This window comes from Trematomus bernacchii, unplaced genomic scaffold (assembly GCF_902827165.1).
Source record: "Trematomus bernacchii unplaced genomic scaffold, fTreBer1.1, whole genome shotgun sequence".
NCBI lineage: Eukaryota > Metazoa > Chordata > Actinopteri > Perciformes > Nototheniidae > Trematomus > Trematomus bernacchii.
The window spans coordinates 4,719,451-4,790,727 of record NW_022987607.1 but is presented as its reverse complement, the minus strand read 5'-3'; the positions used below and the strand labels follow the sequence as shown (position 1 = coordinate 4,790,727).

The 71,277-nt window shown below is 44.0% G+C and overlaps 5 protein-coding genes across 7 annotated transcripts in view; 2 read left to right on the top strand and 3 right to left on the bottom strand.

The window, feature by feature from the left end:
• Positions 1-2,287: 2,287 nt before the first annotated feature.
• On the top strand, positions 2,288-4,486 carry marcksl1b (MARCKS-like 1b). Its single transcript, XM_034131107.1, has 2 exons — positions 2,288-2,575; positions 3,469-4,486. The coding sequence occupies exons 1-2, from the start codon at positions 2,489-2,491 to the stop codon at positions 4,051-4,053; spliced, it is 672 nt and encodes a 223-aa protein (XP_033986998.1). The 5' UTR covers positions 2,288-2,488; the 3' UTR covers positions 4,054-4,486.
• A 9,624-nt stretch (positions 4,487-14,110) lies between these two features.
• Positions 14,111-25,965, top strand: LOC117482883 (probable histone deacetylase 1-B). Its single transcript, XM_034131120.1, is given in 13 exon segments — positions 14,111-14,305; positions 15,209-15,321; positions 15,903-16,020; positions 16,108-16,182; positions 16,622-16,760; positions 19,043-19,184; positions 19,353-19,445; positions 20,237-20,345; positions 21,965-22,348; positions 23,716-23,789; positions 23,791-23,872; positions 24,639-24,684; positions 25,187-25,965. Coding segments are annotated over 13 exon segments (1,452 nt in total). The 5' UTR covers positions 14,111-14,256; the 3' UTR covers positions 25,215-25,965.
• Positions 25,966-27,083: 1,118 nt separating this feature from the next.
• Positions 27,084-34,483, bottom strand: eif3i (eukaryotic translation initiation factor 3, subunit I). Its single transcript, XM_034131171.1, has 11 exons — positions 34,357-34,483; positions 33,383-33,475; positions 33,203-33,290; positions 32,863-32,928; positions 32,577-32,726; positions 31,229-31,356; positions 30,901-31,011; positions 30,701-30,790; positions 28,537-28,610; positions 28,240-28,332; positions 27,084-27,476 (listed from the first exon to the last, which is right to left on the bottom strand). The coding sequence occupies exons 1-11, from the start codon at positions 34,357-34,359 to the stop codon at positions 27,395-27,397; spliced, it is 978 nt and encodes a 325-aa protein (XP_033987062.1). The 5' UTR covers positions 34,360-34,483; the 3' UTR covers positions 27,084-27,394.
• Positions 34,484-36,366: 1,883 nt separating this feature from the next.
• txlna (taxilin alpha) lies at positions 36,367-49,390 on the bottom strand. Of its 3 annotated transcripts, XM_034131064.1 has the most exons (12): positions 49,278-49,390; positions 48,224-48,462; positions 47,877-47,938; positions 45,391-45,654; positions 44,739-44,830; positions 43,831-44,001; positions 43,225-43,419; positions 39,219-39,338; positions 39,052-39,126; positions 38,876-38,968; positions 38,692-38,787; positions 36,367-37,648 (listed from the first exon to the last, which is right to left on the bottom strand). In XM_034131064.1, exons 2-12 carry the CDS (start codon positions 48,451-48,453, stop codon positions 37,337-37,339), a joined length of 1,710 nt encoding a protein of 569 aa, XP_033986955.1. In that variant the 5' UTR covers positions 48,454-48,462; positions 49,278-49,390; the 3' UTR covers positions 36,367-37,336. The 3 variants fall into 3 exon arrangements, with proteins under 3 accessions (XP_033986955.1, XP_033986953.1, XP_033986954.1); XM_034131062.1 differs by having other exon boundaries at positions 47,877-48,462; XM_034131063.1 differs by lacking the exon at positions 49,278-49,390 and adding an exon at positions 49,121-49,142 and having other exon boundaries at positions 47,877-48,462.
• Positions 49,391-69,203: 19,813 nt separating this feature from the next.
• Positions 69,204-71,277, bottom strand: part of kpna6 (karyopherin alpha 6 (importin alpha 7)) — a 15,138-nt gene continuing 13,064 nt past the window's right edge. The window contains exon 14 of the mRNA XM_034131061.1: positions 69,204-69,583. Coding sequence (XP_033986952.1) covers positions 69,396-69,583 — 188 coding nt within the window. The 3' untranslated portion in view covers positions 69,204-69,395. The remainder of the gene's footprint in view (positions 69,584-71,277) is intronic.

The following is a 71,277-nucleotide window of genomic DNA, read 5'->3' as shown; positions in this document are numbered from 1 at the left end:
CCAATGCTGATCCTGTTACCAACGGGAGCAAAACATCGAACAATACATTCAACTTTTATTCACAATTGTTTCACAAAACGTTGACTATTCAGCTGCTTCTACTGGCGGAGACTGATAGATAGTGTCCTTGAGATAAGGGGAAAGTAAACGCAAGAAAATAACATTTAAATTGTCTTTTCCTACTTACCTTTTCACCTGTTTGTCCCAATTCTTGTCCCGCATCATCCGTCACGTATTTGGCATTTCTGAAAGACCGAGACCACAAACTCGTGACCATCATAACTCACTTATTTTGAGACATTGCTGTGCTAACTGACCGGCTACAGCTGATGCAAATCTGTCACATGTTGAGTTGTTTGTACAGGTGTTCTGGAGAACGGTATGCATTGGTAGGGCATGTCAAATCAACATTTTCCATATAAAAAAGGACAGATAAACACATCAATATAACTGGGTTCATTATCCTGTCTTTAAATTACAGGATCCTGAATCATGGCTTTATACAAATATGATGAAAGAATGCATTAGTTATTTGGCTGAAACTCCGACTAAGTGCTGAATCACATTGTAATTTAGGATCTGTAAGCATCTTCACTGATACTGAAACCAAAACAGAGAAGCGGGGAAACTTCTCTGCTCGCTAAAGTGAAACTGTTGCGAGGGGAGTGCATCGCTTCATATACATTGAGACTTTGAGACAGAAACCACACTGTTTTCTTACATTTTCATTGACAAAATGCAGCGATTGGACAATAATCTCAAACATTAATGACAGGAACCGTAAGTAGCCGCCACAGTATCAGTCAATATAAATGCAGTGCAGATTAATTGCTTCAGTAAATACTGTAGAGTCAATAGAGCTATTTTCAGATTACAGTTTTTCTTATGTTTACAAGAGCTCCTCTGAGCACTCAGTGTAGTGGTGCATTCAAGGTCCTTACACACACAGTAGACTATACACACACATACAAATGCAGTTAAAATAAACAATTAAGCAGTCATCAGTCTTGCTACTTCCACATGAGTTACTACTTCTTCTTTCTCAGTCTGAAAACCCACATGTTTTGACTGCATCTTGGTCAATAAACATAACACACACACACACACACACACACACACACACACACACACACACACAGACACACACACACACACACACACACACACACACACACAGACACACACACACACACACACACACACACACACACACACAGACACACACACACACACACACACACACACACAGACACACACACACACACACACACACACAGACACACACACACACACACACAGACACACACACACACACACACACACACACACAGACACACACACACACACACACACACACACACACACACACACAACACACACACACACACACACACACACACACACACACACACAGACACACACACACACACACACCACACACACACACACAGACACACACACACACACACACACAGACACACACACACACACACACACACACACACACACACACACACACACACACACAGACACACACACACACACACACACACACACACAGACACACACACACACACACACACACACACACACACACACACAACACACACACACACACACAGACACACAGACACACACACACACACACACACACACACACACACACACACACCACACGCAGTGAAGTAGTACCTCAAATTAATTGGCTTTTTCCTCATTTACGGATGTAGCACTAAAAAAGTAGTTTCTTAATCAAAGCTGATGCAACAGCACTAACACACATAATGGTTTGGCTTATTTAAAGTGAATGTGTGTGTAGGTTTCCTGCTGGTTTGACTTTGTATCTTCATAGTTGATTGCACCGATTGAAAATCAACTTGGAAAAATCCTCTAAATAACATGTAATGTACTGTAAACATGTCCTATAGATATTCCTCATATTTAACTGAATAATCAACAAATAACATAAATAAATGGGCACTCGCACACATGAACAGACACACTAATGACAATAGATGATTCATTGAGATAAATGGTATGTTTAAACGTGGTGTTTTTGACTTTGAAGCCTGTTAAACACTGAATTCAGCTGTGTTTAATGGACGTCATTGCTGGGGGTCCTCCTGAGGGGCGGGGCCAATTAGGGAGTCAGAGGTGATTGGCCAGAGCTGACTAGACTTGCCCTCAGACTGCACGCTGATTGGTCAAACCCCAGCTAGGTCCCGCCCACGGGTGGCGCCTTGAACCTGCTGTATGTTGAAGCGTTGCGTTCAACCAGTGTTGAGTTTAGAGGGTCTCTCTCTACCGGGGTGACAAGTCCGAGCACAGGAAAGGAATAACAGCCGATTGAAGACTAAAAAAAACACCGTACTTTTCATCTCTTCACCACTGGATACTTATCTCGAACTGGAGTTTGGATTAACTTCGAAAAACACACTCTTTTTTAGTTTTTCTTTTTCATTTGCTTTAGAAAAACTCACAGAAGACAATGGGGTCCCAAGCATCCAAAGGAGATGTGGCCGCGGAGGCGAGCGCTGCTGCCGCTGACGGAGCAGCTGTCAAAACCAATGGACAGGTAATTACACTTTATTACAATGTCATTCAACAGATGAGATACTTGCAGATGCATCAAAGTTGATTTTCTCATATGAAAACATTAGTTTAAATGATTTAGTCGACGCTGAATCGATACAACTTGAATGTGAGGAGGTTTTGGGTAAGTCAGGTGGGGCTTTTTTTAAGCATCGCTTTCTCCTGCTGAGACACAGAGACAAACTAAATAAAACAATATAGCCTAACGTGTTGTTTGTGTCGGTTTAGTTCATTTATGTTGATGTGTTTATTTTTGACGGAGGTTTTACCCAAAATCCGCACAACATGTTAGACAGTGCCAGGCATTAAAGGGGGAGGGGGGTGGGGGGCTGCGCGAGCGCACGTAGGCACCACTCCTCCCTGTTGGTCTGCACACCGATTTGGCTCATTTGACATCAAAATGTGATAACTAAGTCACATTTAATCTGGCATTTAATTCTTAAAACCATTATTACATGTTTTGCATTGATTTCATTGAAATTAATGACACAAAAGACGTTACTTGAGCGTTAAGTTGGCAATGTTCATGCCAGGTTGGTTATTTTGGAGAAAAACCTCAAATGGAAGTGTTTTTTCAGTCTTCCTTCGATGAGCTCCGGTCTTGTCTTTGTTGAGTCGATGTCTGTCTGGTACCTCAGGCGGTGTGTGAGGAGCTACCGCCGCCTATCGCGAGATTAGAGTACTGCAAGGCGTCGCCTCTGAGCCGGGCGACACGGTGGTTAATTGATGAGCTCGACGATGCTGTGCAAAGAAAGCAGAAATGCACTTCTAAAACCACTCCTCTGTGTTTTCTAAACATCTGCACAGAGGATTGTTTGTAATTCAAACGTGATTTTCTGTCTCATATCTTATTTTTTTCTGTCAACCTTTCTTCAGGAGAATGGACATGTGAAAACCAATGGTGATGTCTCCACAAAGACTGATGGAGACGCCGCCGCCACCAACGGCTCGGCTGAGGCAGCGAAGGAGCCTGAGGCGGCTGCAGGAGACGCCATTGAGCCGGCGCCCGCTGCAGATGGAGAGGCCGCCAAACCTGAAGGAGAGGCTGCTGCCAAGGAGACCCCCAAGAAGAAGAAGAAGAAGTTCTCCCTGAAGAAGTCCTTCAACTTCAAGCTGAATCTGAAGAAGACCAAGAAGAGCGAGGCTGTGAAGGAGGAAGCCGCCGCCGCCGCCGCCACCTCCCCCGCCGAGGAGAAACCGGCTGAGAACGGGGCTGCTGCTCCTGCTGAGGAGAAGAAGGAGGAGGTGAAGGAGGTGAAGGAGGAGAAGAAGGAGGAGAAGAAGGAGGAGGTTGCTGTTGCTGCTGCTGCCGAGGCCCCCAAAGCAGAGGAGGCTCCGGCTAAAGAGGAGGCCCCCAAAGCAGAGGAGGCCCCCAAAGAGGAAGCTGCCCCGGCCCCCGAGGCCACGAAACCAGCAGAGGAGAGCAGCTCGACCCCGGCTCCCTCTGAAAAGAAGGAGTGATTGTACGTTTATCTCACAATGAACTGAGTGAACTGTTTTTCAAGAGAGAGAGAGAAAATTTAAGAGTATATATATATATTTATATATATATGTGTATATGTATACATATGTATATGGATATATGTATATGTAAATATATACACATGTATGTGAGAGACTCCTTCGACGTGCCACTTTTTCGTCATGATAACAAGACGACAGACTAGATTCACTAGATCACTTCCACATCTGGACCCGGACTGAGTTTTAGGCTGTGGGCTGGTCGCCGTGTGGAAATCTGGATTTGAAAGGCTAGAAAGCGAGCTAATGACACCATGACACCATGACGTATAGACGGATCTGCAAATCAAAGATGCCTCCTTGCTGAAGAAGCTAGATAACACACTAGGACACCACCACTTGAAATGACTGTTCGCAACAAAAAAAAAAAAAATGAAATCAGAAAATTAAAGAGACTTGCCAACTTTTTACATTCCTATATTTTAACCCAAATTTGAAGTATTTTGTGGTGTATTATAGAGAACCATTAAAGATTCAGAGAAGCTATTACTTGTTTGTTTAAAGAAAAAAAAAAAAAATAGACAACTTTGATTTTTACCTTACTATGAAAAAAGAACACTTAAGCTTGCTATGTTCACTGCGGTTTGGAGCAGAGTTGTTCTTGCTATGTTCACTGTGGTTTGGAGCAGAGTTGTTCTTGCTATGTTCACTGCGGTTTGGAGCAGAGTTGTTCTTGCTATGTTCACTGCGGTTTGGAGCAGAGTTGTTCTTGCTATGTTCACTGTGCGGTTTGGAGCAGAGTTGTTTACCTGTCGTATGTGAGCCTGAATCTGCTTTGTCTGTAAATACATTGGATTGATTTCTGTTCTTTATTTTGCTAATGTTGACAGATGTTACTGGTTTTATTGTAAAGTTGATAATGGTAAATAAATGTTGGTTACCTACATGTGTCTTTATGGTCTTTCACATCATGCATTACATTGTTATAAAGTACATTTATTTTAATAAATAAAGTCATTTTTCATGCAAAGATGACATGAAATAATGCTGTTTCAGCTGATCACATATTTAGATTTCCTGCTTGTTCTAGTTTATATCATATCAAACGGAATCTCTTTGGGATTTGGACCCTCAAAACAAGACATTTAAATACAATAATGACATTAAATTGACCTAACAATTAGTCAAAAGTACCAGGCAGGGTAATCCATACTGAGATATAAGGATTATTTCTGTTTTAGATTATATAAAACACAACATCTTTGGGTTTTTGAGCTATAAAACATACATTAAAATACATCACCTGACATTTCATTGACAAGAATCAAAAATGAAAATAATCGTTAGTTGGAGCCCAACAGGAAAGTAAGAAAAACAGTGTAATCCATCCACTTATTGCACAATTGAAACTAACAGGGCAGTGGTTAAAGGCAGATGCGTCATTAACTAACTGGTGTCTGAATATAAGACAAATTACAGAATATAGCAAAACTTTAAAAGAAAACAATTTTAAATAAGAATATGAAACTTTTAAAAGATGAAATAACATATTCTTCCTTTTACCAATCAAAGGTTCAATAAAAAGCACTAAAACACAGAATTGTTCAGTAGAGAACACATGTGGAAAATGTGAGTAGATTGACATGATAGGTCATTGTTCTACTTGTGGAGCTGTTACACTACATTTCACCCGTTTAATGATCACCCTAAAGTGGCTGTTATTTAGCACAACGACACCATTTTGCCCTAATGTGCCAAAAACACGTCATTTTCTGATGGATGTGACCTCAGCAAATCATTGTAACCCCAGGTGGTTACAGTACAGAAGGAAACGTGTACATTACAGAGAGGTAATGAAGTGTCTTAGTGCCACTCGTAAAATATGAATGGCCAAACTCTGCATGACTTCATGTAATTATTGGACTGTCAATCACTCGGTCATAGCTTCAAACAAATCAGTTTTATTTATATACGCAGATATCACAAATCACACATTTCCACTGATGGAGGAAGTATTAATATTATGACATATTACATTAAACACAATCGTACACAAGTAAAAGCACAAAAGCATCAAAATCAAAATGAACTTTGAGTAGCGTAAGTAAAAGTATTCGTTATGCAGAATGGCCTTATTCATTCAAATGTCCTGAATTATGTATAATGATAGAAATGCGTAACCTACATTGATGTAATATTGTAGCTTGTAAGGTGGAGATCTTACTTTTTAATACCGTATACGCTGATGAAAGCTTATCCTATGGAAAACACACCATATTTCATTAGTTCAAGAAAGCTGTATTCATGAATAACAATCAATCTGCTGGAAACATGATATTTGCCTTCAAAATGAGCAGTACCATATACTGGAGGTATTCATGTCGAGTACAACTGCCTCAAAATCAAACTCACTTGACTACGTTTCATTCTGAACATTTGCCTGGAGGGACTTTAAAACACATCATCTTTGGATTTTTCAAATATAAAACATACATTAAAATCCATCACCTTTGACTTGCAGCATGCCCTCTGCCCTTTAACCATTAAAGAACATCAATTATTAAACAACAGAGACACTGATCCACCACTAATAATGTACATAATCCCCATGTATTTGAACTGATATGAGATTAGGTTGTTATAGTATCCCACGCGGCACTCCCTCAACACGTCACACGGATCATTCTGTGATTCTCCATGGAACAAGACTCACTGAAGGTGATTGGTTTGGAGGTAATTGAACACACCAACACGTCCATGTTAGCTCCAATGACCCCTGGCCCTCCATTAGTCTTATGGCCCCTGAGATCAGCACCATTACGTCCACCCCCCTCTCTTCCACATCTACAGTATTTCTTCCATTTGACAAAGTGAACGCAGCAGTCCGGCTCTGGGCAAACTGACCTAGTTCACATGGTGATATGATGAGTTGAGATTGGAGCTACATTTGAACCTTCAAACTATTATTCAAACAAAGCAGTGGCGATACATGAATACAGCTCCCTGCCTCTTGAAACACTTCTTAAGCTCAAACATTACATCTTTAGGATAATAAGTGTCTTTAAGAAGAGCTCAATCATCACAACTCGTACCTACATTGTGTAAATCGTCCTCATACATTGCAGCTTACACACAAAACATGACCATTAAAGTGCACATTATTAGCGTTTAAACATATCTTCCAATTGTTATGATTACCCTCTATCCTCCATGTTTTGTTTGCATTGCATACTATACATGAGACTCTGTCACTGATCTGCATTTCTCTTCCAGCGATGGATGACAGGTCTGCAGAGATTTGGATGTTACAGTGAAACATGTGAGCTAACACTGTCTCCTGGTGGATAAAGTGTGAAGTGCCACAAAAAGGATCATCTATTGTCTGTTTTAGAATAGAAGAATTGGGAGGGATGAGACCCTCTGTGATGGTCTCACATGCAGAGCACACAGCACACACAGTGAAATGTGTTCTCTGCTTTAACCCATCCTAGCACCAGGAGTCTAGTACCAGGAGTCTAGTACCAGGAGTCTAGAACCAGGAGTCTAGTACCAGGAGTCTAGTACTAGGAGTCTAGTACCAGGAGTCTAGTACCAGGAGTCTAGTACCAGGAGTCTAGAACCAGGAGTCTAGTACCAGGAGTCTAGTACTAGGAGTCTAGTACCAGGAGTCTAGTACTAGGAGTCTAGTACCAGGAGTCTAGTACCAGGAGTCTAGTACCAGGAGTCTAGTACCAGGAGTCTAGTACTAGGAGTCTAGTACTAGGAGTCTAGTACCAGGAGTCTAGCACTAGGAGTCTAGTACCAGGAGTCTAGTACCAGGAGTCTAGTACCAGGAGTCTAGTACTAGGAGTCTAGTACCAGGAGTCTAGTACTAGGAGTCTAGTACCAGGAGTCTAGTACCAGGAGTCTAGTACCAGGAGTCTAGAACCAGGAGTCTAGTACCAGGAGTCTAGTACTAGGAGTCTAGTACCAGGAGTCTAGTACCAGGAGTCTAGTACCAGGAGTCTAGAACCAGGAGTCTAGTACCAGGAGTCTAGTACTAGGAGTCTAGTACCAGGAGTCTAGTACTAGGAGTCTAGTACCAGGAGTCTAGTACCAGGAGTCTAGTACCAGGAGTCTAGTACCAGGAGTCTAGTACTAGGAGTCTAGTACTAGGAGTCTAGTACCAGGAGTCTAGCACTAGGAGTCTAGTACCAGGAGTCTAGTACCAGGAGTCTAGTACCAGGAGTCTAGTACTAGGAGTCTAGTACCAGGAGTCTAGTACCAGGAGTCTAGTACCAGGAGTCTAGTACCAGGAGTCTAGTACTAGGAGTCTAGTACTAGGAGTCTAGTACCAGGAGTCTAGCACTAGGAGTCTAGTACCAGGAGTCTAGTACCAGGAGTCTAGCACCAGGAGTCTAGTACCAGGAGTCTAGTACTAGCAGTCTAGTACCAGGAGTCTAGTACTAGGAGTCTAGTACCAGGAGTCTAGAACTAGGAGTCTAGCACCAGGAGTCTAGTACCAGGAGTCTAGTACTAGCAGTCTAGCACCAGGAGTCTAGTACCAGGAGTCTAGTACTAGCAGTCTAGTACCAGGAGTCTAGTACCAGGAGTCTAGTACCAGGAGTCTAGAACCAGGAGTCTAGTACCAGGAGTCTAGTACTAGGAGTCTAGTACCAGGAGTCTAGTACCAGGAGTCTAGTACCAGGAGTCTAGCACCAGGAGTCTAGCACCAGGAGTCTAGTACCAGGAGTCTAGTACTAGGAGTCTAGTACCAGGAGTCTAGTACTAGGAGTCTAGTACCAGGAGTCTAGTACCAGGAGTCTAGTACCAGGAGTCTAGTACTAGGAGTCTAGTACCAGGAGTCTAGAACTAGGAGTCTAGCACCAGGAGTCTAGTACCAGGAGTCTAGTACTAGCAGTCTAGCACCAGGAGTCTAGTACCAGGAGTCTAGTACTAGCAGTCTAGCACCAGGAGTCTAGAACTAGGAGTCTAGCACCAGGAGTCTAGTACCAGGAGTCTAGTACTAGCAGTCTAGCACCAGGAGTCTAGTACCAGGAGTCTAGTACCAGGAGTCTAGCACCAGGAGTCTAGTACCAGGAGTCTAGTACTAGCAGTCTAGTACCAGGAGTCTAGAACCAGGAGTCTAGTACTAGCAGTCTAGTACTAGGAGTCTAGTACCAGGAGTCTAGAACTAGGAGTCTAGTACCAGGAGTCTAGTACCAGGAGTCTAGCACCAGGAGTCTAGTACTAGGAGTCTAGTAGTAGGAGTCTAGTACTAGGAGTGTAGTACCAGGAGTCTAGTACCAGGAGTCTAGTACTAGGAGTCTAGTACCAGGAGTCTAGTACTAGGAGTCTAGTACTAGGAGTCTAGTACCAGGAGTCTAGTACCAGGAGTCTAGTACCAGGAGTCTAGTACCAGGAGTCTAGAACTAGGAGTCTAGTACCAGGAGTCTAGCACCAGGAGTCTAGTACCAGGAGTCTAGTACTAGCAGTCTAGTACCAGGAGTCTAGTACCAGGAGTCTAGTACTAGGAGTCTAGTACCAGGAGTCTAGAACTAGGAGTCTAGTACCAGGAGTCTAGAACTAGGAGTCTAGCACCAGGAGTCAAGCACCAGGAGTCTAGTACCAGGAGTCTAGTACCAGGAGTCTAGCACCAGGAGTCTAGTACCAGGAGTCTAGAACTAGGAGTCTAGCACCAGGAGTCTAGCACCAGGAGTCTAGCACTAGCAGTCTAGCACCAGGAGTCTAGTACCAGGAGTCTAGTACCAGGAGTCTAGCACCAGGAGTCTAGTACCAGGAGTCTAGTACTAGCAGTCTAGTACCAGGAGTCTAGTACTAGGAGTCTAGTACCAGGAGTCTAGAACTAGGAGTCTAGTACCAGGAGTCTAGTACCAGGAGTCTAGTACTAGGAGTCTAGTACTAGGAGTCTAGCACCAGGAGTCTAGTACCAGGAGTCTAGTACTAGCAGTCTAGTACCAGGAGTCTAGTACTAGGAGTCTAGTACCAGGAGTCTAGTACTAGCAGTCTAGTACTAGCAGTCTAGCACCAGGAGTCTAGTACCAGGAGTCTAGTACTAGCAGTCTAGCACCAGGAGTCTAGTACCAGGAGTCTAGTACCAGGAGTCTAGCACCAGGAGTCTAGTACCAGGAGTCTAGTACTAGCAGTCTAGTACCAGGAGTCTAGTACTAGGAGTCTAGTACCAGGAGTCTAGAACTAGGAGTCTAGTACCAGGAGTCTAGTACCAGGAGTCTAGTACTAGGAGTCTAGTACTAGGAGTCTAGCACCAGGAGTCTAGTACCAGGAGTCTAGTACTAGGAGTCTAGTACCAGGAGTCTAGAACTAGGAGTCTAGTACCAGGAATCTAGTACCAGGAGTCTAGTACCAGGAGTCTAGTACCAGGAGTCTAGTACTAGGAGTCTAGTACTAGGAGTCTAGTACTAGGAGTCTAGTACCAGGAGTCTAGTACCAGGAGTCTAGTACCAGGAGTCTAGCACCAGGAGTCTAGTACCAGGAGTCTAGTACTAGCAGTCTAGTACCAGGAGTCTAGAACCAGGAGTCTAGTACTAGCAGTCTAGTACTAGGAGTCTAGTACCAGGAGTCTAGAACTAGGAGTCTAGTACCAGGAGTCTAGTACCAGGAGTCTAGCACCAGGAGTCTAGTACTAGGAGTCTAGTACTAGGAGTCTAGTACTAGGAGTCTAGTACTAGGAGTCTAGTACCAGGAGTCTAGTACCAGGAGTCTAGTACTAGGAGTCTAGTACCAGGAGTCTAGTACTAGGAGTCTAGTACTAGGAGTCTAGTACCAGGAGTCTAGTACCAGGAGTCTAGTACCAGGAGTCTAGTACCAGGAGTCTAGTACCAGGAGTCTAGAACTAGGAGTCTAGTACCAGGAGTCTAGTACTAGGAGTCTAGCACCAGGAGTCTAGTACCAGGAGTCTAGTACTAGCAGTCTAGTACCAGGAGTCTAGTACCAGGAGTCTAGTACTAGGAGTCTAGTACCAGGAGTCTAGAACTAGGAGTCTAGTACCAGGAGTCTAGAACTAGGAGTCTAGCACCAGGAGTCAAGCACCAGGAGTCTAGTACCAGGAGTCTAGTACCAGGAGTCTAGCACCAGGAGTCTAGTACCAGGAGTCTAGAACTAGGAGTCTAGCACCAGGAGTCTAGCACCAGGAGTCTAGCACTAGCAGTCTAGCACCAGGAGTCTAGTACCAGGAGTCTAGTACCAGGAGTCTAGCACCAGGAGTCTAGTACCAGGAGTCTAGTACTAGCAGTCTAGTTCCAGGAGTCTAGTACTAGGAGTCTAGTACCAGGAGTCTAGAACTAGGAGTCTAGTACCAGGAGTCTAGTACCAGGAGTCTAGTACTAGGAGTCTAGTACTAGGAGTCTAGCACCAGGAGTCTAGTACCAGGAGTCTAGTACTAGCAGTCTAGTACCAGGAGTCTAGTACTAGGAGTCTAGTACCAGGAGTCTAGTACTAGGAGTCTAGTACTAGCAGTCTAGCACCAGGAGTCTAGTACCAGGAGTCTAGTACTACTAGTCTAGCACCAGGAGTCTAGTACCAGGAGTCTAGTACCAGGAGTCTAGCACCAGGAGTCTAGTACCAGGAGTCTAGTACTAGCAGTCTAGTACCAGGAGTCTAGTACTAGGAGTCTAGTACCAGGAGTCTAGAACTAGGAGTCTAGTACCAGGAGTCTAGTACCAGGAGTCTAGTACTAGGAGTCTAGTACTAGGAGTCTAGCACCAGGAGTCTAGTACCAGGAGTCTAGTACTAGGAGTCTAGTACCAGGAGTCTAGAACTAGGAGTCTAGTACCAGGAGTCTAGTACCAGGAGTCTAGTACCAGGAGTCTAGTACTAGGAGTCTAGTACTAGGAGTCTAGTACTAGGAGTCTAGTACCAGGAGTCTAGTACTAGGAGTCTAGTACCAGGAGTCTAGTACTAGCAGTCTAGTACCAGGAGTCTAGTACTAGGAGTCTAGTACCAGGAGTCTAGAACTAGGAGTCTAGTACCAGGAGTCTAGTACCAGGAGTCTAGTACTAGGAGTCTAGTACTAGGAGTCTAGCACCAGGAGTCTAGTACCAGGAGTCTAGTACTAGCAGTCTAGTACCAGGAGTCTAGTACTAGGAGTCTAGTACCAGGAGTCTAGTACTAGGAGTCTAGTACTAGCAGTCTAGCACCAGGAGTCTAGTACCAGGAGTCTAGTACTAGCAGTCTAGCACCAGGAGTCTAGTACCAGGAGTCTAGTACCAGGAGTCTAGCACCAGGAGTCTAGTACCAGGAGTCTAGTACTAGCAGTCTAGTACCAGGAGTCTAGTACTAGGAGTCTAGTACCAGGAGTCTAGAACTAGGAGTCTAGTACCAGGAGTCTAGTACCAGGAGTCTAGTACTAGGAGTCTAGTACTAGGAGTCTAGCACCAGGAGTCTAGTACCAGGAGTCTAGTACTAGGAGTCTAGTACCAGGAGTCTAGAACTAGGAGTCTAGTACCAGGAGTCTAGTACCAGGAGTCTAGTACCAGGAGTCTAGTACCAGGAGTCTAGTACTAGGAGTCTAGTACTAGGAGTCTAGTACTAGGAGTCTAGTACCAGGAGTCTAGTACCAGGAGTCTAGTACCAGGAGTCTAGTACCAGGAGTCTAGTACTAGGAGTCTAGTACCAGGAGTCTAGTACTAGGAGTCTAGAACCAGGAGTCTAGTACTAGGAGTCTAGTACCAGGAGTCTAGTACCAGGAGTCTAGTACCAGGAGTCTAGTACTAGGAGCAGTGGGCAGCTATTGTACAGCGCCCGGGGAGCAATGGGAGTGAGGGGGGAAGGGGGGTGTCCGGTGCCTTGCTCAAGGGCACCACGGCAGGGCAGGAGGTGAACTGGGACCTCTCCAAGTAGCAGTCCACACTCCATATTTTAGGTCTGGTCAGGGACTTGAACCAGAGACCCTACAGCTCCCAGCTCCCAGCTACTGACTGAGCCACTGCCGGACTGTTTCCCCAATATGCCTGCATTCATATGCATAATCAACCTCATTGTGTACACTATAAACATTTTACATATCCATATTATCTGTATATCTTTGTTTTAAAATGGGCAGGATTCTGCAAGGATATGCATTATGTGTATGTCCCTGTCTGACATTATGTCCAAGCCAAAAAAACTTGACCTATTTTATCATTGCTTGCAAATGACATCATATTTTATTTTAGGGTGCTTTCAGAACAGAGGGTGCTGGAATGAAAGACACATAAATACATGAATTGATGAATGATTTAAAATGCCATTACATGGACCAAAAACTATGTTAAAAATACACGTCTGCATCAAGTATTTCAGTGGTAAATTAATTATTATTTATTTTTCAAATTATATATTTATTATTTGTTTTGGCATTTTCTGTCCAACCATAATCTGTCCATGGACAACTGATGATGTTAAATTCACCCTACACTCATTCACAGTTTTTGTCTTGATCAATCAGGGCCGTCCTTCTCAAACACCTTAAATACATCTAGAACATATGCTGATAAAAATATATAAAGAATTAAAACGGGCGTTTCCACTACTATCTGCTCAGATAATTAAACATTGTTATTGTTTTTTTAAATTCATCTAGTTGCAAATTCTGACTTTGCACTTCAGGAATCCACTACATTACACTATCATGATTGTGTCTGTGCATAATGGAATAAGATACCACTGCATTTGGTTGTGCAACTCTGTGTGACAATACATGATCCTTCAGTTCTTAAATATCCATACTTCAGTGTCCTCATAAAGTGCATTAAAGGGGCCTGGCACTAAACCCCATTGACATATGACCTCCTCATAGAGAAGAAGATCCTCATGTATTTAATCAAATTTTATTTACTTGCACTATTATCAGTTTTATTGTGTTGCACTGTTGGAGGAGCCTGTGACCTAAGAATTTCATTGTCATAACTACACTATCTATAGCTATGTACAAATGACAATAAAAGCCTTGAACCTTGAAATCTGAAAAAAAGGATTATGAATTGCTGGAGACTTCAAATTACAACAAAAAACCTGCATTTCTGCCCCAGTCTAGACGTCTCGTGTCTAGTTGTAGCTGCAACCTCGGGGGTGCTTGCTTGTAACACCGGCGCCTCCCACCCGGACGGGTGCTCGCCTCTGATTGGTGGACGGAGCTCCGCGCTAGTTGCCTTCTGGTGAGGAGAGAGAGAGGAACCGGTGGGAGTGTGTGCTAATTGGTGTAAAATGGCGCTGTCTCAAGGAACAAAGAAAAAAGTTTGCTATTACTATGACGGTAAATATATCTATTTAAACATCAGTTTTGTTGTATTATTGAAGTTTCCGTGAAAGTGCGTAAAACATGTTTGAACGCATGGTTTAAAAAGATGTGAGGCACGACAATGCTAACTAGCCGGTGCTAGCAGGCTATCGTTAGCTTCAGGCTATCATTAGCTTTGATTAAACAGCCTGATTTAGCTACTTGCTATGCTATGCTAGCTTCGAAATGACCCGGTGTTTATCTCTATTACGAATTCTCTAATACCCACAACAATTTTCTTACTTAATTTAAAACTTGAATTGGAGTCTGACATCTGCATGTGAGAAAACTTGGTCATATTGGGACGAGAAAAGTCGTTAATTTACCCGGTGCTTATGACACAAATTTTTTCCCAAATTGCTACCAACTTCCGAGAAGTGAGGACCGATGTTCAGTTTGGTTATTTAGCGATCGTTGTTCTAGTAAATAAGGGCTATTATGTTGAATTGCATTTCACTATTTTGTTATGCACAAGTAGCCTACTCTTAACAACGTGCAAGTCTACACACTGTATGTTGGAAGTAGAAGTGTGATGGTTTATGTTATGTTAAACACTTGTTTTAATGTTGGTTGTTGTACATTTTTACTTGTGTCTAAAGATAAATACAAATTAAAGAATAATTCATGCTGAGCAGCTGATCCTTGAATACGATCTCACATGCTGAGAAACCTATATTTTAAGTAGCATATAGTCACAGTTCAGCAAGTTGATCAATTAAACTAGATTTTATTTTAGTGATGGATTCAATAAAGGACTGGTTCATCCTGTTTTATACAATTGTGAACAATTAAGTATGTACGATTGCAGTTAAAAGGGCACGTTTTTTAATGTAGTTTGTCATGAAGATAACATTTTCTGTATGCTTTCTTCTTTCCAAGGGGATGTGGGGAACTACTACTACGGGCAGGGCCATCCCATGAAACCCCACAGGATCCGCATGACACACAACCTGCTGCTCAACTATGGACTGTACAGGAAGATGGAGATCTATGTGAGTTATACCACTCCACACAAATCCACCAAACTCACAACCATACATTTGATCTTTCGTTCAGAGAATATTAAACCATCATTTTTTAAGTTGTGTGGATACGATGGTGTTAGGGAATTTTGTAGCACTTTGTTTTATAACTATTGCGGGAGTAATGATACACATATTGATCATTAACCATTCAGTTAGTGTGAATCTTATAAGCGTGAAACATACTTTTCAAAAGTAGGATTTTCACCAAGACCAGATTGGAAGTTGGTTCTGACTCTGAAATGTGTAATTATTACTGATGTTTTTTACTCTGAAGTGGGTATTTTCAATGCTTGGTTTGCAATCAAATATTGACGTTTGTTTACTTAAAGACAGTTTAGATGTAAGTAGATAGATGGATAGATAGATGTACTTTCTTGTTACAGCATCAGCAATTTATTAGGCAATAATACAAATACACAGTAATATATTTACAACACAATACATATCCAAACTCGATACATAGAGACCTGCTCATCAAAGACTGTACATATAACATGTCAAAATCCAATCCAATGACGACTGATGATCATGTTCCTGTGTGTTTCCAGAGGCCACACAAAGCCAGTGGCGAGGAGATGACCAAATACCACAGTGACGACTACATTAAGTTCCTGAGGTCCATCCGGCCAGACAACATGTCTGAGTACAGCAAGCAGATGCAGAGATGTGAGAGTTTGTTATTTCATCCATTGGACACTGAAGCGCTCCTTCTGTCCACATGTGATAATCTATTCGTCTTTTTTTTTCTCGCAGTCAATGTCGGAGAGGACTGTCCGGTGTTCGATGGCCTGTTTGAGTTCTGCCAGCTCTCGGCGGGTGGATCTGTCGGTACGTTTTCCAACCATAACTCCCACAATCCCCCTGGAGCACCAGCCTCATACAGGAGGCACATTAATGACGGTGCAAGGAGTAAACCTGACGTTAATCAAGTTTTGTTAATCCTGCCCTTAAACGTGGTTTTGGAAAGTCCTCTTAAATTAGGATTATTCATTTATTGACTATAATTTCTTGGACTGAGGTTACAGGTATATTATAACCACCTGTGTTAGTCGTCACTGGGAGTATAGCCCTGTCTAACATGATTTAAACTGTTAATATCTATCTAGGATTGATAAATGTAAGATCATGCTGGGTTTTATTAACACTTTATATATTTTAACATGACATTATCCTCTGGTGTATTTATGTTTTTGTTAAGATTTGCTGTTTGCACTTTGTTAAGATTAGTGCTATATGAACAAAGTGTATGTATCATTCTGTCCTCTAGCTGGAGCGTTGAAGCTGAACAAGCAGCAGACGGACATCGCCATCAACTGGGCGGGAGGTCTCCATCACGCCAAGAAGTCTGAGGCGTCTGGTTTCTGCTACGTCAACGACATCGTGCTGGCCATCCTCGAGCTGCTCAAGTAAGCTGCTGCTTTAATTACACTTTAAATCAAATCAAGTTTATTTATAAAGCACATTTAAAAGTGATTTTTGGTCGAGCCAAAGTGCTGTACATGTAATAAAAACACATTACTACAATCACAATAAAAGACAATAAATTACAACAGATATATAAATAAAAACACAGGGAAAAGTCAGTAGTCGTGCTCCGCTCTGACTAGAAAGCCAGAGAGAAGAAGTGTGTTTTTAGTTTTGATTTAAAACCCCCTAGGGTCTGGGCCGACCTCACATGGAGGGGCAGAGTGTTCCAGAGCCTAGGGCCAGCTGCTGAGAAGGCTCGGTGCCCTCTGGTTTTGAGCCTGGTCTTGGGCACTACCAGCAGCAGCTGGTCAGCAGACCTTAAAGCTCTGGCTGGGGTGTAGCACTGGAGGAGTTCAGCTATATAGGCCGGAGCCAGCCCATTTAGGGCTTTAAAAACAAATAAAAGGAGTTTAAAATCAATTCTGAACCGAACTGGAAGCCAGTGCAGTGAGGCCAGAATAGGGGTGATGTGGTCACGCTTTTTGTGACCAGTCAGCAAACGTGCAGCTGCGTTCTGGACTAGCTGCAGGCGTTTGATTGAGGCCTGGTCCATACCCACATACAGAGCGTTGCAATAGTCCAGTCTCGAGGTAACAAAGGCGTTAATAACCCTTTCTAAGTCATTAAAAGATAAATACGACTTGGTTTTGGCCAATAGTCTTATTTAAAAAAAGCAGGGTTGCAGTCGAATAGTCCATTTAGCTTAGGAACCTTCCTAACGGAGTGAAATGACCCGGAAGTCCCTCAGTGGCAGCCATGATAAGTGCCGTTCGAATTCTCTAAATTAAAAGGAAAGGAGGTTTCAAACTTCCTTTATAACCTCCTTTAGCCTAGGAACCACTGGACCTCCCTAACCGAAAGGAGAGGAGAACATGCTGCCCCACAATGCCTTGCGGCCGCGGCATTTGCCGTCACACAACAGTCGGCCGTTCACGGAAACAACCGATTATGAACGAGAAATGATATCATGAAAGTTACGGTGCTTATTAAGCATTTTAAAACGTATGTGGTAAGTTGCCAAAGTGCTTTGTTTTGAACGTTCATCAGTATTATAATCAAAAAGAGAAATATGAACGTTAGTTTTTACTGAAATGATCAAATAAAGTCAACATTTCACAGTCTTTACTGAGCTGTGTGGGGTTTGTTCAACTTTTAAAAGATGTTTGAATGGTGATATACACAGTGATAGATGTTAAGGACTAACGTTTATAATAAATACATTTGTATTGATTTTAAGATCTTTTCATACAATCATACGTATTGGGATCATTTGTATTAATGTGGACCGGAGGGAGAGGGTGACGAGCATAAGTTTCACTTTCCTTTTTTATTTCAATTCCATCTTTGGTCATGAAGAATATGTTTCTCTGTTGTCCCCGTTCATAAAGCATAACAGCATCAGAGCACGGTGCAGAGTCTCTAGATGAGTTTACAGTAGTCCCTTGTTCTTATTAAACATCCATGTTGTAGTCCGCTGTATAGAAAACTGTAGTTTCCATAGTTTCCCCACAGCAGCAGGCGCACATTTATGACCTCTGCTGGCGCATCATAAATACATCGGATAGTGGAAGTGCAGTCGGATTCTCTAAAGTGCCGCAGTCTCTTCTCCTAAGTCCTTTTGAATTCTCCTATCCACTATCCCTTAACCCCGTGACCTTTCACTCAGAGGTCAAGGACTAGACGATAGGGTTAGAACTTAGGAGCTGTTTTTTTGGAGTATTCGAACGCAACCCAGGATTTGACTACGGTGCTGACCTGCTTGTCGAATTTAAAAGTGCTAGTGAAGGTCACTAATCCACATATCCTGGCTTTCTTCACATCTGATATGACAATACGTGACTTTTTAGGCTTACTCCCAATTAATCAATATCTATACAACTGGTGGTCAAGTTTTTACCTGAGCTTTTGGCCTGTTTGATTGCATTGGCATTTTTTGGTTTTAAAAAGTGTTCTGCTGACATTGCCAAATTAAGTTTTTAGACCACTTTCAAAGGTTGTTTGGAAGAGTGGATATTAAAATCGGGAAAACTAAGATATCCATTGTAATGCATGGTTTAAAAAAAATAAGCAGACTCAACGTTTGTGGAATAACTTTCTAGACAAAATGAACCTTAAGGCATCATCCTCTTGAACCAGCTGCCTGTCATCTACCCTGATATATATATATATTGGATTTGAATGCCTCTTAGGGTGTGTTTAACTCAATGGTCTTCTTCCCCAGGTACCACCAGAGGGTGTTGTATATAGACATCGACATCCATCACGGCGATGGGGTGGAGGAGGCCTTCTACACCACAGACAGGGTCATGACTGTCTCTTTCCACAAGTATGGAGAGTACTTCCCCGGCACTGGAGACCTGAGGGTGAGTTCTCTTGTTCTAGTCATACTTTTAAGATCACCATGTTATTGTTGTTGCACTGTTGGAGGAGCCTGTGACCTCAGATGTTCATTGTCATAACTATACTGTAGCTAAAGCCTTGAAGTGAATCTGTGGATCTTTTCACAAAGTAATGAAATGATATCTCCACAGGACATCGGAGCTGGAAAGGGAAAGTATTACGCCGTAAACTACCCGCTCAGAGACGGTATTGACGACGAGTCGTATGAAGCCATCTTCAGACCTGTAAGTGGTTTTATTCAGATGCTACATTAGCAATCACTCCTTCTCTCAGGGTTCTTACGGTCATTAAAAACCTGGAAAAGTCATGGAAATTCAAAATGCTAATTCCAGGCCATGGAAAAAAAATATTTTTCCCAAAGTTTTGGAAAAGTCATGGAAATTTAACTAAAGTTCAAATATAATTTATATTTTATCTAATCGCCAAAATAGTAATACTATAATGATAATAAATACTGTATCGTATAGTAATGAAACGTAAAATGGCATTTAACTGACGAGGTGTTTTGCTGGTGAGAGATTTGAGTTGCTTTAGCGTGTAGAAGCTAGTAAGCCTATTTGATATGTTTTAGACATGTTTCATATGCAGACCTTATTTTCCTGTTCCATGTTAAAATAAACCATTTTCAGTGGAACCGCTGAGAAAGAGTCATTTATTTGGTCATGGAAAATTAGGTAAAGGTCATGGAGAAGTCATTGAACTTCATTGATGAAAAAGTGTATGAACCCTGTTCTGTGTGTGTGTGTGTGTGTGTGTGTGTGTGTGTGTGTGTGTGTGTGTGTGTGTGTGTGTGTGTGTGTGTGTGTGTGTGTGTGTGTGTGTGTGTGTGTGTGTGTGTGTGTGTGTGTGTGTGTGTGTGTGTGTGTGTGTGTGTGTGTGTGTGTGTGTGTGTGTGTGTGTGTGTGTGTGTGTGTGTGTGTGTGTGTGTGTGTGTGTGTGTGTGTGTGTGTGTGTGTGTGTGTGTGTGTGTGTGTGTGTGTGTGTGTGTGTGTGTGTGTGTGTGTGTGTGTGTTAGATCATGGCTAAAGTGATGGAGATGTACCAGCCGAGTGCTGTTGTTCTGCAGTGTGGAGCGGACTCTCTCTCTGGAGACAGGCTGGGCTGCTTCAACCTCACCATCAAAGGTATCATTAAGAGCTGCACATTAATCCACATGTTATCAAAATCACAATATGGACGAGTGAATTATCCAAATTGCAGGAAGCACAATATAAAAATATCACTCACCATCAAAGGTATTATTTTGCTGCAGAGAAGTCCTGACCTATAAGCGGTATTCTACAGACTAAAAATGTTTGTTTGGTACAGATCCTTATTTTATTATATTTTTCAACAAATGTGTGAATAACATTTGACAAATTGATATTCCCTCTAATAAAGCAAATCATATCACTATCGCAATATCAGTACAAATAATCAGAATTAGTGATTTATTTCCACAACCTCAGTATGGACAGTTATCTCTTCCAGGAAATTACTCATAAATAAATAATAAATGAAAGTTATTTATAAAGCCCCTTTCATGCTTGACGCAGCCCAAAGTGCTTTACAGAGTATACATGAGAGTAACACATGCGTCACTTCGGGGCAAAAAGGACGGCTCCGCCCACTTTTGGGGAAACAAAGCTGTCATCTGAACGGCGGTCAATACAAATTCTGAAGTTTTTGCCAATCCGATCAGACATTTAAGAAAACCGTGGATTTTAGGATCTTCAAAGAGCCCGATTACGATGACCAGACATTACATTACATCATTTGAAATCGACGATCGTGCTCGATATATGGTTAAACATAGCAGTAGGCGATCGATGTCCACAGATGAGAGTAACACCTACGTCACTTTACGGCCCCGCCCACTTTTGGGGGAAACAACGCTGTCATTTGAATGGCGATGAAGCCTGAAGCCACAGAGCTCTTCTTTGTCCTTTCTTCTTAGAGGAAGTTCAGAAACACTGAACTCTGGATTTGTTTTAATGTTTGAGGAGCAATAAACGACACAGCAGCTTGTTGGCGTGATACAACTATTATTTTCCACCTCGCTCATGAGAGTAACAGCCGGCGAAAATTACAGCCTCGCCGACTGATTTTAATTTAACCATATATCGATGATTTCAAATGATTTAATGTAATGTTTGCCTGACTGGCCATCGTAACCGGGCTCGTTGAAGATCCACAAATCCACGGTTTTCTTAAATTTCTGATCGGATTGGCAAAAACCTCAGAATTTGTATTGATCGCCATTCAAATGACAGCTCTGTTTTCCCCCCAAAGTGGGCGGGGCCGTAATTTGCCGGTCAGCTGCGTCAGAGGGCGAAGGAGGACAGGCAGGGCACATTATTCCCCAACAGTAACCACGCAGTGTCGGCGTGTTTTCCTCCTGGAACCACTCCGCCCGTTGTGGTCCTTGATGGATCAATAATCACTCTTCAGTTTTTTTTGTTTTTCTCCAAACTGCTGGAAAGTCCTCGTGAAGCCGGCCGGCAGTGTTTTACGTCACTAGCTAAGCATATTTTCAGCCTGCTTGGAACCTCGACTGAGGTGGTTCTAAAAAAGTACCAGATAGCCGGTACTACCCCTAGTGGACAAGCACAAAAGAGCGAGCCTAGGCGCGGTCAAACCCTGTAGTGGAAATGTGGCTTTAGAGTCCTTGCAGGTTGATGAAATGAGACAGTCACTTAAATATGATGTCATAAGCATTTCATACATTATATAATGATAATTGATTGTGTGTGTTTTCTTCCAGGCCACGCCAAATGTGTGGAGTACATCAAGAGTTTCAACCTCCCCCTGCTGATGCTGGGGGGGGGGGGCTACACCATCCGTAACGTGGCGCGCTGCTGGACGTTCGAGACGGCCACCGCCCTCGACTGCTCCATCCCCAACGAGCTGCCCTACAACGACTACTTTGAGTACTTCGGGCCGGACTTCAAGCTGCACATCAGCCCGTCCAACATGACCAACCAGAACACCACGGAGTACCTGGAGAAGATCAAGCAGCGGCTGTTTGAGAACCTGCGCATGCTGCCCCACGCCCCCGGGGTCCAGATGCAGGCGATCCCCGAGGACGCCCCTCACCCAGACAGCGGGGACGAGGAGGAGGGGGAGGACCCCGAGAAACGCGTCTCCAGTAAGAGACTTCTTCAGGCGTAGAGTTTACAAACAATCTAATGCAAAGCGAACCCTGATCACTTAGGTTACAGATTTCACCTGTTTTTCCAAAAAAAAGCTATAAGCCAAATTCTTTAATGGTCAATGTAAATGAGAGCGTTCTGTTGCTCTGAGGATGGCTCAAGCGTATAACACCTTTACTGTACAAGAGGCACTTTTCCCAGGAATAGTTCCGATAGTTCGATGGATTTTGCGTTCACACCAAAAAGATCTGGAACTAGAACTTTTTTTTGTGAACCTTTTCCCCCCTTTTCATCCCTGCTCTCTAGCAGGGATGAAAAGGGGGGAAAAGGTTCACATTTCTGATTGGCTGGGCGAATTGCAAACCACACTCCGTAAAACTCGGAAAGGTTTTGTGAAGCCGCCATTTTATTTGCTGGCATTAGCATTATTAGCATTAGCATTAGCCCAGCGCACAAACGCGGAGAGACTAACTTATGGCAACACAAAATAAAACATGGGAGCGGTGGAGATGAGGAGGTGTCGGCGTTCTGGAGATTTACTCTGAAGGCTTCAGTAGAAGCTGCTGGGAGTCCCAGCAGCTTCTACTGAAGCCTTCCCCAACTCCGGGGACTTCCGGCCGGGGACTCCGGGTGGCAGTATACTCCGTGAAGTTGTTTGCGGCCTGCCAGTAAACCCAAAGCAGAAGAAGAAGAAGTGACGTCAGCGGCTTCATTTGCGTAATCTTCCCTCAGGGACTTATTCCGGTGTGAACGCGATCTGCTCTTAGTTCAGGAACTAAGTACAGCAAAGTGTGAAAGCGCCTAATGTCTGGAGTAACATGTGGACAGGGTCATTTCCTCATGTTGGTTTGCACGAGGCTTAGAATATTTTATTCTAAAGCGAGATTAAAGGGAATTGTCTCAGACATAGATGTAATCAGAAACAGGTTTATCACCAGCTCTCTGACACGTACGGGGAATTTGACTTGATGTCGTGGTGCATACATCAAGGTAAAGACAGATAGAGAACTATTTTAAGAACACTAAAATAATAACATTAACAAAATATAGTTAAAATAAAGCAGTATTTACATTGAAATGGAATAAAGTATAAAATATGTGCAGTAAATTATCAACGTTGTGTGCATTAATGTTTTATATATTACCATATTCTATTCAATATGCTATTAGATAACTTTGTGTTGTATTTTCTCCTTATAGCATTGAAGCAGCTTGAGATGACGTTGTTTTGAAAGTGTGCTATATGAATGAAATGTATTATTATTATTATATGAATGAAATGCATAGAGTCTGCGTTGTGGCTAAGTGTAAGACACGCAATATTGACCTCAAAGAATTCTAATGAAGTGTCTCTGTGTTTCAGTCCGGGCCCACGACAAGAGGATCGCCTGCGAGGAGGAGTTCTCCGACTCTGAGGACGAGGCGGAGGGGCCGGGGGGGGGGCCGCAGGAACGCAGCCAATCACAAGAAGGTGAAGCGAGTGAAGAAGGAGGAGGAGAAGGACGCAGAGGAGAAGAAAGGTAAGACCCAAGTCCTCAAAACCCACCTGTTCAACACGAGCCCCCAGGAAGTGCGCCGGACTCTGAGGAAAATACTAGTTGTGGCCAAACGGCGGTACTACACTTCCGTGTCAGTCGCTGTGCCCGGAAACACTTTTTCCCATGGACTAACATGGGGAAAGAGACGTCTGTAAATAACTTTTTTTAAACTAAATAAACTACCCAGTATGAACACTTGTATAGCCCTTATTAAAAACATTCGGTCCTCAAGTTGAAAAATGTGCTAATAACGTTATTCTGAGAGTTATTTCCCTCTGCATTATGAACGCGCATCTAACCCACGGGACCGCGCCGCCCGGCACGTTCATGTGACGTGTTCAGTACTACATGAGTTTTACCTTAACCCATGGACGCACAATAAGAACGGATTATATGATTATAGGAATACTTTCGTGACGTTTCGCTCTCTCAAAAGTTGGGCCATTTTATCATCATGAGCCAATGAGCAGCTCTCATAGGAATGAACGAAGGCCCGCCTCCCACGCTGTATCCACTTCTTATTATACATCCATGGTTCAAAACGGCATTCAACCTCTGACACCCCCCCCCCCTCTCTTTTCTGTTTGTTTTATTCTCTGTCAAAGTGTCTTTGAGTTTTAGGAAAGCACCATCTAAGTGTCGTGTTATTATTATATTATGAATATGTTATGTATTACTCGTCCACAAGCTGTTGGATGGTTCTAGATAAAACATACTGTGTTCATGACACGTGTTTTCTGCCTCTTAGAAGTGAAAGAGGAGGAGAAGGAGGAAGAGAAGATGGACACCTCGGGGTAAGAGAGTTACCAGTAAAATCTACGTACAGATAGGTCACTCATTTTGAAATATTAAACTTAGTTTTCTTTTCTAACATTTTTAATTGTTCATCCTCATGTAGAATGCTATTATGAAACACATTTGGTTGTTTATAGCATAAAGAACATCTGATTTAATGTGAGGTAGGGAAATAATCATTTGAGTAGAAGTATGTGTATATAAATATGTAATTTACAACAGCTGTAAGATGCTTGAAAATGCACCTTGAAAATGCTTGAAAAGTGCTTGAATTTGACTTTGGAAAAGGTGTAAGAACCCTGAACATGATATAAGTTCTATTTGTACAGTAGGAATAGTCATCAATGTGCATCCTGTGAAACCCTCATGATCAGAACCAGTGTAGGAGTTACCTAGACTGAAGTGTGTGTGTGTGTGTGTGTGTGTGTGTGTGTGTGTGTGTGTGTGTGTGTGTGTGTGTGATAGTTTGTCTCTTAAACTCTTCAATTTGTTGCATTTCAGACCAAAAGAAGAAGTGAAGACAACTTGAAGTCTGAGGAGAAGTGTTTGGTGGAAACCCATTCCTCTGTCCTCCCGCTGCAGCGACCCCTTTTTATATTCCTGTTTAACTGAGTTCTGACCTGCTTTACACTGTATCACTCACAATTGTTTCCAAGCTCAGCTGAGTGGGCATTGCACAACAAAACTATTTAAGCAGGGTGTAAGCCCCACCCACCTGGAGCGTAGCATAGTGTAAAACAAACGCCACAATTCCTCCCTTTTCCCCGCTGTTGTGTGAAACCAGGGCTGCTTCAACGTATTCCTGTTCCTATCATGGTGTTGCAGATTTAAACTGTGGGCTGGTTCAAACACCTGCAGAGATGTAATGATTCCTACATGCAAAAAAAGGCTTTTCAGTTATTTTTAAATACCCATTTTTGATGCTGTTAGAATAACCAGCATTTAGTCCACCTTTCTCAATGGATGCATGTTTAAAATGAGCCTGCCTTTTAGCATGTCCACGCCGCTCTCTTTGTCCCGACAGGCCCAATCTCTGCTTAGTAACTTATTTGAAATCATAAGAAAAAGTGATCCCATCTACCTATGAATATCTGCTCATGTGTTCTGTCTCCCTGTGTTGAAGTGAGAGTGGTTGTGAAGCTGGCCACAGGATTAGTTTGCAAGCGAACGACTCGTTTTAGATATTTTGTACCATCAGACATGAGGAGGGGGGGGGCTGAGTTTTATCCTTGTGAAATGTGCATTATCATCACTTTGTAATAAAAATAATAAGAAACTGATCAATTGTTCTTGTTCTGGTTAATATACACACCCTTATAAGACCAAATCATTTACAATTTAGTTTTTTGTTTCAGATACTTTCATGTCCATGTTTTTATGAAATGTTTACATACTATGATTTTTCAACATACTTTACTTTTTCTCAGCATAATATACTTAAGACCTTCTTTAAATATGTCCCTTAAAGGTGGGGTAGGTAATTCACTTCAGAAACACTTGTTATATTCCATGGAATGCTCTTAACATCCTGATAGCAATGAATATCTGAAGTGCTTTGACAAAAAATAAATAAATATCATCAGTGGAAGCCGTAATACTGTAAAAAGCACGACCAATCATCTGAGCCGGCCTGGCTAAAGTAACTGGATGGCCTACCTGCCTGTCAGCCTTCCATCTGTGCACAAACTTATCTCGTGCCCTCATTGGTCATGTGCGCGTTCGTGTGTGTTGGAGGGGCTCTGTAAGGAAGTCTGAAGGAAGGGGCAGATTTTTTTTCTGTCTGCGTACTTTCAAATTCTAGCGCACTCGAGCCGGTTTCTCCAAACGTACCTACCCTACCTTTAAGCTCTGGGAATAAAGACCTTAAACTACTTTTCAGGACACCAGCAGATAACAGCTGAGAGGGAAAGAAAGTGAAGTTTTAAACCGCTTAAGTAGAGTTTACGAGGTCTAGTTATAACTGAACTTATTAACATTAGGTTGATAACTAATGACCGCAGACCAAAGAGGTTATGATGCATACAAAATATTTGTATATATTTCCATAACATTCTGAGTTTTTTCAGACACACTAAAATATGACTTAAAAATATATATTTTTGACATGTTATATACACTATGACCTTTCCTGCCACATACTATACTTATTACTTGCCTGATACTTTAAATAATGTATACTAGTTCAGACGTAAATACTAAGGTATGTCGGTAACGAGTAATAGTATAGGGTAATTCAAAAAAGTAAGTACTTGATCCCAATTCGGTAAATGTTTGCATCCAAGCTATATATCATTCTTATTATAGTAAGCTATTAACAGGTAACAGATTGGACTAGATCATATAGGGTGTTTCTATGTGAAAGAATAACACATTGCTGCATAAATCACACAGACACAACTTGATATCAGTAATTTTATGGTGACTTGTTGAATGGCTTACAACAGAAACGAGAGAATGCAGAATCAGATTAAATAGAGTTGGGAATCAGGGAGTGTGGGTTTTGAAGTCCAGTCAGTCCGGATAACTCTGCAGATCCAGGGTTTAAAGAAAGGACTTTGGATCCCACTAAACAGACCCCAATTGATGTTAGAAAATGACTTAAAAAACACCAAGAAGCCTCTCAGACATCTGACTGAGGGCGAGGTGTTTGGCTGTGATGCTCCTTCCTGTTAGCTGTGATGCTCCTTCCTGTTAGCTGTGGTCGTCTGTTTAGGCCTCCAGCTCAAAGTCAAAGTACTGTGGGTCAAAGCAATGAATCCTCGTGTAGCCGTCCTCTCCTCCACTGGCGTAGCTGTGAACAGAGAGCAGGAGGACCGTGAGCAGGAGGACAGTGAGCAATGACGGATACACAACCTTTAAAGGTCCCTTAGTATACTGTTTTTCATTACTTTAATATAGGTCTCAGATATATACAAAATCTGATCGGCTCATTTTCAGACAGGTTTTTATAGAAATGGATCAAAAAGAGAGAGAATCTTTGTTCCTGAAACTTTAGAGTCTCTTTACACAGAGGGGACACATGTTGATGAAGAAGAGACATGAAGAAGAGGGGACACATGTTGATGTAGAAGAGACATGAAGAAGAGGGGACACATGTTGATGTAGAAGAGACATGAAGAAGAGGGGACACATGTTGATGAAGAAGAGACATGAAGAAGAGGGGACACATGTTGATGAAGAAGAGACATGAAGAAGAGGGGACACATGTTGATGAAGAAGAGACATGAAGAAGAGGGGACACATGTTGATGTAGAAGAGACATGAAGAAGAGGGGACACATGTTGATGTAGAAGAGACATGAAGAAGAGGGGACACATGTTTGATGTAGAAGAGACATGAAGAAGAGGGGACACATGTTGATGAAGGGGGACACATGTTGATGAAGAAGAGACATGAAGAAGAGGGGACACATGTTGATGTAGAAGAGACATGAAGAAGAGGGGACACATGTTGATGAAGAAGAGACATGAAGAAGAGGGGACACATGTTGATGTAGAAGAGACATGAAGAAGAGGGGACACATGTTGATGTAGAAGTCAGTGGGTGGTTCTTACCTCTTTCCATCAGGGTGGAACGCCACACAGTTAATGGGTCCGAAATGACCTTTGACCCTGCCGAACTCCTCTTCATAGCAAGCATGGAAGAACCTGAGGGGGAGAGGGAAGAAAGGGTTGGAGAATCGATCTGAATAAAATGTTAGTTCATGTTAGACAGCGTACCTTGTTTAAAATAGCAGATTTCTCTACGTTTGATAATGACTACAAATGCTTTAATAGTCTGGTCATCTTTAGACATGTTAATGCCAAAACGTTACGCATTTTACTTTTAATTTGGGGCATTCTTTAACTCACCTGGCCTCAAACTTTCCGATCCTGGTGGAGGTCGTGGTGACCTCCATGGCCTCCTGTCCACCTCCCATCACCACCTGAATCAAACGCACCATGCCGTGTTAACAGTTAGTGACTTTCTTTTCTCGTGAACATGGTCAAAGTCAGGGGTTGGGTCGTTTTTGCCGGTCATCTGTAGAAAGCTTAAAGTGGACCCATCATGCTATTTTTAGGCAATAGCATAGGTCTCAGATATATACAAATATATACAAAACACATCTATGAAGTGTTTTGCTCAAAATACCAAACAGATCATCCATTCTAGCCATGCCTCATATCCCTCTGTTTCACTTCCTGTTTCAAAAGTGCTGATTTGGGTATAAAGCTTTAAAAAGTAGAGGTCTGAGCTCATGCGGGACCCGGCAGCTACTGTCTAAACTAAATGCTGCCGTGATGAAACGCCATATCATGGATGATCAAGGATTCTCTCTGAAACAGTCTGGAGCTCAAAGGCTTTCTCTCTTGCCGGTTATACCACAAGGTAGGGCTGTGCGATTATGGCAAAAATCACGATCACGATTATTTTGGTCAATAATTGATATCACAATTATTCATTGACTTTGAAAACGTCAATTTATTGAACTTTAAAACAAATACAAATAATAATTTGAACAGTATCTTTTTAACTGTTGATTTCCCTGAACGTATAATTCAACTGAAAAACCAATAAATAAAATAAATGATATCAAAATAATAAATACCAATAAAAAAGATCAACAAATATTTTGGAGCGCACTTCCCCAAGCTACTAAACATATATAAATATGATAAATAAATTAGACTATCAAATAAATTAGATCAAATATGTTGCACGGTCACAACCTAGCAAAGCTAAATAATCGTTTTTTTCGATTATGTTGTTTTTGTAATTGTGGCCGGCCAAAATCGTAATTGCGATTAAAAAACGATTAATTGCACAGCCCTACCAGGTGAGTTCCTTTCTATTTCCTGCTTCTTCACACACATGCTCTCCAGTACAGGTTAGCTCTGAGTGTTAGCGATGCTAATGTAAACACCGACCATATTACGTCCAAAACAGTCGGGCATTGTTTCTGATAGCAACGTTTCTGATAGGCCCGTGGGTCCACATTTCAGATATTACGTCATATCGGACGCTAATCTGGATCAGCTCCGTTGTTCCCCCGTTTTTAGAGATTTGGGTACGGAGGAAAAGAGAGAGGGTTTTATTTTCTGACGCTGCGTGAGTTCCCTGACACACCGGGGACACACCGGGGACGCACCGGGGACACACCGGGGACGCACCGGGGACGCACCGGGGACGCACCGGGGACGCACCGGGGACGCACCGGGGGGACACACCGGGACGCACCGGGGGGACACACCGGGGACGCACCGGGGACGCACCGGGGACGCACCGGGGACGCACCGGGGACGCACCGGGGACGCACCGGGGGGACACACCGGGGACGCACCGGGGACGCACCGGGGACGCACCGGGGACGCACCGGGGGGACACACCGGGGACGCACCGGGGGGACACACCGGGGACGCACCGGGGACGCACCGGGGACGCACCGGGGACGCACCGGGGACGCACCGGGGACGCACCGGGGGGACACACCGGGGACGCACCGGGGACGCACCGGGGACGCACCGGGGGGACACACCGGGGACGCACCGGGGACGCACCGGGGACGCACCGGGGACGCACCGGGGACGCACACCGGGGACGCACCGGGGACGCACCGGGGGGACACACCGGGGACACACCGGGGACACACCGGGGACGCACCGGGGACGCACCGGGGACACACCGGGGACACATCTTTATGTATAAAAGACATCACAAAGTGCATTGTGCATGATAGGTCCCCTTTAAACCAGTTTGTCTTTCAGGCCATCAGCATCCTGGGCCGACAACATCACAGCACCAAATCCAACTGTTGGATGATTAATAGGCAATATAACAAAGTGATTAAAATAATTGTAGGGTTTGTTAATTGAGCCACTAGTGTCTCACAGGCTTTTGCACAATTTACTGCAAAAAGAAAGCTTGCATCATTAATGGAATCACATTTCAGAAGATTTAAGCTGTATGTCTAAAAGAAAACTAAAAAAGCACCATCACCACTACCTCTGCATCTTCTTGTTATCTAGCATAACTTACATGATCCATGATGGGGGAGATGGCAGCAGAGTTGACGGGTCTCTCCGTCTTAAAGGTCTTGATGTGATCCATAGTAGCGGAGTCAAACAGCTGAGAGGAAACAAAGATGACACCAAGCGTTCAACAGCAAAGTCTGACACAGCGTTATGTTCCCTGAGTCTCTGAGAGCGTGTGACGCAGCTCAGTGAACAGTGCGGTACCTTGGCGGTGTTGTCCTTGGAGGCGCTGATGAACATGGTGAGGTCCACTGACGTCTGGAGGTCGTTGATCTGCTTGGTGTGCTCCTTGACCTTCTTCAGGATCTCTCCATCCTGAACACAAACACCAACGAACATTTAAGATCGTGAATAAAAAAAAGGTGCAAATTTCAGCCAAGCTTTGAGCACCAGGAAAAGCGCTATATAAATCACATATATTATTATATCCTTACGCCCTTTAACATATGAAGACATTTGCTTTCTGAAAAACCAAAACACTATAGTTGTTATTGCCCTGCAGCGTACGCCACAGTAAAGTGTGTTTCCCCACCTTGGCGCTGAACTGGTTGAACTCTCCGTTCTCATGTCCTGCGATGACGAACTCTCCCAGAGGCCCCCACGCAGCGCTGGTGATCTTATGGTCGTTGCACGGTATCGACTGGTAGGGCTGGTTGTCCTCTGCACAAATTATTATTATTAGCATTATTATACCACTGGGCACCGTTGAAGCTGATCAATACACTCTCCCTCAGAAGATAAATACACCAGATGGCTCAGAAGCTGTTCAGTTAAAGGGGACCTATCATGCAAAATGCACTTTGTGATGTCTTGTATACATAAAGATGTGTCCCCGGTGCGTCAGGGAACTCACGCAGCGTTAGAAAATAAAACCCTCTCTTTTCCTCCGTACCCAAATCTCATTCTATAAATGACTATTTATGCCGTTACTTCCTCATGTTGTTGTTGAGCCACATCATGTTTCATAATAAATTCAATATTTGCACAGAAGAAACATCATTGTGTGTGTACCAGGAACAAATAACGAGAGAAGGAATATTTGTTATAGTCAATAGTTATAGGAAGGTGTAGGGCTGCTCGATTATGGCAAAAATCATAATCTCGATTATTTGGGTCAATAATTGATATCACGATTATTAAAAACGATTACCCATTTACTTTGAAAAAAACATCAATTTATTGGAGAAAGAAAATGTGAACAGTATGTTTTTAACAGTTGATTACCCTGAACTTTAAAGGTGGGGTAGGTAAGTTTGAGAAACCGGCTCGAGATACACTTGTTGTTATATTCCATGGAATGCTCTTAACATCCAGATAGCAATGAATATCTGAAGAGCTTTGACAACAAATCCATAAATAAATATCATCTGTGGAAGCTGTAGTACTGTAAAAAGCACGACCAATCATCTGAGCCGGCCCGGCTAAAATAACTGGATGGCCTACCTGCCTGTCAGCCTTCCATCTGTGCACAAACTTATCTCGTGCCCTCATTGGTCATGTGCGCGTTCGTGTGTGTTGGAGGAGGGGCTCTGTGAGGAAGTGGCAGATTTTCTCTGGTTGTGTATTTTCAAATTCTTGCGATCTCGAGCCGGTTTCTCAAACGTACCTACCCTACCTTTAAATATAATTCAACTGAAAAACCAATAAAAAAATAATCGTTTTATTTCGATTATGTTGTTTTCGTAATCGTTGCAAGCCATAATCGTAATTGTGATTAAAATACGATGAATTGAGCAGCCCTAGGAAGGTGCGAAAGTCCACAGTATGCAGTATGACTAAATGCAGCTGCCATGTTCCCTAAGTCTAGCAGCCACATCTTAAAGTCACCGACTTCCTGATAAACTAATAAAGGTGGCAGTAACAGACACATGTGCACGTACCAATCTGCTGAGGGTCCCTCAGGTCGAAGAAGTTCAGGAAGCACTGGTATCCCATCTGCTTGTCTGTGGAGAACATGATGATGTTCCCGCTGTAGTCGAAGCCACACGTCCTGACAGCTGAGTTGGTTTCCAGCAGAGCCAGCTGTTTACCTGAGAGACACATGGGGGGGGGGGGTGTGAGGATCAACAAACTCAAACTACTGGAGGCTATGCAAAGAAAAGTCTCATAACTGACGGATAGCAGAATTAATAAACACTTTGTTTCACCGCAGCTTCTCTCACTCACCGGTCTGACAGTCCCACAGTCGACAGCTGTTGTCGGCTGATCCTGTCAAAACATTCTTAGTGTCCCCTGAGAGAAGAGAGGTTAAGGAACCCAACATAAGATAGGATAAACCTGTATTCATCTCCATAGGGACATTCAGGTGAAACAAAATACAAATATAGTATAAATCAATACATATATACACTGTATGTCCTTAGGTACATCAATGCAAGTTGTACAAGGTTACCATTGGGTCAAGCCTTGGTTCTGTAACATGTATGCCTCACAAAGCATCAGATAAATGCAAACCCAACATATATTAGTTTGAGATTAAACACGTGTAGTTCTTGGGAAAGGATACAGTCACAGTCCACACACCACACGGCTCCTGTGTGTCCATTGTAGGTGCCGAGCCGCTCTCCGTTCACAGAGTACCAAACGTTGGTGACCTACAGCGACACAGCACAATGGACTTTACCAAACCAAACGAGAAGGTGTAATAATATCATGGCGTAACATATTTCATGGACTATCATCTTACTGTGTCTTTAGCGACAGAGAAGAGCAGGTCTCCTTCTCTGTTGTACTTTATCTGAGTGATGGACCTCTCGTGGCCCTGGAGCAGGATGGGTCTCTGAGGGGAGAGCAGATTATGGAGTGTTACAAAACACCTAGGTCAAATGTCGAAGAAAAAATACAAGATTTATTAAACAAAAATGGATAGTGGAAAACTAAACTATTTGGACGTCCACAGCAAAAACAAGAGAAGAATTATATAATGTGTGCAGATTTGCAAATAGTTTCTGTTTACCGGTATATTGTTCAGCAACCTTTTAGATATTTAGAAAAATACCTATAAGCTGTCCTCTTTAGGTAGCTCAATGTATAACCCATATCTTCTTTTAATTACAAAATGTGTTCATTCATTGTAATATTATGTACAACAGTCCAGTTCAGACGGCTATGTATACTTACTTAATATTGGTAAAAGTAGTAGAACACATTTTATTTATAGAGAGCTCATAAAAAAGGTACTAAAAGGCACTTAACTAACATGTTTATTTACATGTTTTAATAGTAACAACATTGTACTATGAACATTTTTCTTCTGTATCTTCATTTATTGTAATATAATGTACATTAGTACAGCTCAAAGTACCTAATATCAGTCAAAGTAATATAATAATATTAATAATACAGTGTATTTATATGATATTGGTAAAAGTATTATAATAATAATAAATTGTATTTATAGAGAGCTTGTTAAAAATGTATTAAAAGGCACTTAACTTGTACATGTTTAAAAACCAATGTACTTTAAGGTGATTTAAACCCTGATCATCATCAACACGCAGCTCACAGCAGCTCTGATGGTAACGGAGGCTAACTGGAAGCTAACGTTAGCAAGGGTGGATATGCTAACTGAACCGGGGCTAACTATCTCCTCAAACAGAAAGTCTAGTTTTCCGATCGACATATAAAACGTAGGAGATGGTCATAAAGAAATATACTAACCATTTTTGTCAGCAAAGTGTCGCCAATTGGTCCAGTGTGTTATCTGCGCCTCGCGTAAAGAACGAAAAGATGAACACTCGTGTTTCAGGCGCCGGAGCCGCGGCGGAAGAGGAAGGTGACGTACTTCCGGCGAATAACGGCAAAAAGGAGTTATTGCGCCCCCTGGTGTAACACTCCAGTAGCGGTTAGAAAGAAAACTGGACAGAAATGTTTGATATTACATTGCATTACAGCAGGGGGGTCAAACTCAAATACACAGTGGGCCAAAATAAAAAATGGGTACTAGTGGAGGGTCGGACTGGTTCAATGTTTATTGCAGAACTTATTGAAATGAACGTATTGCACATATTAAACCTGGAACTAACAAAGCTTAAATTATTGCCTATAAAAACAACATTAAACATTAAATAATCAGTTGCATTCATTTCTTATGGCTCTATCTGCAGCTTTTCCAGAGTCATTTCTTATGATTACATTTCTCCACAGGCCAACAACAGCTTCAACAAAACTATTTCCCTCAAAGAACAAACCAAACATGCCCTGTTGTCTCAAGAGAAAAAGTGCAGAAGGAAACATGTAAACTCAGTGTGCTGCTCTGTGATGCTAGCTTAGATACTTGGCATCTCATCTTGGGTGCAAGGTCATCAATGTTTGGGGTCAGGCTCTGAGCTGAGGAGACCCTCAGGATGGAGTGAAGGTGTGCGTGCAATATACCGGCGGGCCAGATCTAATAGGAATTAGAAATTATCCTGCGGGCTGAAATTAAATCCACCAAGGGCCTGATTTGGCCCGCGGTGCTTCACATGTCACTTGTTAGTCGCTTTTATCCAAAGCGACTTACATACTCAATACTGTGGACAATCCCCACAGGAGCAATTTGGGGTGAAGTGTCTCAGGGACACAACGACATGCTGACTGCAGTGGGGTTTGAACCTGTGCTCCCCTGATCCGAACATCAACGCACTAGTCCACTGCGCCACTGCCTCCCTATACTGACCAATAAAGAGCCAATATACTGCTAACACGATGGTGAATATGTGTACCTTAATATAAAGTGTTACCACATTTTCTGTGCAGCTTTTGTATTTCTTATCAAGAAAAGTCTAAACAGGGGTCTAATGTGCAAAACCTTGAGTTGGAAACTTCACCCCAAATTGCTCCTTTGGAGTGTATGTTAGTCGCTTTGGGTAAAAGCGTCAGTGACATGTAATGTAAAAGTCAACAAGATCAATCAACCAGCAACACAATATACACGGTTACATCCTTTATTAACAAGGAACACAAATATACAGGGCCAGATAAAAGTACTGCAAAAGACTAAATAAGGAAACATCTTTGGTTCCTTCTCACCGTCACTGAACCCCCCCCCCCCCCCCACCCCCCACAGGAGCAGAGAAACAGTCTGATCTCGAGGGACGTTGGAAAATGAGTTGATGTCTTGTTAACAATATGAATGAATACATAAGAATGTCTGAAGATAAACTGACATGTGGGTCAAACTACCAATAACATTTCCTCTACTTATTCCCATATGGCTCAGTCACTGCTCCTTGGAAAGTGTTACGCTCAGCTGAGAGGCGATTAACAAGGTTTAATAATCCTAAGCACAAATAAGGTTCTGCTGTGAGATATGTTGTTGGTTTATACATTACATCCATGCAGGACAGAGGAGAGGGTGAGGGTGCATTCAGCTAAGAGCTCGTCGAGTTGAGACCAAAAGGCAAGCGTTGCATAGAGGTCCTCGAACACTCTCTGGTTGAAACCTGATTACACGCTACTGCAATTATCAGGACACACACACACACACACACACACACACACACACACACACACACACACACACACACACACACACACACACACACACACACACACACACACACACACACACACACACACACACACACACACACACACACACACACACACACACACACACACACACACACACACACACACACACACACACACACACACACACCAAGAGGCTAGGAATGAAACATTTGGTCCTACAAGTAACACGTATTTAATGAATAACAAAAACAGGTTTATTTTTTAGTGGTGCTCTGTAAGATACATACATTTAAATAATAATGATTAAACAATAAATACAGAACACACAAACAAACACAGTGGAAATGTATAAGTGTGATGCAAACAAGAAAACATTTCCCCTCAAATGGTCGACAAGCAAGAACTGGAAACTTGTCAAATAAGGGAAATTAAACTAACTGAAATGCCCGTTAATAATTTTGTAGAATCCTATATTATGTCTGTTATAATTTGGATCGGCTAGAGACATTATTAGCTTCATATTAAAGTAAAGAACTGGAAGAAAAACATGAAATTAGAAGCTATGAATCACACACCTTCCAAAACACATTGAGAGAGGAGACTGAGGGGCCACACACACACACACACACACAGATGACCTCTCGTCACATTCCTACTTAGCATGCGTCCTCTCAAGCAGCACTGTTGTCAAAAAGGGAATGTGTAGTTGTACAGCCAAACACAGAGGGAGTCGGAGCAACTGAAATGCACACTGATAGTTTGATAAGACGATGTTACTGCAGCCTTCAGATTACATTGGAAGTGATGTTTTGATTCACTGAAGGTGGTGGACTGGAAGCCATGACCCATACACACACAGCAGCATGGTGTAGTGCTAATGGCATGTTGTAGCTAATGTAACCTGCCTGTGGGAATTAAAGAGACGAATACATGGATCTGGGGAGAAATAAGGTTGTGTGAATGCTTTGACTAAACAGTGATCTTAACGAGGGGTCTTCACAGTAATTGAGCTATGTGACAGATGAGGCATTTTCTCATCACCGTCCTAAAGCCTGCAGTGCATGCTGGGAGGACACAAGTTAAGCTTGCTTTCTGATCTGTTTAACCCAGTGTTTAACTTCAGCTTCTTCCAGCAGAGGAGGAAGCGGGGGGGGGGGGGGGGCTTATGGTAGGGGGTTTTGATGCTTCATTCGTGCACAGCGACAGGCAGAGACTTTGCTTCCTCCAGCAGAGAGTCTGTGTCCAGGTGTGGCTCACAGTGGCAGGAGTGGGAGCAGGGGGGGGCGTCCGGGGCAGGGAGAGAGTCCGTGGGGGGGGGAGAGGGGGAGTCCATCCCTGGGGTTGAGGGAGGGGCTCCTGCAGCGCCACCTTCTGGACAACTGAGGTTCTGCACCTTCTTGTTGAGCTCGTTGCGCTCCACCTTCAGAGCCCGACGCAGCTTCTCCAGACGCTGGACTTTACCCTGCAGAGCCTCGAAGTCACGGTCACGCACCGATTTCTGTACGAAACACACCAATACAACATTATAAAACAAGTCAGATTTCTGCACTTACACAATTTGGGAGATCAACTCACGATCAACCAGCGTTTCTCAAAGTGTGGGGCGAATGGACGCGAGATTATTATTATTTTTTTTAAATAAATGTTTTGGACCTCAGGCCGGAATCGAACCTGGTTCCTCGCGGGCGGTAGTGGACTGTTACAGCAGGAGACTCGCAACGGCGGTGGACTTTCACAGCGCCGTCGTGTCAGGGAACTCACGCAGCGTCAGAAAATAAAACCCTCTCTCTTTCCTCCGTACCCAAATCTCTAAAAACGGGGGAACAACGGAGCTGATCCAGATTAGCGTCCGATATGACGTAATATCTGAAATGTGGACCCACAGCACTATCAGAAACGTTGCTATCAGAAACAATGCCCGACTGTTTTGGACGTAATATGGTCGGTGTTTACATTAGCATCGCTAACACTCAGAGCTAACCTGTACTGGAGAGCATGTGTGTGAAGAAGCAGGAAATAAAAAGGAACTCACCTTGTGGTATAACCGGCAAGAGAGAAAGCCTTTGAGCTCCATACTGTTTCAGAGAGAATCCTTGATAATCCATGATATGGCGTTTCATCACGGCAGCATTTAGTTTAGACAGTAGCTGCCGGGTCCCGCATGGGCTCAGCCCCCTCCTTTTTAAAGCTTTATACCCCAAATCAGCACTTTTGAAACAGGAAGTGAAATAGAGGGATATGAGGCATGGCTAGAATGATCTGTTTGGTATTTTGAGCAAAACACTTCATAGATGTGTTTTTTATATATTTGTATATATCTGAGACCTATGCTATTGCCTACAGATAGCATGATAGGTGACCTTTAATTATATATTTATGAAACTGCATAACAGTTTTGGCAGCTAGAAGATATACAAGCACTAAAGTAATACTATAATTGAAGTTAGGACTTTCCATGAGCTCCGTGATGCTGGAAGACAGGAGTTCAAGGTCCCCAAAATATATACCACACTGACGATAAAAACAAATGAACTGGCGTACCTCCTCTGCCATCTCCAGCAGGGCCTTGTTGCTGCTCTCCCACCTGGACCGGTACATGGCCGTCTCCTTCTCCAGCTTCTTGATCTTTTTAGTCATCTGTTAAAGGAAATCAGACGGTCACATCCAGCCACAGGTAAACACCAATCATCCCTCCCTCCATCTCACACTCCCCCAGACCCCTCACCTTCTCCATCTCCTGTTTGAACGTGGTGAAGACCTCGTTGCTCTTGGACAAAGTGCTCTGAAACTCTTCAAACTTCTCCGTGTACAGTGACAGCTGCAACGACAGGTTTGATCACGTTAGCAACACGCTAATAACACAGAGCCAATCACAGTGGAGTTATTAAACTGATGGGAAACCTGCTGCTTGAGGTGGACTTCCTGCTGCTTCATCAGCTCACACATCCTCTGAGACTCCACCGCTTCTTTCAGCAGCTGAGGAGACGAGGGGAAATAATCGGGACATTAAAGCATGAAATCAGGACGTGTGTTGTGTAAAGTGTGAGTGCCTTTAAGTGGATCCTTACAAAGTGTTTCTCTCTGTCGTGGCGCTCCTCCGACTCCTTCAGCAGCTCCTGGGCCTGCTGCAGCTTGGCGTCCACCAGCTGCTGCTGCAGGTCCTTGTGCTTCACCACTTTGTCTATGTGCTGGGGTCAGAGGGATAAAGAGCCCGTTACACATCCACTGTGTCTATGTGCTGGGGTCAGAGAGATAAAGAGCCCGTTACACATCCACTTTGTCTATGTGCTGGGGTCAGAGGGATAAAGAGCCTGTTACACATCCACTGTGTCTATGTGCTGGGGTCAGAGGGATAAAGAGCCTGTTACACATCCACTGTGTCTATGTGCTGGGGTCAGAGAGATAAAGAGCCTGTTACACATCCACTGTGTCTATGTGCTGGGGTCAGAGAGATAGAGAGCCTGTTACACATCCACTGTGTCTATGTGCTGGGGTCAGAGGGATAAAGAGCCTGTTACACATCCACTGTGTCTATGTGCTGGGGTCAGAGAGATAGAGAGCCTGTTACACATCCACTGTGTCTATGTGCTGGGGTCAGAGGGATAAAGAGCCTGTTACACATCCACTGTGTCTATGTGCTGGGGTCAGAGGGATAAAGAGCCTGTTACACATCCACTGTGTCTATGTGCTGGGGTCAGAGAGATAGAGAGCCTGTTACACATCCACTTTGTCTATGTGCTGGGGTCAGAGGGATAAAGAGCCTGTTACACATCCACTGTGTCTATGTGCTGGGGTCAGAGAGATAGAGAGCCTGTTACACATCCACTGTGTCTATGTGCTGGGGTCAGAGAGATAGAGAGCCTGTTACACATCCACTGTGTCTATGTGCTGGGGTCAGAGAGATAAAGAGCCTGTTACACATCCACTGTGTCTATGTGCTGGGGTCAGAGAGATAAAGAGCCTGTTACACATCCACTGTGTCTATGTGCTGGGGTCAGAGGGATAAAGAGCCCGTTACACATCCACTGTGTCTATGTGCTGGGGTCAGAGGGATAAAGAGCCCGTTACACATCCACTGTGTCTATGTGCTGGGGTCAGAGGGATAAAGAGCCTGTTACACATCCACTGTGTCTATGTGCTGGGGTCAGAGGGATAAAGAGCCTGTTACACATCCACTGTGTCTATGTGCTGGGGTCAGAGGGATAGAGAGCCTGTTACACATCCACTGTGTCTATGTGCTGGGGTCAGAGGGATAAAGAGCCCGTTACACATCCACTTTGTCTATGTGCTGGGGTCAGAGGGATAAAGAGCCCGTTACACATCCACTGTGTCTATGTGCTGGGGTCAGAGGGATAAAGAGCCCGTTACACATCCACTGTGTCTATGTGCTGGGGTCAGAGGGATAAAGAGCCCGTTACACATCCACTTTGTCTATGTGCTGGGGTCAGAGGGATAAAGAGCCCGTTACACATCCACTGTGTCTATGTGCTGGGGTCAGAGGGATAAAGAGCCTGTTACACATCCACTGTGTCTATGTGCTGGGGTCAGAGGGATAAAGAGCCCGTTACACATCCACTGTGTCTATGTGCTGGGGTCAGAGGGATAAAGAGCCCGTTACACATCCACTGTGTCTATGTGCTGGGGTCAGAGGGATAGAGAGTCCGTTACACATCCAGCCAAACTGCGGGAAACACTATTTTGAGTTCTCGGACATTCCATTAAAGGTCACCTATTATGCAAAATCCACTTTTTCATGTCTTTTATACATCTCCGTGAGCGCCCCCTAGTGGTCCGTCAGTATATTGATATGAAATTAGTTAATTCATTTAAAGGGGACCTATCATGCAAAATGCACTTGTGTACGCCTTTTCTACATGAATATGTGTCCCCGGTGTTCCAGGGAACTCACCAAGTGTCAGAAAACACAACCCTCTCTATTTTCCTCCATACCCAAATCTCTAAAAAAGGGGCTGCAACGGATCTGATAAAAACTGATCCAGATTTGAACACTGTCCTGACGTCAGGACGGTGGCGCTACGGCTATTGGGCCAACTCCACCAATCAGGAGGAGACAGCCACGCCCATTGCAGTTCGAAAGCGCTGGAGACGCTGTAGTACATATGCCAGGCCTGTAGATGGTGCTGTTCTCACTGAATCAGCCCTTGCTAAAACAGAGCTAGAAATTGTCAAATTGAGCGAAATGAGGCATGGCTAAAATGCATGATCTGTTTGGTATTTTGAACAAAAAAAAGTATGTTATTATAATATAGCATGATAGGTCCACTTTAAGTTTTCCGCACTCTCGCGGGAATATCTCCGCAATGGAGCGAGCTTCAGATTCACTTTTGCATTGCATGACATCGCCCAGCGCCACACCTTCGTCACACATGTTGCCACTTGTTTGTACCGTTTTCAGGCGATTTGTAATCCGTTCTAGAAAAACTATGTGTTTTCTTTTAGATTTCAAGAAGCATATAGAACAAACAATGGATGTATTTTATGAACATGTATCCACGCTGAAAGTAGATTTAGATGTTTTAGGAGTGAGATAGAGATTATTATCTAATACATGCATCAGATGAAGCATTGCAGGAAGTCTGTTGATGATCAGAGGCTGTTGTTGGGGCAGACCATGCAGGCCAGCCCCATGGTCACCAAGGTTCATGTTTTAATAGCATTTTTACAGAAAAAGTCCTGTGAGCCTAACATGTGAAAACATGGCTCAGACCTCAGAGAGTTAGACTTGGGCCTGCGACCATAGCTTACTGTGTTTTGTGGTGTATTGGCATTTCTCTCAGTAGCCAACGATCTGTGAGTCTGTTGGACATAAACTCCGTAATAAATGTAGTCTACATTTCATTAGAGGTGTAAAACCTGAGAGCATTTTAAATCACATTTGAACTAAATGCTGATATAATCTGTAGTTGTATTTGTATTGTTGATTTAATGTGTGAACGAGGCGATGCAGAGAAGGTTAAGCTGTCATTATCAGGCTGTTATAAACTGTTGGAGTGGGAAGCAGTAGGGATGTCCCGATCACCTTTTTTTGCTCCCGATCCGATTCCGATCATTTGATTTTGACAATCTGCCGATACCGATTTTTCCCGATCCGATCTTTATGCAATGCATTCAGAGAAAAAAAAGGTAACAGATAACGGCTGGTCATCCAACGCGATGAATTCAGCTATCTTGGCTGTTCTTTTTTTGGCCTTTTCACTGTTCTGGGGCAGTTTCTCTTTCCTTTTAAAAGTCTCTGAAAGTGTCGGTTGTTTCAGTGCCGTTACCTGAGTGGCCGCTGTGGACTCCTCGTGTTGTTGTTGGTGTTTGTATTAGATTGGTCGTGTTGAACGTAGCTCTGTTCTTTCCACCACGCGGAACCTCCGCCTTGCAAACATTGCATCTGGCTGTTACACTGCCTTCGCTTTCAATTTTATAATACTTCCAAACTCCTGACATTTTCTCTGTCCCGACTCCCGAGTCACCAGCTGAACGTAGCCTCTCGTTAGCTTACTGCTACTATTAGACACTGCGCCCACTCTGTTGCCAGATTTGAGAGAAATAAGCAACCAGGTCGATGAAAACAAGCCCAAAAGAAGCAACACATACATGATGTAGTGTAATTTTAAACCAAAACTAAGGCCTCAGGAAGACTTTAAGACGTGAACATGGTCATTTTTGTTTTGTAACATTAAATAAAATTAAAAAAAATTATATAAAAAAAAAAAAATCCCGATCCCCGTTTTTTTCTCCCGATTCCGATCTTTTGAAAATCACCTGATCGGATCCGATCCCCGATCACGTGATCGGATCGGGACATCTCTAGTAAGCAGGCCTATTGTTTCTGGATATTTGTGAGTCAGGTGGTCCGTGAGTGTTTTTTATTGGCTAAGTGTCCTTGGTATGAAAAAGTTTGAGAAACATTGATCTAAAGTAACAGACAGGGGGGATTATGGGTAATGCTGCAATGATCTGTTTGGTGTTTCAGCCAATCGGAGACATGTTCTGTATATATCTGTAATATATTAATGAAAAGCAGAATAATAGGGGGCCTTTAAAGAGAGACTCTGCACTCACCTCCTCTCTCAGTTTGTACTGGTCGTAGAGCTTCTTCAGTTTCTCTGCCAGCTCCGTGTTCTCCTGCCTCAGGCTGGCGTTCCTCTCGTTGTGCTGCTCCATCTGAGCCTGGATGTCGTTCAGCGTCACCTGGAAGTGTGAGGTCACTTCCTTCCTCTTCTCCTCCTCCAGGCGCGTCCTCTGCACCCCCTCCTCCTGCAGGTGGAAGATGTATAACGTGTGCAAAAGGATTGTTAATGTAGCGTTGCACAACTAGACTGTGGGAAGCTCACTCTTTGAAATGCACCTCCACAAAGAAACCTGTCTCAAAGCTGGAGTCAATGCATCGAATGACGAAAGCTGACCGGATGACTAGTAAGCTTATTGACATCTTGCAGCAGTGTGTCTCTCCTCCTGAACCCCTTGTATCTAACGGGGGGGGGGGGGGTTCTGGTACCTGAACCCCTTGTATCTAACGGGGGGGGGGGGTTCTGGTACCTGAACCCCTTGTATCTAACGGGGGGGGGGGGGTTCTGGTACCTGAACCCCTTGTATCTAACGGGGGGGGGGGGGGGGTTCTGGTACCTGAACCCCTTGTATCTAACGGGGGGGGGGGTGTTCTGGTACCTTCAGCGTGCGGTTGTGTCGCTGCAGCTCCCGGCACAGACTCTCCAGCTTGCTGCGAGCGAGGATGGCCTTGCTGTGCTCGGTCCTCAGGTTGTCTTTCTCCTGCACCACCTGGTTCTGCTTCTTCTGCAGCACCCGCATCTGCTTCGTGGTGTTACGGTGCTCCTCCAGCTGACACACACACACACACACACACACACACACACACACACACACACACACACACACACACACACACAGAGGTTGTTAAGGTGTTTCAATGTCAAACTAGATAAAGCCGGCCTCAGCCTGCCAACATTCAAACGTGCAGCTTTCATTTGATGGAATTTGTAATCTCTTTCTCATTTGATTACAGCCCATGCATGTGGTCACAACCCCCACTTTGGGAACCCTTGGCCTAATGGATAGTGAGGTGGGCTGATGATCAGAAGGTTGCGAGTTCAAATCCCGCCTGGAACACCACTACTAGTGTGCCCTTGAGTAAGGCCCTTAGCCCTCAGTTACTCCAGGGAGAATGTCCCTGTAATGGGTCATTGTAAGTCGCTTTGGAATAAGGCGTCTGCTAAATGCCTGAATTGTAAATTATATTGTTGGGAGAATAAACCCCTCAGATCCTGAACTCCGGTGTGTCTCACTCATTAACAACACAGAGCAACAAGAACGTTGTCTACAGTAGCCCTGAACTCGCATGTATTTTCTTATTTGTGGGGGGGGGGTGGATGCGTGGGCCACCCGAATAGGTTAAGGGGCCTTTGGCTTTTCTTGCCAGGGGGGGTGCGGTGCCCCCACAAATATAATCAGATTCTGTGGGAAACACTGATGGTGATTATGGTTGTTGCCCTAATAGAGCAGCCCTCCATAGAAGCCACCAGAGTCAGGGTCAGCTGACTTCACACACAAACACTCACCAGCTCAGCGTACTTCTTACAGAGGCCTGCAAGCTTTTCATCTGGGGTGCTCAGGGTGTTCAGAGTCTGCATGAGCAGAGTGATCTCTTTGCCTGCAGAACAAAGGAAACCAGAGAGGACGGGAGAACAGAGCACGTTAGAAAACTGAACAGAACAGTAAGTATTTAGCAGATTATGTTTCTAAAGTTTCTAAACTAAAGAGTGGTGCAGGGATGAGTCCTAAAACCTGGAAGTGAGTCAGCATTTGACCACTTCCTGGTTCCCTCGTCTTAAGGTGAACACAATGTTTAATATTTATGTATTTATTTCACACATGGCAGTTATTTTAAAACAAAACATGTGCACTTATACTGGTTGTTTTTTTCATAGCGCATGGTGGAAAGGAGCGGGGAGAAGAACATCTTATTCGACCTGCCCCTTCTCACAAACAAATGACAACAAACAAATAATGAAATAACCATTAAAAAGTAAAATAAAAGCAATATTCTTTCAGTCACAGTTGGTGTGATATGTTTTTGGTTTGGGCCTACAAACATACCTCATCACTGCACCACCATTTCAAATATGCTTTACAGTTCAAGGTCATTTTGCAGCATCTGATACGATGAGCCAAACATAATGAAGTCAAGTCGAGACGTCTGCTTCTCCTTACCCAGACCCTTCACTTTCTTCTTGTCCTGAGGCTTCTTCTGCTCCTTCTCCCCTCCGTTACCGGCTCCGTTGACTTTCCCTTCCGGCTTGCCGCCGCCCCCCCGCTCGCTGGTCAGGCCGTTGAGCACCGGGCCGTGTGATTGGCCGTTGGGCACGGTGCTGCCGTCCTCCGAGAGGCTCTCCCGACAGTAGATGCTGAGGATGTCCTCCAGCTGCCGGCTCAGCGCCTCCGCCATGTCACTCTGAGAGAGGGTCGCCTCGGCAACTACACACAGAGGAGTGGGAGAAACTAGGACTTTATGAACACTCACGATAGATGAGAGTAACACCTACGTCACTTCCGGGCGAAAATTACGGCTCCGCCCACTTTGGGGGAAAACAACGCTGTCATTTGAATGGCGGTCGATACAAATTCTGACGTTTTTGCCAATCCGATCAGAAATGTAAGAAAACCGTGGATTTTCTGATCTTCAAAGAGCCCGGTTACGATGGCCAGTCAGGCAAACAATCACATTACATCATTTGAAGCTCGATATACGGTTAAATTAAAATCAGTAGGCGAGGCTGTAATTTTCGCCGGCTGTTACTCTCATGAGCGAGGCGGAAAATAATAGTTTTATCACGGCAACAAGCTGCTGTGTCGTTTATTGCACCTCACACATTAGGCGCGTACTCCCCGTACTTTTCCCGTTTAGTTCCGTTAGTACCCCTTATGTCGCGTTCACACCAAAAAGAGCACTTAGTGCCGGGAACTTTTACCCCCATTTTTAGTGCCTGATGAGAGATGGTACTTTCCTGGGGGAAAAAAGTGCCCCAGTTCTGATTGGCTGGGCGGATTGCAAACCACGCCCCGTACAACTCTGAAATGTTTTGTAGAGCCGCCATTTTATTATCCTCGCATTAGCATTATTAGCATTAGCATTCGCCCAGCGCACAAACGCAGAGAGACTAACTTATGGCAACACAAAATAAAACATGGGAGCGGTGGAGATGAGGAGGTGTCGGCGTTCTGGAGATTTACTCTGAAGGCTTCAGTAGAAGCTGCTGGGAGTCCCAGCTGCTTCTACTGCAAAGTACTTGGTGTGAACGCGGTTAATAAAACAAATCCAGAGTTCAGTGTTTCTGAACTTCCTCTAAGAAGAAAGGACAGTAACAGAAGAGCTCTGTGGCTTCAGGCTTCAGGCTTCATTCAAATGACAGCGTTGTTTCCCCCAAAAGTGGGCGGGGCCATAAAGTGATGTAGGTGTTACTCTCATCTATGGACATCGATCGCCTACTGCTATGTTTAACCATATATCGAGCCCGATCGTCGATTTCAAATGATGTAATGTAATTGTTTGCCTATCTGGTCATCGTAATCGGGCTCTTTGAAGATCAGAAAATCCACAGTTTTCTTACATTTCTGATCGGATTAGCAAAAACTTCAGAATTTGTATCGACCGCCGTTCAAATGACAGCTTTGTTTCCCCCCAAAAGTGGGCGGAGCCGTGCTTTTTGCCTGGAAGTGACGCATGTGTTACTCTCATGTATAGTCAATATGCATTTTTGTAATGTAAGCAATCCTAAACACAAGTTTAAAGTGGACCTATCATGCTATATTTGAATAATATAGTGTAGGACCATACCTATATAAGGCATATTTATACTTTTTTTTTTTCAAAATACCAAACAGATCATGCATTTTAGCCATGCCTCATTTTGCTCTATTTGACATTTTTTAGCTCTGTTTTAGCAAGGGCAGATTCAGTGAGAACACCACCACCTACAGGCCTGGCATATGTACTACAGCATCTCCAGCGCTTTCAAACGGCAATGGGCGTGGCTGTCTCCTCCTGATTGGTGGAGTTGGCCCAATAGCCGTAGCGCCACCGTCCTGACAGGACAGTGTTCAAATCTGGATCAGTTTTTATCAGATCCGTTGCAGCCCCTTTTTTAGAGATTTGGGTATGGAGGAAAATAGAGAGGGTTGTGTTTTCTGACACTTGGTGAGTTCCCTGGAACACCGGGGACACATATTCATGTAGAAAAGACGTACACAAGTGCATTTTGCATGATAGGTCCCCTTTAAGGTTGGATTTCTGTAGATTTCTTGTCACATGACAATATATGAACTATGTGATGTTACCTTGTTGTCCACCTAAAAAGCAAACCATTCATAATTTCTGTGATGACTTACTATTACATTTTAAGTGGCTAATTCATCAAACTGGGATACCAACGAATATTATAGGAAGTATTTAAGCTCATTTTCAGCTCAACACATACTTTTTTGGTCTCTATGAGAACATTTAAAAAAGCCCTTTAATGTTAAAGAAAACACAATTGTTTTCCTTTCCGATATCAATCATTAAACAATGAACCCTTTCAAACATGGAGGAAGGCCAACAACAACTCCCTACTGTTATGTCATGTTATCAATGGTTCTCATGTAACCGTGTCGGTACTGTTAGAAAATACAATTTGCAATGTAAATAACTCAGACTCTACCTTCACTTCCTGCCTCATCCTCTTGCGGTGTGTCTGTCTTTGCTGGTGTGTCCTGAGGCGGTGTGTCCGTCAGCTGAGGTGTGTCCATCTGAGGCGGTGTGTCCGTCAGCTGAGGTGTGTCCGTCTGAGGTGATGTGTCCTGAGGCGGTGTGTCCGTCAGCTGAGGTGTGTCCGTCTGAGGTGATGTGTCCTGAGGCGGTGTGTCTGTCAGCTGAGGTGTGTCCGTCTGAGGCGGTGTGTCCATCAGCTGAGGTGTGTCCGTCTGAGGCGGTGTGTCCGTCAGCTGAGGTGTGTCCGTCTGAGGCGGTGTGTCCGTCAGCTGAGGTGTGTCCGTCAGCTGAGGTGATGTGTCCTGAGGCGGTGTGTCCGTCAGCTGAGGTGTGTCCGTCAGCTGAGGTGTGTCCGTCAGCTGAGGTGTGTCCGTCTGTAGCTGTGTGTCCTCAGGAAGTGCTTCTGTCTGAGGTGTCTGTACTTCAGACTCTTTAGGGCTGTCTAAGTTGTCTTGTGCAGCTGCAGGTGTCTCCATCCCTTCTGCGGTTGCTGGATCCTCACTGCCCTGGGTGTCTTGTTTTTTCATCTCTGGTATCTGTAACAAGTAGAAAAAGCCATACTGTCATACTGGCAATAACAGCGAGGCAAGGTCACAATTAAGGGTTCATGAACATACTTGAACTATTACTTTTGAATCATACATACAGACTTTAGTTACACCTGGAGTAACATTGACAAGCTACCCTGCAGCATACAGTCATTAAAACACCTTTGACAGCTTGGATAACACTTCACTTCATCAATAAATTATAACCATAACTTATAATACATATGATAGTATTCTCACTCTCTGGTACTTCTACTTTTACTTAAGTAATCACAACTTCTTCCACCACCTATTAACAACGGACCAGTTTTGACATACTAACATGAAGTAACTGCTTTCTAAGTATTGGTTCAAGCTGGACTGAAGCCTAGGAGTTATGATTGTTAATAAAACAATGAGTGCCAAACAATCATAACTCTGGTGTGATTATTTGAACAACTTAGTCTAACTTCTCTCATTAGATACTTAACCTTCTCGTTAGAAAAGCTACCTGTACACACGTTTGTAATACCAGTGTTAGCTTGGCGTGTGTACTTGTGAATGTCACGGAAAGTTTAAGCTACATTTCCTACCAAGTGTTGCCACTAGCTTTCGTTTCTCCACCTGCTATCGAGCTTTCTCATTGCGTTAGCTAGAACATGCTAACCTCGCTAGCTCCAGATGCGGCTAACAGATATTAGCTTCCACGACCGCCAGTTAGCTCATATAAACATGACAAAGATATATAAAAACAAAGGGCGGACTGTACTTGTGTTTTCCTCTGAATTACATCCCACTATTTGGTGAATAAGGGAGTTGTTTACCTTCAGATTCAAGGAGGAAATAGCTAATGTGAGAACAGCATCAACAACAGCGTGAGGCAGAAAAAACACTTCCGGTCATAACTTTGGATTCTTCTTCGTGTACATTCTCTGCCTGGTGCTCTGCTTCCATCTACAGGAATTATAGAGAAATTACTGAAAGCGATGAATAAAGCGAAAATACTTTTGTAAGGACCCAACGTGACACGGGTGTCACATGAACTTTAAATGTTCTGGAAAGTTCCTTATACCGCTTTAGCCTTTATTTTATCTCATGAAGTCCCTAAGTGACACACCCTGAACAGTCTGCTGGGTCCTGGGCCAGGTCATGTGATTTTCTGTTCCCATGACAACGTGTCCAAGATGTCCATGTGCCAGACTAACACATGTGACAGAACGAGCTACATTTCAAAAGCTTTTTGTTGTTGTTGCTAAAGGTAAAATTCAAGCCATTTAAGAAATAAAATGCTTACATAACATGTCCTTTATTACATTTAACCTGTTGTGGAGACATTTCTTGATCAAATTGATATGAAACAAATGAGACAAACATCGCTGTGACACTGATGTCACATCGGGACTTTAACCCTAAACGTTCACAGTAAACCCAAAGTGACATATATGCACAATTAGAAATATTATTATGATCTGCTGAGTCAAATTAGCTGATTCAATTATATTGAGTTAATATATTCTTATTCTTCAATTCAAAGAATGTAATCAGGAGCCGCGTTCACACCGGAGTACTTTCACCGTACTTTTCGCGTTTAGTTCCGTGAGTACCCCTTATGTCGCGTTCACACCAAAAATCGTACTTAATCTCGGGTACTTTTACCCCCATTTTTAGAGCCCGCTGGGAGAGCGTACTTTTCTGTGGGTGAAAAGTGCCCCAAAAGTGCCCCAGTGCTGATTGGCTGGGCGAATTGCAAACCACGCCCGTACAACTGTAAAAATGTTGTGTGGAGACACCATTGTTTTTCCTCGCTACAAAAACCCAACGCACCAACGGAGCGTTGGGTTTGTTTTTGAAAGCAGTTATGGCAAGCATCAAGAAATGATGATGAGGAGGTGTCGTCGCTTCTGGAGATCTACGCCGAGGACGCGACCCAGGGAATGCTACTGAAGCCAGTTCAGTAGCTTTCACTCGACCTGGGAATCGTGCACAGCCGGCTAAAAATAAAGAAACTCAGGACTACAAACGGCGGATTCAGTGGCCAACGATGACTACCACGATGAAGGTAAAATCAACTACATGCACTGGGGTTTTAATCTGCACAATAATGGTCTCAGATGTACTTTTATTTGCTCAGTAGATCAAGCTAGCCATGCTAGGCTGAATAGGCTAACACCGGCCCCGAGCTAGCTACATCTAGCTAGCTAGATATTCTCGGCCGCTATGAAAACGTTTTGACTTGTGAATAACTGTGCAGTGTTTCTGTAATTTGCTTCACTAACTCATGGCACTAATCGTCTGTTTCAGGCGAGGATGGACAACTCTCGGGATTGGAAACAAGCGAGCTTTGCATTCTAGATCACAGCGCTAGCTCGTCCTCCTTACCAGCAACCAAACGCAAAGGTACACACACTGTAACTTTGTCTTGAAAGAACGTTACGCATCGAACTGATGTTCACAATCATGTTTATTTCATAATATTCATCATATTTTATGTTTAACTTGCCTCAACAACATTAAACAAAGTTCAAGCATACATGAAGCACTCTTCAAAAAGGAACAATCCTCCGTGTTTGAACCTCTTAAATCGCTGCATAGCCGATTTATTTGGACTGGATTATCCCAGAGAGGCTAAACATTCTTTATAACACAGTTTCAGATTTGTGAAACCTTTAATTCTATTTGTGAAAATACAAAAAAGAGAGATTTTAGTGCTTTTTCGCATCCTGGCCACATTAGACCAGGTCCTGATCTAAAACCACTATACCTACACTCATCACATCTGGACTGGATTATCCCAGAGAGGCTAAACATTCTTTATAACACAGTTTCAGATTTGTGAAACCTTAATTCTATTTGTGAAAATACAAAAAACACATTCCTAGTATGTTGTAAAACTACATGGCGACTAAACAGATCTTGTATCTTGCTTATTTTCCCCTCTTAGGAAAGCGGACACGGGATGCGAATTTCTTTGACACCGCCCAGGCGTTGGAGGACCGGCGTGCCGTGGTGAAAGAGTCGATGCACGGGGATCAGATGGTGCTGTTCACCAAGGCCCAGGAAACGGAGGACAAGATGCTCACCAGTTCATTTTATATTATTGTTATTACTGTTATTATATAGTCTTGATACAACTGACACTTTCTTTTATATTGATAATGTTAATTTACATGTACAACTTCTATTTTATTTACATTAAAAATGTGAACTTCTATTTACTGTTAAACAGATCCTGTATCTTGCTTATTTCTCCTGACACTTTATCTTTAGTGACCTGTGTAGCATCCTATACATCACATGGAAGTGATTATTCTGATACCATCATGTTTCATCGGTTACAAACTGGCAAAGCTTTATTTGTCATTTATCATCAATGTTGCAACCTTGTGGAGGAATGGCAGGGGCACATACACACATATGATAATTTATATAATTTTAAATATTATTTGACCTAAAACTAAATGTGTTTATGATTGTCCTCTGAGGAGGACATGGGGATTTGCAAACTTTTAATTCCCCTCCATTTTACACAACACAAAATGGAGTCCACTATGGGCCGAAACTAACATGTATGTTTATGGCAGACGGATGCAGTGGGTCTCAGGAAGATAAATAATAACGGTGGGTTTGCTGCTGAGCCTATTTACTGTGCATACAACACACCTGGCACAGTTTATTGTTATTATATTGCCACACTGTACACTATTGTAATGTTGCCTGTCTTGACTGGAAAATAAAAGAGAAACAAAAGCACTGTACAAAAGATCGTCTTTATTGTCAAAATGTTTACAATTTACACGCTGTTCAGATGCCTCATAAGGGCTGTGGCGTGTCTTGCCCCCCAGCCTCGGCAATGGCTGGCCCATAAAGCTGGGTCGCCGGTAAGGCAGTCCATTCGTCCCTGTACTCATTACTTTCACAAAGGTTATGTAATATGCAACATGCTGCCACCTGGATTTTGATCTTGTCCATCTTGCAGTCGTTTCTTTTCATCAAGCACCGCCACCTGCCCTTCAGTCTGCCAAAAGCGTTCTCCACCACCACTCGTGCTCGGCTTGTTTTGTTATTGTACGCAAGTTGCTCAGGCTGCATGAACTCAGTTACAAAGCTGTATAACATGAGCACAAACAGCACAACTTCAGTCGACTCCATCTCCATCATGTCTGAGGTCGGAAGGTAAACAACAGACGCCTAATGTACAGCGAGTGGGTGGGCGTCGCAGTATACGCGGGAAGTTTTTCTTCTTCTTCTCTTGTTTTGCAGCGGATTGCAAACAACTTTAAGGTGCATACCGCCACCTACTGTACTCGCCGTGAAGTGGTTTGTGGCCTGCCAGTAAAGCCAAAGCAGAAGAAGAAGAAGTGACGTCAGCGGCTCATTTGCGTAATCTTCCCTCAGGGAAAAGTACTCCGGTGTGAACGCGATCTGTACTAATGGCGCATTTCCACCATGGCGCGGAGCGCGGTTTAAGCGTGCCGTGTCGTGCCGTGCCCGTTTTTGGTTGCGCTTCCACTAGGCCTAGTTACGGCCCGGCCCGGCCCGGGGCCACTTTTTCACCTCTTTTCTGGCCCGACAAAATTGTGGTTCTATCGGGGCCAACAAACAGGGCTGAGTCGGGCTGAGTATGCTAAACTAGAGAGAGAATCGCTGGCAAGGGGGCTACAACTACAACAAGATGGACATATTTGACCGTGATTTAATTGTAATACATGTTTCAAAATGATGCCGAAGTAACAACATACTGATACCGGTTAGTAAAAACCATGAATTAATGCTTTGTCAAGTCTGCAGACAGACGGCAGGCGAAAAACCTTTTAAAATGCGTGTTTTCTAGATGGAGATTGGCTAAGCTAACGCAGTATATGCTCCGACCGTCCACACTCACAACAACGGCCTATACAGACATAAATAAAGCAGCGACTGTATTCACCATGACACAGGCAGTCTGTGGTTTGTACTTGTTTAACTTTTGTCGAGTTTCTGAACATATATGAGGAGCTGTGAGCTCTGAGTGCTAACAGCTAACGGCTGTGTTGTTTTTCTGGGGTTCTCATTGAAGATGACGTCACGGCTCCGCCTACACTGCGTTACTATAGTAACTACCCCAGTTCCTAAACTGTAATGGAAGCGCAGCATGAAGTGAGCCGGCCCTGTTAAGGCCCAACGCGGCCAAGCAGTACCGAGCGTGGCCGAGGCCGACCGTGTGGTGGAAATGCGCCATTAGTGCCCTGGGGTTAAAAGCGCCGGGGCTCTTATGGCAGGGCCCCTACATGGGACCTGCCCTTGGTGCTGGATGCCCTATGCTCGCCTCCTGTTGAACCTTTGTTACAGGCAGAACTGAAGTGGCTCTCAGCTAAGACTGCTTTCCCTCTTGCCATCACCTCAGCAAAGCGTGTAAGCGAGCTTCAGGCCTTGTCCGTGAACAGCTCGTGTCTGAGGTGGAACTCAGATGGCTCAGGTGTCACCTTTGGCCGAACACAGCGTTCCTCCCTAAGGTGCTGGCACGCTCTCATTTTAATCGGCCTATCCAGCTGGCACGGTTTGACCCCCCATCAGGAGAGGGGGAAGAGAGGTCAAGACTCCTATGCCCGGTGCGGGCCCTTAGAGCTTATGTCCAGACTACCGCTGGCATGCGTCAGTCTGAGCAGCTCTTTTTGGGTTACGGTGGTCCTAGAAGGGGCTGTGCGCTCTCAAAACAGCGCTTGTCCCACTGGATTGTGGACGTCATTGCCCAGGCATACAAGGCGAATGACCGTCCCTTGCCACCTAGAGTAAAGTGCCACTCTACCAGGAGTGTCTCCACATCATGGGCAACCTGGAGAGGTGTGCCTCTGGAGGACATATGTGCTGTGGCCACATGGGCATCTCCGAGCACATTCGCCAGATACTACAGGGTGAATGTTGCCGCCCCTCACCCGCTGGGTGTGGTCCTCCTGCAGAGTCCGTCTAGGCCATCCTTATAGGTGAGTATTCAGACTTCCTCGTGACTCTGTTGGTATAGGTCATCCAGTGCTAAAGCACCGCCTCTGGCGGTCAGTAAGTATGAAATAGAACGATAGTTACGTATGTAACTACGGTTCTATGAATACTGGATGACCGCCAGAGTTCTTGGTCACTCGGAATTTCGTGTTTCTGCGAGAAGATTCCATAGGACTGAGCCCGTTGACAACACCGAAACTTATACCTTCCGGGGTCATACGAGGTCACAGGTGACTTTGTTGATATAAATATTCGACCTACGCATGCGCGAGACAGAAGATATCCAGTGCTAAAGCACCGCCTCTGGCGGTCATCCAGTATTCATAGAACCGTAGTTACATACGTAACTATCGTTTTAAATGTTTGTGTTGTTGAATCAAAAACACATCACATAAGGCATATACATTTTCTGTTTTTATTTGACTCTATTGAGGTGAGTGACACCATGTTTCAGTCAATACAATTACATTTTCCGCTCTTCACCTACAAATTTGGAGTATTAAAGTCCCAGAATATTTGACCAGCTTCTATGAACACATTAAAAAAATATATACATATATAATGGGATTGAACATGTACAGTGAGACAAATATAAAAACACTTTTATATTTCATACCATGGGTTGTTTTATTTATGAAAGTGTTGATTAAACATACAATGAATAAATAGAAGTACTTTAGTAACCAAAATGTGATACAGTAAATCATTTATACTGTATATGTTTACACAGTGAGGCACACACGTAAAAAGATAGATTTTAATTTGTATTTTATTTTTAAATCAAATCTTTCTAATCCTAATTGTATTGGGCAAACCTGAGCTCCAGGAGAAATCCCAAAAGTGGAAGGGGGGTACGGTGTTCCTGAAGTGCAAGTCAAAACAACATTTCACAAAACACTACAGCATTTCACATTTTACAGAAAGGGTATTCCTTTAAGGAGAACACTTCTTGTTTGTGATTGGACAGAGCCAGCCAGAGAAGTTGCTGTGATTGGTTGTTTTTGCTGCCAGTCAAGAAATTATGCTACGTGATTGGTCAGCACCCGGCCGACAGCACCACGTATTTCCTGTTTGGTACTGTTCAGCTGTTTCTTCACGAATTGTAAACTGAGTTGGAAAGAATGGAAGAAGAGATGGAACGAAGGATATACATACGATGTTATCCTCGACATGCTGTCAACCCATCACGACATCTACATGTCCCTTAGAACCAGGGGTGTAGTGCTGCCGGAGCGCCGCTCCGGTTGTTAGCATCTGGTTAGCTAGCTATGCTAACGTACATAAGGAGTTGTTTCTACAACAAGGTGGAGGAGAGTCCTCTCCTTTCAGACTGAGAGGATCTTATAACTACAGCTCAGTAATAATAATAATAATAATAATACATTTGATTTATATAGCACACTTTAACATAAAAGGTTAAAATAAATTAAATAAATAAAGTAAGTGAGGTCTCCTCAGTCCTAACTCTTTAAACTACGCTTTCAGGGTTCTAAGCAGGGGTGTAGTGCTATTTTTATAAGTGCAGGAGCGCACCTATGACCAACAAAAAAGCAACATATGGACATAGGCTACTATATCAAATGTATTTAGAATTCTATCCATGTGACCCTTTTTTTTGTGGGTGGTGGACCTAACATCCTCTAGGGGGGTCCGGGGGCATGCTCCCCCGGGAAGATGATTTTTTTAAATGTTGAAATTAAATGCATCAATCTGCTGCACTTTGAGAGCAAAGTTAGGGACTAAATCTATTGATACATCTCTCAACAACACCCAAGTGAAACAGTACTGTAAACAGAAGTACCTTTTCTTTATGCATATCTTACTAATCACTCCCCTTTTAAACTGTATTTTAGTTTTACTGTCCTATAGTATGAGTTGGAATTATTTCATACCTGTTTTTCATTTATTCTCTTATTTTTTATAACTATAATGATAATAAAAAGGTGTGCTTTGGAAATACTTGTTTACATAAATGGTGACCAAACCGTTTGAGACCCACTGAGATAGCTTAGACTAAAGTTAACTATCTAAACACTCAGAGTCCTTTAGCTCACTGAGCTGTAGTTATAAGATCCTCTTAGTCTGACAGGAGAGGACTCTCCTCCACCTTGTTGTAGAAACAACTCCTTATGTACGTTAGCATAGCTAGCTAACCAGATGCTAACAACCGGAGCGGCGCTCTGGCAGCTGTGACTATCCGATTTGCATCTCTGCCCGATTTGCATTGCGCAAGCGCGAGATGGTCCGCCATATTGGACAGCTACATACGGCAACCCAAATAGGACATTTGTTTCGCAAAGTAGAAAAAAATAATCAAAAAACCCGGCAACATTAATCTGAACAAGAGAGAGTTATTGTTATTACAACGTGACTTCACTATTATTTAACAAATACTTTTATTGGGTTAATTACATTCTTAGAATAAGTGAGAAATTGATTTAACTTCTGTTAGACAGTTATCATACTGAAGAAATATTTACTGTGAATGTATGCAAAAATGTTTGGCATTAATAATTTATATGTAATTACATTAACTATGAATGTCTTTCATTTTATTTCAAATTAAATACAATTACATAAAAGATTTTCCATAAAAAAGTTGATTGAAGAACACATCTCTGTTATTAGATCAGTAGTTTTCTTATATGACAATTATTGCTACATTTGAAAGGTCTTTACCAGCTTTGGAATTATATATATATATATCGTTCAGATTAATGTCGTCTGTTTTTTTTAGTTTTCTTTTTCTGCTTTGCCACTGTGTCAAGTGTCCTATTTGGGTTGCCGTATGTAGCTGTCCAATACGGCAGACCATCTCGCGCTTGCACAATGCAAATCGGGCAAAGATGCAAATCGGGTAGTCACAAGCACTACACCCCTGGTTCTAAGGGACATGTAGATGTCGTGATGGGTTGACAGCATGTCGAGGATAACATCGTATGTATATCCTTCGTTCCATCTCTTCTTCCATTCTTTCCAACTCAGTTTACAATTCGTGAAGAAAACAGCTGAACAGTACCAAACAGGAAATACGTGGTGCTGTCGGCCGGGTGCGGACCAATCACGAAGCGTCATTTCTTAACTGGCAGCAAAAACAACCAATCACAGCAGTGCTTCTCTGGCTGGCTCTGTCCAATCACAAACAAGAAGTGTTCTCCTTAAAGGAATACCCTTTCCGTAAAATGTGAAATGCTGTAGTGTTTTCTGAAATGTTGTTTTGACTTGCACTTCAGGAACACCGTATGAGGGGGAAGACACAACAATACATTATATTTATATAGCGCTTTTCTTGAATTCAAAGACGCTTTGGAGGGTGGAGTGAGGTGAGGTAAATGGAGGAGGGACTTAGTGTTGATGTTTTTTTGAATCCTTATTAATATGGATTTCTGGAAAACCTGAGCTCCAGGAGAAAACCATATCTGAGCAAAAAGTGAAGGAGGGAGGGGGTGAGGTAGGAAGAAGGAGGTGAGGGAAATGGAGGGAGGGAGTTACTGTTGTCCAGCTGGAGCTGGAGCTGAATCACCAGAAGCTTCCTCCATCTTCTCCATCTTCTCTGAGGAGGTGTTTCTCGCGTCTTTGGCTTTCTTCCTCATCTCCTTCTCTTGCATCTTGCTTATCATTTTCTGCAAGGCAACGTCTCGATCCTCAGCCTCCCCTCTCCTGCGAGAGAAGAAACCTCTGCTCTTATTCTTCATGTGAAGACAGAGGTCTTCCAGAAGTTTATTTTCCTCCTCCATCTTTTTCGCAGTTGTTGCCCAGCTCAGTCTTCTCTGAGCCAGGTCGTCCCTCTGCTCCTCCACCTGTTTCAGTTGTGTCTCCGTCAGATGAAGCTTGGTCTCCATGCTCTGGTGTTTCTGGTCCAGGTTGTCCTTCTTCTGAGTTACCTCATTTAATTTGGTCTCCACCAAATTAACCTTGGTCTCCCAGCTCTCCTGGTTCTGGGCCAGGTCTTTGGAGAGCTTCTTCTTCTGCTCTTCCAATTGGTTTTCCAACTGCTTGACATCCGTCTCCTTGCGTTGGACAAACTGCTCCCAGTTCAGCTGTTTTTCAGCCAGGTCTTTGGAGAGCTTCTTCTTCTGCTCTTCCAATTGGTTTTCCAACTGCTTGACATCCGTCTCCTTGCGTTGGACAAACTGCTCCCAGTTCAGCTGTTTTTCAGCCAGGTCTTTGGAGAACTTCTTCTTCTGCTCTTGCAAATCGTTTTCCAACTGCTTGACTTGCCTCTTCTTCAGTTTGAGATCCAACTCCATGCTCTGGTTCTTCTTGGCTGAGTCCTTTTTCTCATCCCTAACCATTTTTAACTTTGCCTGTACCTCTTTCATTTCGCTCTGGTGTTTCTGGTCCAGGTTGTCCTTCTTCTGAGTTACCTCGTTTAATTTGGTCTCTACCAAATTAACCTTGGACTCCCAGCTCTCCTGGTTCTGGGCCAGGTCTTTGGAGAGCTTCTTCTTCTGCTCTTCCAATTGGTTTTCCAACTGCTTGACATCCGTCTCCTTGCATTGGACAAACTGCTCCCAGTTCAGCTGTTTTTCAGCCAGGTCTTTGGAGAACTTCTCCTCCTGCTCTCTCATCTGTTCTTTCAGCTGTTTGACGTCCGTCTCCCAGCTCAGGTTATTTTCGGCCAGGCTCTTAGTGAACTTTTCCTCGCATTGAAGGAGTTGTTCCTCTCTTCTCTGCTGCAGGTTTAAAGTCACCAGGTTGGCCTCGTTGTGTTGGTCTGAGAGCTTCTGTTGCTGTGTCTCATACCGTGCCACTGTGTCTTCCAGCTGCTCTTTGTGTTGAAGCTCTGCATCTTCAATATTCCCATTCAGACGGGAGATTTCTGCCTCATGCTCCATGTTGGTGTCAACCAGCTTTTTGTTCCTGTAGCCCAGGAGCTCCTCAAGACGTTTGACCTTGTCTTTTTGGTTGCGCATACTGTGGCAAAATTTCGTCCTCTCCTCCTGAAATGCCCCACGATACTCATCCAGGCCATATATCTGGCCATATCTGCAGTGGACCTGCCTGTAAGCTCGATCCGCTTCAGCTCCATGGTCGAATGGCCTGGGGTTTCCCCTGTTGTTCTGGGGGCTTCTTCTATCCATGGCACCGTCTGTAGACTTGTGTTGTGCGTAGGTAGAATAATCTATTTCTCTTTGGAAGAAGTGTTCTGTGTAGAAGTCTGCGAAGGTTGTCTGAATGCGTCTAACCACTTACAGCTCTGGAGTGAAGAGTGACGAGTGAATGCACATCACAGCCCTTGCAATCTTCCTTCAGACTCCTATGACATCATCATGACATCACAGATCTCTTTGATCTTCTGTGACGGAACACTCATCAAAGCCAATGATGTCATCGCTTCAGTGTGTCAGGATGTCATAAGTGATGTCACTGAAATAGTTTGGTTTAGATTTATGGTGTTGCCATGGAAACACAAACTCGCAATAATACAAATTATAGTAATACATTTAATTGTTATGGCGCTTTTCCTAGTGCTCAAAGATGCTTTACATAAAATCAGAAACAGAAACAGTACAAACTAAACAAAACAACAATAAACAATAAACAACAATAAAACAACAATAAAACCCAATGTTGTCACAAGTCAAAAGTACATAGTCCAAATGGCACCAAACGTCACATGATAGTTAACGCTCTGGCCCTGAACAGCTCTACGTCAAATCTGATCATCTCATCATATGCTGTTGCCATGGAAACACGAACTCGCCATAAAACACGATGTCAACGTAACTCAATGGTAAATGGTCCAAACATTACCAAACTTCAGATGACCGTTAATGGTAGAGCCCTCAACTCGTCTCTGATAACGAGGCAGCCCTCCAGACATCTGAGCCAATTGTGAGTCTTCACCGCACGCCGTAGCCATGATGTGGCGCCCATTTTGAGGCTCGCTTGATGGCTATGTGATGGAGCTGGACTGTGTGTTGTTGTGTGTCGATCTGATCCAGGAGCAGCTGATGGATCTGGACTGTGTGTTGTTGTGTGTAGATCTGATCCAGGAGCAGCTGATAGAGCTGGACTGTGTGTTGTTGTGTGTAGATCTGATCCAGGAGCAGCTGATGGAGCTGGACTGTGTATTGTTGTGTGTAGATCTGATCCAGGAGCAGCTGATGGAGCTGGACTGTGTGTTGTTGTTGTGTGTAGATCTGATCCAGGAGCAGCTGATGGAGCTGGACTGTGTGTTGTTGTTGTGTGTAGATCTGATCCAGGAGCAGCTGATGGAGCTGGACTGTGTGTTGTTGTGTGTAGATCTGATCCAGGAGCAGCTGATGGAGCTGGACTGTGTATTGTTGTGTGTAGATCTGATCCAGGAGCAGCTGATGGAGCTGGACTGTGTGTTGTTGTTGTTTGTAGATCTGATCCAGGAGCAGCTGATAGATCTGGACTGTGTGTTGTTGTTTGTAGATCTGATCCTGGAGCAGCTGATGGATCTGGACTGTGTGTTGTTGTTTGTAGATCTGATCCTGGAGCAGCTGATGGATCTGGACTGTGTGTTGTTGTTTGTAGATCTGATCCTGGAGCAGCTGATGGATCTGGACTGTGTGTTGTTGTGTGTAGATCTGATCCAGGAGCAGCTGATGGATCTGGACTGTGTGTTGTTGTGTGTAGATCTGATCCAGGAGCAGCTGATGGAGCTGGACTGTGTGTTGTTGTGTGTAGATCTGATCCAGGAGCAGCTGATGGAGCTGGACTGTCTGTTGTTGTTGTTTGTAGATCTGATCCAGGAGCAGCTGATGGAGCTGGACTGTGTGTTGTTGTGTGTCGATCTGATCCAGGAGCAGCTGATGGAGCTGGACTGTGTGTTGTTGTGTGTAGATCTGATCCAGGAGCAGCTGATGGAGCTGGACTGTGTGTTGTTGTGTGTCGATCTGATCCAGGAGCAGCTGATGGAGCTGGACTGTGTGTTGTTGTGTGTAGATCTGATCCAGGAGCAGCTGATGGAGCTGGACTGTGTGTTGTTGTGTGTCGATCTGATCCAGGAGCAGCTGATGGAGCTGGACTGTGTGTTGTTGTTGTTTGTAGATCTGATCCTGGAGCAGCTGATGGAGCTGGACTGTGTGTTGTTGTGTGTAGATCTGATCCAGGAGCAGCTGATGGAGCTGGATTGTGTGTTGTTGTGTGTCGATCTGATCCAGGAGCAGCTGATGGATCTGGACTGTGTGTTGTTGTGTGTAGATCTGATCCAGGAGCAGCTGATGGATCTGGACTGTGTGTTGTTGTTGTTTGTAGATCTGATCCAGGAGCAGCTGATGGAGCTGGACTGTGTGTTGTTGTTTGTAGATCTGATCCAGGAGCAGCTGATAGATCTGGACTGCTTGTTGCCTCTGCAGTCACTGCTGAAGACGTCCTCTGCTGTGTGGAGAGAGTCAGCCGTCACACTGCTGTCTGCGCTGACGTCACACACACCGAACAAAGTGAGGTTTCCTCCACAGCGGGATCTTAATAATAATCATTGGTAAACATTAGTGGTGTGTGTCAGCTGTGAAGGGGTTAGATCATGGATTAATAACGACACAATGGGCTTCAGACATGAACGCCCCCTACCTAAGAACAAGAGCCACAGATTCAAGACATTTCTTTTATCATCTTTGTAGATTTTTGGCGACTCCTTGTGATGGTTTATTGTCTCTTGTTTGTCATATCCTGTCTTTTCTGTTGTTTTAGTCTCTGTTTGGTCATTCTGCGTCATATTCTATGCCTCTTTAGAGTTTGTATGTCTCTGTTGGTTGTCTTGTGTCTCTTAGTAGACATTGTTCGCCTCTTTTACCCCTTTCACACCAACGCAACTCCGGTTCTAGCTCCTCTAGAGCTTTTCAGGTTCGGAACCGGTACTTCGGTTTAGCTCCCGCTCTTTTCACACCGCTCAGAGCCCGACTGGTGCTGCCGCTGCTGCGTCATGACGTCACCGTTTACGTCGCTGATTTTCTCCCCAACGGAGCTCACCTCACAACAACAACGGGCCGGGGACTGCGTTGCTTTTAATCATACGAAGCCAGATTAAATTAAATAACGACTTCTCCAACCTTATACTTTTCTCCAGAGTGCCGTGGTTCATTGTTTATTAATGTGTTTCATTTAGCGACCGCTGCAGTGCTGGCTGCTCTTCAACGGGAGTGTATTCTCCCGTTAGCTCCGGGTTAGCTCACACGGCTCTAACGTATTCACTGTCTGACTGTCACACAAGCAGCTGATACATATCCCCAGTTCCCCTTAAGTGAATGTGTGTCAGTCTGAATTCACGCTGTTTGGCATCACAACGCTGTTATGAAAGTTTCTCTGGTATAACATGGGTGATGTTAGCATAGCAACCGAAGCTAAACTGACTACTTGCTAAGCCGTTTTCTACAGGCATTTGTAGCCGTTTTTTACCGGCGTATTTTTCATTATGATTCTACTTGTGATAGTCGGACATGACAACCTGTGCAGCCCATGTATTGATTCCATCCGATAGCTGCTATAATAACAAACGTCTGCCTGCTCTCCACAATGATCAATAACAGCGAACGGATGGTCAAAGTAAGGTACAAATAAACAGAATCACACGAAGCCTGGTTAGTGTTGCCTGACTTTATAAAGCGTGTTTTTTTGTACAAGTGTGTGGTTGCGTTCTAGTCACTTTGCTCAGCGCTACTGCTGGTTACAACTTTTATTTGCCGTACTCGCCTTAAGTGTTAGCTCAGGTTAATCTCGCCCCCCTCCGACGTAAGCGTGACGTATGCGGTTCTTGCTTCTAGACGGACAACTTTTTGGTGCTCGAAACGAACCGGATTCCGGAGCTTAGAGGCGGCTCCGCTGCGGGGTGAACGGGGAAACCCGGTGCTTTTCAAGCACCAGCACCGAACCGGCCCCGAAACACCGTTGGTGTGAAAGGGTATGAGAGAACATCCGGCTTCGTAGTACAGGGGGGTATACTACGAATCTAGTTCAACATATCCTGGATATGTTTTGAGTTATCCGGTTGACTAAATCCAAAAAAAAACGCTCTCGCTAAATGGTCCTACGACGCTGGCTATCAACTCGATCGCTCAAGCCAGCCGTGTCCTATCTAGTTAGGTGTGCGTTCACATGAAAGGGGTGGTATTTGGAGTGTTCGACAAATCACAAACATGGACAAGCCGTGTACTGACAGCGCAGCGTCATACTTCCTGAATGAAAAGTCAACTAATATTAGTCAAATATGAAGAAGTTAAACTTTAAACATCCATGACTTAAACACTTTATCCAGGATCAAAGCCACATAGCTGCACCTGCAAGGTGAATACAGCTGGTAACAGAAAAAGTGTTTGAATGCGTACATTAACAGGTTTATGATATCACTGCCCCGTCTAAGACACGATCTGACTTTAATTACATTTGACTCGAGTGTTTCGTCAACTTAATGTGTTGCTTAAAATAATACTTCTGCATCCAGTATGTGACACTGTGAGTGTTGCACGGCCAGATACGGCTCAGCTGACTCAGATAAGGAGATATATGATACATTATGATGTGATATGATATGAATGATAATGGGACACATCGACGTCTGCACTCACAGTGCCGCGGACTGTACGTAATGTTACTCTGATCCGGTTACTTATGTTGTGGCAGATATTTAAGTAAGCTTTCTTAACGCTAATATTATAATAGTCAGATTGCTCTGAAGATGGGAGGGGATATTCTATTCATTTTCACGTTCACACAGTCGGTGATTTTGGCCGGCCGTCTTTCCTGCAACGGCAGTTTAAACTGTATTTCCTTTCTCCTCCTGTCATATGAATTGATCGCTTTAAACTCCGCACACTGAGCTCTGATTGGTCAGCAGGCAGTGCTTTTATCCTGGAACCTATCCTGCTCCGGAGGATAGCCGTTCAGAATAAGTTATCTAGCCCGCTAAGAAGTGAACCAGCTTCGTAGGACCGGAAACCCCTGAAGTTAGCTTGCTAAACGAAAATCTTGCTTCGTAGTATACCCCTCAGGCCTCTGATATTGGCTGTCTTTATTTTGATTGTTGTATATTTTTGTGTGTCTTGTAAATTGTACTGCTAATGAACCTGTGATCGAAGTGTTTCATAATTACACTGGAGTGTATGTGTTATGACAATAAACCTTTGAATCTTGAATCTTTAGCATGCTGATTTGTTAGCTTTAAATCAGGACAGGTATCCTTTAAAATGTTACATCAAATCATTTCATATCAGGGCTTACACTCTTTGTACACAAATGCTTCATTTCCAGCATGGAAGTGCCCACCTGGAAATGAAGGAAAGACATGGATAGTAGCTCGTCGGTCCAAAGCTATTTGTAACACATGAACGTATCTTCAGGCAGGAATGAAGGAAGAAGCATTTTCTTTAAAGGGTTGCAACATAACTTTATTTGTTTTGTACAGTATTTCCACTGAACAACTTTAAATTCAATATATTTTCCTTTACATTTGTAATATTGTTGCTGTTTCTTGTATGTTCATGTTTGTGTGTCATGTTCAGTTGAAGTGTACACGTTTCTCGTCACTCATTCATACCGTCGGTAAAGTCAAGTCAAGTCACAGTTCTTTTTAAAGATGGGTCATTTTGAGCAAAACGGAAAATCATGAACAAGAATAGAGTAAATAAATACATGTAAAAGCAATGAGAGGACCAGAGCAGAGGACTGGTCAGTGATGGCATATGGAAAGGTATTCTTTACAAACACGTAGCATTGTAAACATTTGAAGCAACATTACTTGACCAAGCCGAGCGTGGCTTCAGATTTAGATAAAGACATGAACAGCTTCTAGGACGGAAGACAAGTCAGATTTGAGATATTTAGTGATGTCTGTTCATTCCCCTTTAGATAACAAGGGTCCTGATCATGCAGCCTGACTAGGACCAACCTTTCAACACAATTATCCAAAAATATAGCCCAGAACATCCTGAGCAGAAAAGGCTTGGCTCCTCACCTCCTATTTGATATATTTGTTTACTTCCTGTGACATGTTCCAACGAGGCTTTTTCTCCACTTCTCAGAAGTGATTAGAATTGCATCTGAATCCCTGTCGATGTATCAGAACATACATATAGTTTAACTTATAATACTTTTTAATGTAAATCACTATTTCTGAATCCCAGATGTTATGTTAGAAAAAAAAAAGAAAGTCAAGTAGTTGCCTCGGTTAGCTCCGCCTCTGAGAGCAAGGGGGGTCTTTGCCTCTGTTAGCCCCGCCTCTGAGAGCAAGGGGGGGTCTTTGCCTCTGTTAGCTCCGCCTCTGAGAGCAAGGGGGGTCTTTGCCTCTGTTAGCTCTGCCTCTGAGAGCAAGGGGGGTCTTTGCCTCTGAGAGCAAGGGGGTCTTTGCCTGTTAGCTCCGCCTCTGAGAGCAAGGGGGGTCTTTGCCTCTGTTAGCTCCGCCTCTGAGAGCAAGGGGGGTCTTTGCCTCTGTTAGCTCCGCCTCTGAGAGCAAGGGGGGTCTTTGCCTGTTAGCTCCGCCTCTGAGAGCAAGGGGGGTCTTTGCCTCTGAGAGCAAGGGGGGTCTTTGCCTCTGAGAGCAAGGGGGGTCTTTGCCTCTGAGAGCAAGGGGGGTCTTTGCCTCTGAGAGCAAGGGGGGTCTTTGCCTCTTGAGAGCAAGGGGGGTCTTTGCCTGTTAGCTCCGCCTCTGAGAGCAAGGGGGGTCTTTGCCTCTGAGAGCAAGGGGGTCTTTGCCTGTTAGCTCCGCCTCTGAGAGCAAGGGGGGTCTTTGCCTCTCTGGGGGGGGGGGGGGGGGGGATTTTGGACAATATTTATTGCAGTCTTCAGGATGATTTAGCAGATTTCTCTCACTCTCTAAACAGTAGTTGAACTTGAGAGCAAACTGAGACGAGAGGGACTGAGCTTTTGCAGCTTCGACTGAAACGAAGCCAATTACATCAATTTAATTGTGAAACCCAGAAGTGGGTCAATCCAACCAGCCTCCAGGATGACAACACTTTGGTAAACTCTGACAAAACATGTCAGGACCTGCATTTGTCTGCTATGATAGTCGCTTACGTTTCCACAACTTGCATCATGTGCCACGTCTAAGTACATTTCTATCAGCGCAGAGTTTCTCTACAGAGGGGCCGCAATATCTTTGAATCATTTCATATGGGGGGGGGGGGGGGCATCCCACCAATAGACAAGTAGCTGGAAAGCCCCGTGTTTATGCATTTACTCAAGTAACCAGATAATTACACTGCCTTCATTCCATTCCTTTGTTTTTAGGCGCCCACGGTAATGCATGCCACTTTTCCAAAGAAAGCACGGCAAATAATGCAACTTTGAAGATCAGGAAAATAGAGCAGCAATGTTCTGCACGAAACGTGTGCACATTCAAGTAAATAAAAGATAGAAAGAAGAACAAATCTCTAAGTCAAAGACAGACAAACGAGAACCTCCAGTCTTTGTTGGTCGGATTGGCACTTTTGTGAATCGGAGTGCATTTTGTTTTTCAGAAATATAAATATTTTTCCTGGTCGATGCACTGTTTGTTTTTTTTCTGTATATATATGTATGTATGTATATATATATATATAGAGATTTTTTTTAACATTGCAATTCTGGCGTTATTTGTAGGCCAAGCACAGAATCGGCCATGAAACCCAAGACTTCAGTTATAAACACTGCTCTACACATCCGTCATGTAGAGGAAAGTTCTTGATGCTCAATTATTCATGATTTCAACTCTTATGTCTGCTGGGAGCACGCGTGATCTGTGGATTACATCCATCTCACTAACCCTAGCTTAGAATAGCCAGATTTAGCCGTATGATATTCTGCACGCTATGTAATAACCAAATAGGAAAAGTCGCTGATTATCCCCCAAAAAAATGCAACCATATAACAGAGAATTGGTTGAAAAGAACGATTTTTGAGGAGCGTGTATCCCAAACTTGTTACACGATATCCAATAGTTAAATCTGTTATATTTGAGTTTGTAATTCTGTTTTTAGTTGCATGATTTGATGCTAAGGCGGGTCAGTAACCCACAGAGCAGACGCAGTCCCAGACTCAGACGCAGTCAGAGTCAATCTGTTCCTCACACAGTGCCGTCAGTCAACATCAGTTCTGCTCCATCCATAAAGCCTTAAACGCTGACCTGGGATCAGCCTCTGTCGCGAGCAGAGCTGATCCCAGGTCAGCGTTTACAGTTGGCGAGTTTAAACCATCGTAAGTCACGTGGCTAGAAACAACCAAAAAGTTTCCATGAGACCTCTGTGCGCACCGAGTCGCCTTTACAACTCGGGACAAATCTCTAAAACAGAAAGTTAAAAAAGTAAATACGGAAAAAGTGCTCAAAAAAAAAAAAATGCCAAAACGGCAATTTTCACACGAGAAGCAAAACTTTCTCATGAAATAACTTCTTTTTTTTTCACTCCAAAGACTATGGAAACTTTTTTTGCTGTTAGCCACTCATCTGTAAGAGGTGTGTGTACAGTGTCTGCTGGTGTTGTATGCAAGTGTGCATGAAGTGTGCGCAAATATATATTTATATATAATGCAAATACATCGTAATTCAAATATATACTCATACTCGAATTTGTGATTAGGCTCGTCACTCGTCTGACATGTATCCCTAGCCAAACCCGGGTTAGTTTTTAGACCCACGAGGGGACACAGACTTTCCTTCATAGGCAGAGGAAAGGCTGTTTACATCACTATCACAACGGACCCATGCTAAATCATCACCAGCTGGAATTCCCACTCCTCCAAGATATAGTGATAAAGAATGCCATAGGTTATATATAGCACTACACAAAACACCACCACCGTCACTACACTTTAAACACCACCAAACCGGTTAGTTGTGGCCCACTTTTTTTTAGTTTTTTTACATTTCTTCACACTGATCTCGGTCTCTCTGTGCCAACTGTGTGTGTGTGTGTTTGGCCAGGGATACTCAGTGACTGTACGCAGGGTAATATAACACCATGCAACAACCCCACCACGTGCAGCTGGGGAGGGAGGGGCACAGCGCCTCGTTCACTAGCATCTTGTTCACTTCGATGAAATCAGAAACTATAAATATGTCTGGTATTTCACGCTTTAAACCTCTTTAATTTGTTGAAGTATATAAAAATATGAATGCTTTTTGCTGCTGTGTGAAGGCACCGTGTCCCCCTTTAACCCCAGCTGTGCTTTGTTTAATGGTTAGATCACTTCATAATTCATTGTTATAACACAGCACACGACGAACATTGGATCTCTAACTATACCACCCCCTTTTCCAATATCTCACCCCAAACCCTTCCTACGTTCAGAGACACACTCATTCCCACCCGTCCTGAAATGTATCCCGCTAAAGAAAATGTTAAATGAAGGGGGAAAATAAATCACACTTCTAGCTTAGGTGTGCAGAGATCAGCCCTAAGCCTAAATAAAGAAATCACAAGCACTAAAACAGGTTCAGATAAATAAGTGTCGGGGGGGAAATAACTAAAACAAAAAAGGGTCATATATCTGTCGTTTCTCTCTTTTCAATAAGGTCGGACTGACATCAAGAGCTAGGCGTATTTCACCTCATGCACCCCCCCCCACTTTGCCTGGGGCTGCATGGGTAATCCTGAAAATAGGAATGTCCCGTTGGGGAAAGAAATGAGTTTATATAAACCGACAAACCAGCGCTACTGCAGATGAGAGCGTTAGCATGGCAGCTACATGTCTGTGTGTGCGTTTGAAGCCGGGACAGACTCACACTGCAGGGCGACCACTTCCTCAGTGACGCAGTTTCTGTGGCGCTCTCCCATTGGCCAGATATCACTCTGCAGGAAGTCAGTCCACTGCTTTGTAGAAAGAAAGGGGGGGGGGGGGGGGGGGGGGGCGGCGGGGGGGTTTGTCTGGAGAGCGGGACAGTTTTCCTCCAAGAGGTGTGTGTGTGTGTGTTAACGGTAGGGGGTCGATGTGGGTTGACTCCGGCTTCTCCATGAGATAAGGAGGTACAGAGGGGGGGGGGGGGGGGGGGTGCAAGGTGTATTTTAGAGGAGAGAGGAGGGGACTTATAGCTGGAAGCCCTCCATAGGGGCCTCCTGCGGGGGGAAGAGGAACTGCTGGTTGGCTGCGTCCACCTGCGGGGCGAGGCTGTTGTCCTCGTCCTCCGTGCCGAAGTAATGCTCGATGAGATCGAAGGCCTTCTGGTAGATCTCCTGGTTGTCGTGGCTCTGGAGGAACTCGATTTTGTCGAGACCTGGAAGTGAAATAAGCGTTAGATCAATATATCTAATAGCGTATCTTTAAACTACCCAAGTAGACTTGTTGCACTACTTTTTATTTTGTATTTCATTATATATGTTGCGTAATCTTCCCTCAGGGACTTATTCCGGTGTGAACGCGATCGGCTCTTAGTCCCATGGGGGAACTAAGTGCTGGGTACTAAGTGCAGGGAACTAAGTGCAGGGAACTAAGTGCTGGGAACTAAGTGCTGGGCACTAAGTGCTGGGCACTAAGTGCTGGGCACTAAGTGCTGGGCACTAAGTGCTGGGCACTAAGTGCTGGGCACTAAGTGCAGGGCACTAAGTGCTGGGCACTAAGTGCTGGGCACTAAGTGCTGGGCACTAAGTGCTGGGCACTAAGTGCTGGGCACTAAGAGCTGGGCACTAAGAGCTGGGCACTAAGTGCTGGGCACTAAGTGCAGGGAACTAAGTGCTGGGAACTAAGTGCAGGGAACTAAGTGCTGGGCACTAAGTGCTGGGCACTAAGTGCTGGGCACTAAGTGCTGGGAACCAAGTGCAGGGAACTAAGTGCTGGGCACCAAGTGCTGGGAACTAAGTGCAGGGAACCAAGTGCAGGGAACCAAGTGCTGGGAACTAAGTGCTGGGCACTAAGTGCTGGGAACTAAGTGCTGGGCACTAAGTGCTGGGCACTAAGTGCTGGGCACTAAGTGCTGGGCACTAAGTGCAGGGAACTAAGTGCTGGGCACTAAGTGCTGGGCACTAAGTGCTGGGCACTAAGAGCTGGGCACTAAGAGCTGGGCACTAAGTGCAGGGAACTAAGTGCTGGGAACTAAGTGCTGGGAACTAAGTGCAGGGAACTAAGTGCAGGGAACTAAGTGCTGGGCACTAAGTGCTGGGCACTAAGTGCAGGGCACTAAGTGCTGGGAACTAAGTGCAGGGAACTAAGTGCAGGGAACTAAGTGCAGGGAACTAAGTGCTGGGAACTAAGTGCAGGGAACTAAGTGCTGGGAACTAAGTGCTGGGAACTAAGTGCTGGGTACTAAGTGCTGGGAACTAAGTGCTGGGAACTAAGTGCAGGGAACTAAGTGCAGGGAACTAAGTGCAGGGCACTAAGTGCAGGGCACTAAGTGCAGGGAACCAAGTGCAGGGCACTAAGTGCTGGGCACTAAGTGCAGGGCACTAAGTGCTGGGCACTAAGTGCTGGGCACTAAGTGCAGGGCACTAAGTGCAGGGAACTAAGTGCTGGGCACTAAGTGCAGGGCACTAAGTGCAGGGCACTAAGTGCAGGGCACTAAGTGCAGGGTACTAAGTGCAGGGAACTAAGTGCAGGGAACTAAGTGCAGGGAACTAAGTGCTGGGCACTAAGTGCAGGGTACTAAGTGCAGGGAACTAAGTGCAGGGAACTAAGTGCAGGGAACTAAGTGCAGGGAACTAAGTGCTGGGAACTAAGTGCAGGGAACTAAGTGCAGGGAACCAAGTGCAGGGAACCAAGTGCTGGGCACTAAGTGCTGGGAACTAAGTGCTGGGAACTAAGTGCAGGGCACTAAGTGCTGGGCACTAAGTGCTGGGCACTAAGTGCTGGGCACTAAGTGCAGGGAACTAAGTGCTGGGCACTAAGTGCAGGGAACTAAGTGCTGGGCACTAAGTGCAGGGCACTAAGTGCAGGGCACTAAGTGCAGGGTACTAAGTGCTGGGCACTAAGTGCAGG

Coding starts and splice junctions, on each gene's coding strand:
- marcksl1b (XM_034131107.1), top strand. CDS start 2,489: ATGGGGTCCCAAGCATCCAAAGGAGATGTGGCCGCGGAGGCGAGCGCT. Junction 2,576..3,468: donor CTGTCAAAACCAATGGACAG/GTAATTACACTT, acceptor ACCTTTCTTCAG/GAGAATGGACATGTGAAAAC.
- eif3i (XM_034131171.1), bottom strand. Junction 32,727..32,862: donor ACTGTGGGACTGTCAGACCG/GTGAGTGAGAGA, acceptor TGTGTCTCTCAG/GTAAACAGCTGGCTCTGCTG. Junction 31,012..31,228: donor TCAACCAGTTCAGCGCCAAG/GTGGGGAAACAC, acceptor GTTTGTGTTCAG/GATGGAGAGATCCTGAAGAA.
- txlna (XM_034131062.1), bottom strand. CDS start 48,453: ATGAAAAAACAAGACACCCAGGGCAGTGAGGATCCAGCAACCGCAGAA. Junction 43,420..43,830: donor GACACAACCGCACGCTGAAG/GTACCAGAACAC, acceptor TTCCACCTGCAG/GAGGAGGGGGTGCAGAGGAC. Junction 38,788..38,875: donor TCAAACAGGAGATGGAGAAG/GTGAGGGGTCTG, acceptor TTCCTTTAACAG/ATGACTAAAAAGATCAAGAA.